The sequence below is a fragment of the Podarcis muralis genome, chromosome 1 (genome assembly GCF_964188315.1).
Source record: "Podarcis muralis chromosome 1, rPodMur119.hap1.1, whole genome shotgun sequence".
Taxonomy (NCBI): Eukaryota; Metazoa; Chordata; class Lepidosauria; order Squamata; family Lacertidae; genus Podarcis; species Podarcis muralis.
Window position 1 is genome coordinate 42691465 of NC_135655.1, and position 70447 is coordinate 42761911.

The following is a 70447-nucleotide window of genomic DNA, read 5'->3' on the forward strand; positions in this document are numbered from 1 at the left end:
AAAAGTTCTGGGGGCACAGCACACACCTGAATTTGGTTTCCTTTGGATGAAGGTTACTTGAGGCTTAGGGTGTTTTGTAATGTTTGAGTTTATTTAAAGTTATGCTGACTGAACAAAGCAACAGTGCAAGCAGAAAATGAGATGCTCTGTTAAATTACAAATGAATCATTTATTCTATATTTCTTCCATCATGGAGCTCAAGGCAGCATATATGTGGTTTCGGGTACTCACCCACCCTAGCACTGACCCAGATCCAGACCTCATCTGCTTTAGAAAGACGGTGGCCTCATGTGACCTCATACTATACCTTGGGACCCTGAGAAGTTTGTGCTTTTTCCTTCAAAGATAATAAAATAATAAATACAAGACAAAGGAAATGAATATGTAGAGACTGTTCTGTGTCCCACATTTGCTATTTCAATATTATTATTCTGTTGTGCATAGCCCCACCTCCTGGTTCAAAAGCAAAAAAAATGAGTGAAAGATTGCTCCCCCAACCTTCAAACTTATTGCTTTATTTAAAGGAAGTCTATGAAGAGTATTGTTACAAGCCACCACAACCTCCACAACAGTGCTAGATTCCAGGGGTCCAGGCACTTACCCAGGATTCGTGTTTCCTTTGGAAATGAGGCACAGCAGAGACTATGGTTTCTCTAAGATAATATGGTTTATTTACACTTACCGTATATACAACCTGAGCCTGCCATGGAGGGGTTCAGAGCACGGCTGCTGCCCCCGCCACCCATAGACGTAGTTCTAGATTCAAATAAAAAATTAGACATCCTCAAAAACATGGCCCTCTCTTCAGCTTGCTGACTTTTAAAAACTGCCACAAACCTCCATCCTAAATTACCCTTTTGTCTTTCTAACTGACCATTGAGGGAGGGGCCCCCCATCCCACTTGCCCTCTGGCACACAGCCACTCCTTTTGAGGCCACCTGAGCTTCAAGCGACAGCAAAGGATTCAAGAGTACCCCCAAGTTACATGCCCGCTCCTTCAGGGAAGGAATGGAAACCCCAGGGAGGGCAGATTAATGTTGCCATGTACTGTGGTAAATATTTTTAATTATATTCAGTGGGTTTTTTCTGGGGGGATGCAGGAGTAGCATACCCCTAAACATTTTGTGAATCTTTGTACTTTTGTCCGTTTACTGTATTTATTTTTCCCTATAAAATGGTAATTTTATTGAGTCAAAATGAGACATTTTTTACAGGAAAAAGCACTGACTCTATTACATCCAGCCAAACCTAGACAGCATCTTAAAAAGCAGAGACATCACCTTGCCAACAAAGGTCCGTATAGTTAAAGCTATGGTTTTCCCAGTAGTGATGTATGGAAGTGAGAGCTAGACCATAAAGAAGGCTGACAACTGAAGAATTGATGCTTTTGAATTATGGTGCTGGAGAAGACTCTTGAGAGTCCCATGGACTGCAAGATCAAACCTCTCCATTTTGAAGGAAATCAGCCCTGAGTGCTCACTGGAAGGACAGATCGTGAAGCTGAGGCTCCAATACTTTGGCCACCTCATGAGAAGAGAAGACTCCCTGGAGAAGACCCTGATGTTGGGAAAGATGGAGGGCACAAGGAGAAGGGGACGACAGAGGACGAGATGGTTGGACAGTGTTCTTGAAGCTACCAACAAGAGTTTGACCAAACTGCGTTAGGCAGTGGAAGACAGAAGTGCCTGGCCTGCTCTGGTCCATGGGGTCACGAAGAGTCGGACACGACTAAACGACTAAACAACAACAACAACAACAAACTGAAATGCTTCTCATTCCCATCGATTTCAGCGGAAGAGCCCAACTAAAGTTTGCAGTCCTACGCATGCCTTATTTTGTGACGTGAACTGAAAGATCGGCAGGTGTATCATGCCGTATATTTCACAGAGGGGGGGCCGACGGAGGCTGGTCTATGAGGGCATATGGGGCACCGCCCCACCAACCTCTTGTCCGTCTGCGGCGACAGAAACGCCTTGAAGGGAGAAGCAGATGAGGGGGTTGGTGGCGGTGCACGGCTTTCGACGCGGAGGAGTTCAAGGCGGTGGGGAAGGAAGCCTCTGCCCCGCGGAGCCTTGTGGCTGTGGGGCGACCCACCCGTGTATGCAACGCAGCAGGGTGCAGACGAGAGGTTCTCCCCCCCCCTCACGCGACCCCCTGGCAGTCCAGTTCCGAGCTCAAAAGCTACCGAACGCCGCCGCGCGCCCCTTAAGCCGCCCGAGGCCAAGCAATTCGCGTTCTAGCGCCGCAGCCCGCTCGCCGATTGGCTCCTCGGAGCGAGGGCGTGGCCGCGGAGTGGCAGGATGTCACGTGGGCGCTGCGCTGCAAAAGCGGGGCGTGCGGGAGCGGCGGCCACCTTGAGGGCAGCGCTTCGCGGCGGGGCATCATGCCGTACGTCCTCATCAGTACGCAGATCCGCATGGTGAGCAGCTCGGGGGGAGCTCTAGGTGGGCTTGCCGGGATGGTGCTGAGCAGGAGCCCGTCGGTGCCCATGCCCAGGAAGGCGAGGGGCGGCCCCGAACGGGTTGCTGCCCGCCCGTGTCCGCTTGCAGAGACGGGGCGCGAGACGGAGTTGATCCCATTTGCCTTGCAGGAGGTGCCGCTGCTTCCCGGCTATAAAACAGCGGCCGGCCCTTGTTTCTTGCTTTGGCCCCTGAGCGTGCATAAGTATTTTCGGATCCCGATGGGGCTGTTTCTTTCTGTGCTGTTTAGGGCTGGTGGCGGTGTCATTGGCAAACCCCCCCAGGGTGGCTTTGTGATCTCGGCATGGATCGAAACATACCTGGCTGTTTTCTGGTTGTCTTCCTTTTTCAGGGATGCCACCTGCTAAAGTGTCCAGGTAACTTAGTGCAGCAGTTCTCAACGGATGCTCGACAGGTGGCTCCTTCCGCCGAGCGATGGTCCCGAGGGTGGTCTGTCTGTTAACATGACCCTACTGTGGATATATCCCAGTGTATCAGACGGGTGACAAATTTGCCCTTTTGATGCTAAAAGTTGCTCTTATTCAGGCTGAGGAAGCAACCAGTGATTCTGTATTGCATGATAACACAGTTTGTATGTACTAGATTACAAACTGATAACGCTTACTTTTTGTCTCCTTGACAAAAATAACGGACTGAAGTCCAATAATGTATGTTGTAGCTTTGCATGACAAACAGCTTGAGTCTGATGTAAATTTAGACAATGCTGCCAGAAGTTCTGTTACATGTGAATGATTAATACTGCTTGCTTATGTAGAAGATTTTAGTATTCAAATCGGTACATTATTGTTGTTATTCTTACGACAGCTCCACAAGGTAGGGCAGTTTTATTACTCGCATATTGTAGATGGGAGGCTGCAGCTCAAAGAAAGTGGTTAGGTTAATATTATCTATTTTCATGCCTGAGGTAAGTTTTGAACCAAGGAATTCCTGATTCCTATATTAGACTGTTAGCTACTGTACTACACTAGCTCATCCTACAAAAAATGGTAGAAGGCTACTATTTTGTATATTGTAGCTTTTCTCCTAGGAGTTCAAAACAGCATATATGGTGCTCCTTCTTTCTATCCTCAAAACAGACCTGTGAGAGGGGCATATATATGTATGTACAGTATGTGTATATGCAGGCATATATGTATATATGTATTTATGTGCTTGGTGATTTGTATGTGTATATGTATATTCCTAGATGGAACCAAATGAGCACATTTAAAGCTGCTTGATGCATTATATTTTACCTGCACATCTGCACACTTAAAAATGTAATGTGACGCAAACCCCAGGAAAAGGACCAGAGCTAAGTAGTAATGCTTATGCTTTGCATGCAGAAGATTGGAAAACACTGTGATATTGCATACCCTGTGATATTATTTCAGCACTGCTCTGTCTGTAAAATACAGTGGAAAGATTCCACGCCATGGTAACTCCCATTGTTTGCGACTTGTGTACATAATGCAAATTAGGCATATTCACTCACTCTTTCCCATAATTTAGGCTGGAATCCTAAACACATCTGAGATCATGCATCATTAAACTTACTTCTGAGTGGATATTTATCGGATTGTGCTGGGCATGGAAGGGATGAGGCTGGGCATGGAAGCCGCATCTCCTACCTAGCCAACTGAAAATGTCACTTGGCCTTTGCTGAGCACTGCCCCCACACATCCCAATTTATTTTTGCCCATAAGGACTAGAAGCTTGAGTTAAAAGGCTAAGGGAAAGGAAAGGAAAACTGTAAAGCTGAATTTCTGGTCCCAGTGCCACCTTTTGTACTCTGTGCTTTTGTGGAATCTCAGAATACCGACAGCTTTGTATATGGTGGCACATATATCAGTTCTTTTCCGCTTTACTAAGCACGCAGGGCTGGAGCCGCCCCTTACTCCTAAGTTTGGCTCTGCTGCTGCACCAGACCCTCATAGAGTTCCCTCCACCTGCAGAAAGCTTATGTAGTGATTAAACTGTGACCAGTCTTGGTTGAGCGGTCGCTCTGATTTGCTTATAGGGTGGTTGTATGACTATGAGCATTCATCTTGATTTGCTTGCCTTCCCATTAATCAGTCATTTATCCTACATTTCCCTGTCGCTTTTTGAGCTGCGAAAAGTGTGTTAAGAAGTGAATTTGTTGCATTGCACCAACCTAAATCTCTGATACATGCTTTAATAAAATAATAATAATAATAATAATAATAATAATAATAATAATACCCCACCCATCTGACTGGGTTTCCCCAGCCACTCTTGGGTGGATTCCAGCACATATAAAAACATAATAAAACATCAGACATTAAAAACCTCCTGATACAGGGAAATCCCTTCTGCAAAATAGTGACTGTCGGGAAGCACTTTGAGTCTAGCTTTTTTGATGTGCTAATCTCAACCTAAGTGACTTCGGGCAAAGGGGGGCAGGAACTGTGCAGATGTATTGCTCTGTTCTTGCTGGGTAGAGACTCTAGCAGAGTCCCATTATATTCATTGCAGGGGCCTCTGCCTGCCAGCCAGAGTATCAAGCTGCATGGGCTAGGTGTATTGAATGTTAGCAAAGGAAAGAAATGGAGTTACAAAACAACTGGAAACTGAGTGAAGAGTGGCAAAGGGCAACGTGGAAGAAACTTCCAGTCATTTTGATCTGTAAACACAAAGGCAGTGTGTCGCAGTGCATAGTGAATCAAATGGAGTTGCACAATTGTGCTTTCAAGATCGAATAAAAGTTAAAAAGTCCAGTTCCTCTCTGATACACAAATGGATATTCTTGCCCTCATTTGTTATGAAAAGCTCTATCAAGTTTCACCTTTGCTCCCTTGTGTCTCTGTGTGGTACACTCTACATTGCAGCTCATTAAAAAAAAAAGTTTTAAGAAATCTGTAGTGGATCCTGTGGGATAACCAGCCTCAAATAACCTACATGCTTAGGTCTAATTTATGCATGAAGGGATTAAGACCATAGAGTAAGCTGTCTTGCAAGGCTTAGCCCACCTTGGGTGGGACTAGGTAATCAAGACTTTGTTTCTGTCAGCCTACCTTGGTTGCTCGAAGCTCAGACCGCATGGCTTTAACAAGCCTTTCTTGAATTCCTATACAAATAATTTAGGAACTTTTACCACTGTAACTAAGTCAGGTTTACTGCCTGCAACTTCTTCTGAATGCTGTGTGGAAAAGCACATGAATATGATCTTTGCAGAGTTTGTAAGTAAACCATTTTTTAACTGACCAAATGTGTGGTCTTTTTCTATGATGAGGAAAAAGTTTTTGTTTTTTTTAATTTACAGGGGGATAATTTAAAGGTCTAGCAGCCTATATTTCCATGCTTTACTTTGCTGCATATTTTGTGATGTTAAAACTCTGCTGGGGTTCTCTCACCAATGAGCACTTGCCCCAGACTTGGATCTTGGCATCTAGAAATTCTCCTTTTTATACCTACAGTATTTTTCCCTTGCCACCAACATATCACACATTTGCTTAAGCAATAAACAGCACAATCCTACTGTTTACTCAGAAGTAAGTTGAGTTCAGGGTGACTTGCTCTCAAATGAATTTGTTTAGGGTTACACCCTCAGTATGAATAAATTCTAGCTTTCTATAGGAGGCTGACTTTTTTTATTTGGAATGCATATTTTGTAGGAAATGAAAGGGGAGCAAATTTTGAGCAGCTTTAGAACACCGGCTAGACCATTAACTAATATGAATAAAGAGGGGGGAAACCATAGGGTGACAACATTTTGTTGTCTGCCTACAGCCATTTCAAACAGTGCAAGTTTCTCTTTCCCAAATACAGTCCAGGGATGTACAAAGCTCATTGGCCAGTTCCTGCAGCACTTGGTCCCTTTACTCAAAGGGCTTATAAAGCTGGAATGCCAAGTCATTTCCTGGACAAATTGCCCAGGAAACGCTGTTGCACTGAATATGTTTTCTGCTGGACAAGAGGGTTTGCGAGGTCATTTGGCTGTGGTGTTCTCTTGTGCATGCCACAGTGAGCGCGAAAGAGCTCCTTCGTGGTTTCTGAATACCATAAGCTGTGGCAGTTGCACTGTTTTCTTCTTTCCCTTTCCTGAACCGTGGTCTGGTCACACAGTGGACCCTTTTAGCATTGCAGCCTCTTTGTCGTTTACATCAGGCACAGCCATTGTGCCTAATGTTTGGCAAGCATCTTGATGCTTTGGGGTAAAAGGCAGGTTGCTTCTTAGCATATTTTGAGACTCCGTTGTCTGAACATTTTAAAGCAGTATATTTGCAACTGCAAAGTGGCTCCTTTGAGATCTAAGTAAGATTTTGCAAGCATTCAAATGGTTCACATCTAGCTTGTGGTGAGTAGGAAGTGGCTCCAGGCAATTAGTCAAAGATGCTGCCACTGCCGCTGCTGCTGCTGCTGCTTCTTCTTCTTCTTCTTCTTCTTCTTCTTCTTCTGTGGAAAGAAGTGGAAGTGCCCTCTGCCTCTCTCCCTGCTCCCCTTATAGGTTGATACGACTTGTAAGTTTGGGCAGGCAGGCTAGTGAAAAGTGTGGCTAGTGATCTTGGTTGCAGCTAAGGCTGGTTCAGCTTCCTAAGTGCCTCTAAGTAGCATAACTGTTTAAACAGCTATTCTTCTAACCCTTCACTGCATTTCTCTTCTCTCTAGTTAATCTGAATTTTAGCATAATAACTAACTTGGCAGGATAAACGATGCATATGGAAATTCTGGTGTCCCTTGTTCAGCCTGCAGGAGGAGCTCTAGCAGAATGTTTCGTTTTGCATGCCTGCTGTGTCCACCTTCCTGGGCCATGTATTGAACAGCATAAAAGGCTCTAAGTCACTATAAATAAAATTGTCATTGGAATAAGGAAAAAATAAGAGTAATCAGTCAACATCAGGATGGCCACAAGTTCCTGACCCTTGGATTAGATGGATTAGACACTCTTGCTAGATTGACTGAATGAATGTCCTGATCCTAATACGATTTTCAGTAATGAAACTGGGTATTTCTCCCTGCAGGAGGTTGGGCCCACCATGGTTGGTGATGAGCATTCTGACCCAAACCTGATGCAATACCTTGGGGCCACGAAAAGAAACATGCTGGGGAACCATTTGTAAGTATTTCTGTGGGTATTTGATCTCCCATCTTTTGGCTTCTCCATCCTTTGGTTAACCAGTCAGAGATTTTGATAGTATAACGTGGCTTTCGCCTTTTGATTTTGCATGTGCACTGCAAATACAATACTTATGGGCAATTCACATGTCTTTGTGTTCATCACGGGATGCCTGCGGTATCAAATAGTGCCTTCCATGTGTGAATAGGCCATCACAGCTACAGCACTGCAGGCAAGATGTTTCTATCACCTCTCAAACCCAAGGGTTTTCAGTGGATTTCAGTCCACACATCCAGTTGCTAGTCTAAATGAAACAAAAATAAAGTAACAAGTGTAGATAAGCCAAGTGAATATGAGAACCAGACTTCAGTTTAGTTTTTAGGCAATACTGAGTTCAATAGACCAGTGGTTTGACTCATACAGTGTAAGGCAGTTTTTTATATGTTCATATGTGAATTGGAATCTAAACATTCAGAGGCACAGTGAAAAGTCCATTACATATCTGTCAACGTTTCCCTTTTTTAAAGGGAAATTCCCTTATGCCAAATAGGATTCCTCGCAAGAAAAGGGAAGAGTTGACAGCTATGGTCCATTACTAACTCAGTGTCTACATTTTATGTCAACATGTGGAGGGCACCATGTTGGCTACCCCTGATCTAAGTGGTTAAAAACATTTCCTCACACCTCATCTATGGCCAAACTGTGCCCTGCTGGTCACCTTCATCATTCAGCTCTGTGAAAACTCTGTGTATTCTTTAGGATTGATGGAACACTCCACCTTGCTGCTGAGATGTTTCCTGGACTTCAATCCAAAGTAAATGAAGAGAGTCCTCTTCAGGCCTAGCTGGGGTTGCTGGATCCACCCCTTCCATCTCGTCCCCTGCTGGCCCCGCCTCTGCTATCCATACATTAGGGAGGGGAAAATCTGAAGCAAGAAGCCTGCTGTATACTTGTACACTCGCAGGTCAGGCTCTCTGCTTTAGACCCTTCCACTCAATGCATGGAGGGCAGGGCAATGGGGTTGTGACCAGCAAGTGTGGCCCCACTCTTCCTCTCATGCAGTAAACATCGTGTCAGGGCTTAATGCCAGAGTAGGGTTGGAACAACAGTAAAAAAATAAAATAAAAATGAAGGCCCACTCATGCTGAGAAATTTCAGGAGGAGTGTTCCAGCCACTGTCCCTTGCAGAACTTTCTTCTTGCTTCAGCCCCTAAATATATAGGAAGCTGCCTTGCACTGAGTCAGACCACTGGTCCATCTAGCTCTATATTGCCTGCACTGACTGGCAGCAGCTGTCCAGGATTTAAGATGGAGCTCTTTCCCAGACCTACCTGGGACATTCTGCATGCAGAGTAAATGTTCTACCACTTCCTCATCATAAGTTCAACTTCTGCCTTGTGCATATTGTCCCCTTCCTGTCCTCAGTCTGTTTTCAGTCTGGTGTTCCTTTGACATTCTCTCAGTTATGTCAGAAGCCCTTTTCAGGTGTTATAATCTCCTCCACAAGTAGCATTGTGTGATGAAGAGCACCCAAAGCTTTGGCCCACCATCACTGTTCCTGTCGCCCTCCAATGCTGGAGAGTGAACATCTGAAGCAGGAAGCCTCCTATACTTGTGGAAGGCCCCCCCACAATACAGAACCCTGTAATTACGATTTAAACACACAGTTTTGAAGGTGATACTTTATTCTTTCATAACTATAAGGTGAGACTGAAAATCTCTTGAAACAAACAAGTATTTCAGATTTGAAGAAGAGGAAAATTAAGGAACATTTTTCTCCCACATGAACATTTACCTCAGAGATAAGAACTAAGAAATGGTGAAGAAGAACTAGCATTTCCCCCCTGTCATTTATAATCATGCCCTTCTTAAAACCACAATGCACTCTTAATGATGTTTTCTGCTCTTTCCCTTACCATTGTCATATTCCCTGATCGTACAGTTTATACATGAAAGCAACTATTTTACTAGCAGAGAAAAAGTGATTTAATGTGTAAAATTGCATTGCTGGAAAATGGCATTTGTTGGAAGCACCAGCTTGTCTTGAGAGGCCCCCTAGAATTCTGATCAGCTGCCTTCCTGCAAGTGCCTTCAAGAAAGAGTGAGGACCTTTAAGCCTTGGGTGATGAGTGTGGCCCTCGAGGCCTCTTTTTGACCCTTGAGACTGTCCCTAGGTCAAGCCCCCTCCTGCCACTGAGTTCTTGTGCTCACCAGAGAAGTGTCCTTGTTCATTTCCAGCAGGTGTGTGGCAACTATGTGGTGGGATGTAACAACAACAACTACTTTATTATTCATACAACAACAGCAACAACAACAAGAACTTTATTATTCATACCCCGCCCATCTGGCTGGGTCTGCCCAGCTACTCTGGGCAGCTTTCAGCATATCTAAAAACACAAAACATCAAGCATTAAAAACCTTGATGCGAGAGGAATCCTACCTGAGATCTTGTTTTAGATTGGATATAGTCAACATGGTGCCCTCCAGAATTTGTGAATTGCAACTCCCATCAGCCCCAGAAGGCAGGGCCAATGGTCAAGGATGATGGGGTTTGTAATCCAGAACAACTGGAGGGCAGCACATGGCCTTTCCCTGCTCTAGGGCTTGCTGTGAGAAGTGTCACTCCCTCATGTCAACTTTTGTATTTGTCTCTGGCTGACGTGTCTCCAAACATTGCAAGTTCTAATTCTTACCCCATCCATTTCTAGGATGCAATCAATGTTTAGTCAGTGGATGCTTTTCCTGTCTCCGTTGCCACGGCGAAAAGCTGCGTAGCTTGCCTCCTCCCTTTTGTAATTGAAGAGGAGGAAGAAGGGGAAAAACAAAAACAAAAAAACAAACAAACCTGCCTTGGTGGAATGTAGGGCTATACTTGGCATCTTTGCTGTGGGTGTGAAAACCTGCATTCCAGGAAGGTTAAGTCAGAGGGATCAGTTCAGAGAACCAAGTAGGAACACAACCAAGGGAGGCCTATTAAACTATCAAGGCAGAGATTGAGCCATACTAAGGGAAGATTGCTTTTCTAAGCAATTATGGCGCTCTTCAAGTTGTAAACGACTTGTGAAGGGCATATCTACAACACTTAAAGTGTTCTAACTAAGTAGCTTTTAACTGTATTAAAAATCCAGTTGCACTAAATGATTATGCAGGTAATCCACTATTTCAGTAAAATAATTCCTGTTAGTTTTAAAGCAGATGTAGGGAACCTGAGGCTCTCCAGATATCGTTGGATTCTAGCTCCAGCCAGAATGGTCAATGTTGAGGGATGATGGGCGTTCTGGTTCAGCCGGAACTGGAAAATCACACGTTCCCCACCCCTGTTTTAAAGATGCAAGTGGATGGCTTTTTAATTGAAAAAAGTATTTTGGAGTAAGCCTGGAAATCTTAAAACAAGCATGCATCAGCTGGGATTACAAATGTAGTTAACAAGAAAGTACCTAAATAAATGGAGATTGTGTGGCTTGAATCTGGGTCATACACAGCCATGGATTTCCCCACGGAGCAAGACGACCTCTCATCTAGCCCAAAATATGTGGCAAGGACCCACAGAAATGTCTAAAATGTTTCGGCGATGTTAATTATCCTTTATTAGTTGGGATGTATCAAGAGCAGAGTCGATTTGGATTCCCTTGTTAATTTCTTCTTATCAGTTAGATTCCCAAGTTGTAGGTCGTCCTTCCTATTTCCTCATTCTTCAATGGGCATTTTAATGTTTCTATAAGTGATCCCTGAACTGAAAAAAAGAAAAGATATGCTGAAGATTCCACAGCCAAGTTCAACTCCAAACTTGCATTTACAATTGGTTTTGACATCACTCTGCCATGAAGTGTGTAAGCTTCATGCTAATCCTATCTAGATCACCCAATACCCAAGTTGGCAAGAGCTGATGGGAGTTGTAGTCCAAAACATCTGAAGGGCACCAGGTTGGATAAAGCTGCTCTAGATCAAGGGGTCAGCAACCTTCTTCAGCCGTGGGCCGGTCCACTGTCTCTCAGACCATGTGGTGCGCCAGACTATATTTTGAAGAAAAAATATGAATGAATTCCTATGCCCCACAAATAACCCAGAGATGCATTTTAAATAAAAGGGCACATTCTACTCATGTAAAAACACGCTGATTCCTGGACCGTCCACAGGCCGGATTGAGAAGGCAGTTGGGCCGCATCCGGCCCCCGGGCCTTAGGTTGCCTACCCCTGATCTGGATAGTGTGATTGGTCTGTATGGGGTCTACTACTAGCAAATCAGAGGTTAAACTAACCCCTTTCCAGGCAAGGAGGAGCTGGAAAGAACTACCTTTGGTCCCAAGGCCTGAGGTTTCCCAACCCTGTCCTAAGTCTTCCAAAAAATTGGGATGGCAAAGCCGTGGGCATAACCCTGATCCGCACCACTTTACACGTCCAGTTACTTTCTAGGTTTAGGTTGTGCAGTCAGAACCTTGATGGAATTTGGTAGCCTTCCCCAAGTGGCGGTTACAGTTCAGCTAAAGTTATTTGGGAAACTGCATCTTCTCATTGTTTCCACATCTTGTTTACAACAGCTGGGAATACTATGTGCACGATGCCCCTCGGATCGTCTTGGACAAGCTGGAGAAGCGTGGTTATCGCGTGATCAGCATGACGGGAGTGGGCCAGACACTGGTGTGGTGCCTCCACAAAGAATGTACAGAGAACTCTGATTTTCTCTCTGCCCAAGATATTGCTGTAAATCGCCCAGCATAGTCCTGCCTTCATTTTCCAGCGTGTTACTCGTTTTAAGGCATTATGAAACATAGGTACCACTACCACAAGCGCATCATAGGAAGGTGGCCCAGTTAGGGCTGGCGTTGGCCTGAAGAGATCAATCCTTTTTGAGCACTAATTGGAACGCCAGTCCAGAACTGCCAATATAGCAGCATTATCCTCATTTGTTCCTGTTGAATGATGAAAAGCTGGCATTAAAGTAACTCTCTCAGGCTAGAGTGGCTGGGGGGAGAAAAGGCCAAGCTTATAAGTTTGTTACTTTGCTGAGAAAGGGGCGGATGCTGCTGCAGAACAAGTTGATCACCAGTAAGCACAGCATATCTCCAAGATGAAAATAATCTAGGGTGTACTCAAGTTAACGAGTATGAATAGAATCCTGAATGTGGTTTTTTTAGTTACCCCTTCTATATGCAAACTGGAAAATGGAGGCGAAAGGTCCTGTAAATATTTGAACATCAGTTTTGTAATTGTACCAGTCCATTCATTGCTGGGATTATTTGGAACTGTGTTTATGCAGTAAGCCGTTCTTAAAATAGCTGGCAAAATAAAATAATTTAACAAACAGACTTCACATTGTCCAGAGTTTAATTCCTTTGAAGTAGCAGTGGGCAAGCGTTTTAACTCTTGAATGAATTTCTGAGAAATAATGAGCAGCTGCCGCTAAAAGGCTTTAGAAGAAGTACACAGATAATGACCCTGGATATGGGCCAGTTCTTGCATTGCCAGATAATGAATCAGAGGCCCACAGCCTTAGTAGAATCATAGAATTGTAGAGTTGGAAGGGACCACAAGGGTCATCTAGTCCAGCCCCCTGGAATGCAGGAATCTTTTGCCCAATGGGGCAAAACCCTGAAGTCTCATGCTCTACCAACTGAGCTATCCCAACTTGTACAGCCTTCCATTCTTCAAGAAGCTGTAGGAATATGGCAGTATCATGGGCTATTTACTGATTTAGTAGTGTAGTGCCAAACCATTTACTCCCCTTGTGTTTGAAAATATGGTCATGTACTGTGGCCAACACTGATTATATATAATCTCCATGTTTCCCCTGTTAATGAGAGCAGTGAGAAAAGACCAAAAACAGCACCAATACCTGCCATGATGATTGCTGCAGATTTGAGGGTGCATCCAGTGTACTTCAGAACCCTTAAAAAAAAAAAAGCCTTCCATGTGGAAACAGAAGCAGTAGGTTTCTCAAAGGTCCATTTTATGACAACCTTCTGGTGAATTCTTCTCAACTAATAAATGCAACTGATGTGTCTATTCATCACATCACCATTTCAGTGTCTTTGACACACAATTCTTTTAACACAGATGTTGCTGGAGAAGTTGCTCGTAAACATGGCAATCATTTATATAACTTATACCCATCTGTGGAGTTGCCAACAGCAGGAACCATTTTCTGGCAGTTTCCATAAGATTAAAACTAGCCCATGGTCTGTCAGTGGGAGGAGAAACTTGACTTGGTAGCTTTGACAGTGTGGGCACCCGATATCTAAGCAGAAGCAGAGCCACACACTACCAGATTTATACCCTTATTGAGGATGATCAGTTTATTTTTCAAAGAAAACGACTGTTTTTAAAAAGGATATTTATTGACTTAATTTAAGTATAAGCAAACACACAAGATAATGCTATTTTTCTCCTTGTACTATGTGGAAGGTTCTTCCTCATCTTCCTGTTTCATCTGCTCAATCAGCTTCTGTCTTTCAGCGGCTTGGCGCATCCGCATCATCACGAGGCTTTCGTAATCCCGCTCCGAGACAACTGAACCCTAAAGAAAATGGGATGGCAGGAAAAGTAAGGTGGAATCCCTGCTAGTTCTTTCACAAGTCCTAAAATAAACACCACCACAATGGCACAAGAAAAGAGGTCTTCTGGCGCAGAGTACCTTACAGACATTACTAGCTAGTGTTTATTGGCGATAAAGATTGTCCGAAGTGGGGACAACTCTAATGTAGCCACTCCAAGCAAAATGTCATGCCAGAATAAGTAAGCTCCTCCACTCTCAACTATTACAGTTGTGGCAGTTCTCATTACTACAGGTAATTGTAGCCTACCTCACAGAGTGGTTATAAAGGTAAAATGGGTGTGCAAGGGGACACAGACCCAAGCTAGCTCCTTAATGAAAAAGTGAAACAGAAATGTAATAAATGGTAAATAAATTTCCTTTTGCTACAATATAACAGGAAGTACTATAGCAGCATCACAAATGTTCTAGGATCAAAATACTGTCTACTGCCTTAATTTTACAGGAACATAATATCACTTTAATTAAGAATAGGCAAAGCACTGCAAATACTCTTTTGAGGAGGGTTCCAGAATCTTAACTAGTGATTTCTTCCTCAGATTCTGAGAAGAGAACAATACAAATCCCCAAATCTAAAACTGTTGAAAACGAAACATCTTACATTGAGGGGATTCCCCTGGCCTAATATCCTGTAAAACCAGTGGAACCATTATCCTAGAAGTTGTGTGTCATTTTATTTCTCAGCACTCTATTAAACAGATTCTATACTTAAACATTTAGTGTTGTTGAGTCTCAAGAGGACTTATAGGTAGCATGGCTCTTTAATACTAATCAACAGCTTTTCATTTTCAGCTTGGAGCTATCCCATTCATAAAGCAGAGTAAAAACAGCCATTTTTGTACATTCCTGATTAGTCAGGCCTTTTTAAAAATTTGAAGGCAGTTGGCACCTTATATTTGTGACTTAATTGCTTATGTAACATATAATGGTGTGAGAATACAGTATAAAGAATAATAGAATCATAGAACTGTAGACTTGGAAGGGACCCCGAGGGACATCTAGTCCAACCCCCTGCAATGCAGGAATCACTAAAGCATCCATGGTAGCTGACCATCCAACCTCTGCTTAAAAATCTGCTGGAATGGATCAGACCAAGGTCCTCCTGGTTCAGCATCCTGTCTCCAGGAGTGACCACCAGTCAGGTGTCCCTGGACAGCTGCAAGCATAGCGTGATTATTTGCTTCTGTCTCTCCACCACGCCTGATAGTCAGAATCTTACTGCCTCTGACCATGAAGGTGCCATTTGGGGGCGGGGAGAGATCCCATCTCCAACCCTAAGTAGAAATGCACGGGTCCCTTGAACTTGCAATTCAGAACTGGGTCTTATTGTATTTCCTTGTCCTCCCCCTCCTCCAGCAGCTACACTGAAAGTTGTTCAAGTAGTATTCCATAGAAGCCCTGTATTCTCTTGAAGCTTTGTTTGTGTGGGCTGACACTTCACAGGTCTACACACCTACTTCCTGCAATCTCTGCAATTAACTAATAGTGTAAATCCCAGTTTCTGATGTAACTGAGTCAGCAAGGGCTTGGCACAGAACACGCACAAAGGAATTGCCACTAGCAAAACACATGAGTGGCTGAGTGAGAAGGGCAAGGAGTAACACCGAAGGAATGGTGTTCTAAAGGTAGAGCTGAGAAGATACAGTGGACTTTTAAACATGGACACAGGTATGCTGTGCCCTGGGCTGGAAGGACTTCCTTCAAAATTCCTCTCTGTCTCACAGTAAGTAGCAACTCTACATTTCATTTTCTTCAGTGTTAAGCTCTGCAACTACTTAAGCTCTAGAAATCCTTCATGAATATAGTTTTGCTAATTCTCGGCTCTGCCAATCCAGTAATGAGAGACTGATCATGACTTTTCTGTCATGTAACATTCAACAATTCCGCCATATGGATGCTGCTTTGTGCTCTAGAATCTGGGTAAATTTGTTGAGATGATGATATGTATATACAGCCCTTTATTTGGCAGCCCCATGATTCCTTTGTGTGGTAAGGATTTAAAGTGGGCTAAAAGGGGCAAGTGGAGTTTGGTGACCTTGAGGTGGCAGATGAAGTTAGTATGTCCAGACACATTACTGCTTTCAGTCTGCATTAGATAGTACCTCATTTTGCCTTACAACTGAGGAAGGAAATGAGGTAGGGAAGGTAGCAGATCAAGTGAAACAAAGGCAGGGTAGGTCAGAAAAGACTCTTTTGGAAATAATTTGGTCTTAAAGAGAGCTCTAGAGAAAGAAAGGAAAGTGGCCTGATAAATGGAAAATGGGAAGACCATCGCAGGTAGAAGGAAGAAAAAAAGGAGTGAGATGTGGATTTGTACAAAAAGCTGTGGAAAATTGTGTTAATGGGGGTGACAGACAAGGAGACATAGGAATGAAGAATACCAGAGAGGTGTTCTAAGGGACCACTGGATAAGAAGGTGATTTGAAGCAGGGAGGCAGGGAAGAAGGCTGATGATGATGGAGATAGATCAGTAACTCTCTCTCAAATAGTACTATACTGGTTGCCACTGTCCTGAATAAAGGCTACTGCAGAAGCATGGCAGAGTCAAGCAGCAGAGGAATAAGAAGGGTCAAGCCCCATCCTGTACACTGCAATAACTCATCTGCTGCATCTTAGCCAGCTGGGATGACAGAGGCTCAACTACAAATGCTTTAAAACACAACTATTTACACACTAAGAGTTATGATTGGCTTTCAAATTCACAATACTTGAAGTGCTTTTTATATGTCTACTTAACATTTTCTTTGAAATGCTGATAACTTGGACAGTTCTACAGATCTAATACGGTCATGAAAGTCATGTTGGTAGAACTCTTTCGCAATGATTTCTTTAGTGGAAGTGAGGGTTAACAGTCAAGTATTGCCTTCTCTGGGAAGCCAGCTTGTTAGGTTTTCTTTTTTCTTCCAGAAATTAGAAGAAAGAAGCTCCCCACTGACTCAGAAAGCCTCAGTTAAGCTCAACACGGAGGCCTCTGGCCTCCTTCATCACACAGTTGGGAGCCACCAGCCTTTTTTATTGCTTCCCTCACCATGGACACTTGGCGGAGAGGATCCATCAGATCCTCTGGTTTCTTCAAGCGCCTCTCATTCAGGAGGCATAAAAAGCTGGGCAATCAAGTCACGATCTGGAATCATAACAGCCAAACAATAGACACCAGTGGACAACAGTACAACAAAAGGGAGCTCCCAAGAGACTTGACGGGAAAGTCGGACTATTTATCATGTCAGAGCGAGCAAAACCTACTCAGCAAGCCACTGCCACCTCCCAAACCACCTCGGCTATATCTGGACAGTGCCAGCTGCCCCAATATAATAAACCACACTGATTCTCCCTCTACAGACATTTCTTTCCCAAGCACTTCACGTCATTTCCACAAGGCCACTCAAACACAGCCAGACCTATTTTATAGGAACCAAGCCACAAACTGGTGGCTCTCTGAAACCACCTCCTGCTACAGAAATCCTATTCATGATCCATTAGACCCCTTTTTTTCTTTCACATTGGATTTGGGGCCCTCACTTCTTGATGATGTTTTGCAGACACTCAGAAACCAGAATTTACTGTCAAATTAGCTAGACTTGCAAATAAAAGCAGAGGAATTAATTACACCGAACCACTGCCTATATGCCACCGAGGCTGCTTTTTGTTTTTCTCAATGAACTGAGAACAGCAGACCAGCTAGCAGTTGAACACAGTATCTACTTGGAATTTACTAGCATTACTGTATTTCTATTCATCACACATTCCCAAGAACTCCTACTCAGAGTACTTCATTATGGCAAGATGCTTCCTACATTTGGACCATATCAGAGATTCTACAACTAATGTGTCTGGAAAAGGGTGGGTGGTTGTAACATGAAGGAACCATAAGGAACTCATGGATATACAAGAGCCTTGAACTATACATGACTGAAGTTCATCTTTCTTTATGCTGGTGCATATTTTCCTCATTAATGGGTATATTTAAGCTATTAGAAAGCCAGACCATTATTGGAAAGCAATTGTTTTTCTTTCTATTTGTCACAGGGGAAAGGAAGTGTATAACTATTGCTTCCACAATAAGCTATGAATAATCCATTGTAAAATGTGAAAGAGAATATATATTTTAGACCTTATTAAAAGTATTTCCTGTACTTCATTTGTCTCTCCTTTAATTTCCATTGGCAAGCACTCATGTAACAGTGTGACTGGGGAAAACCCTGTTACATCAAACTCTAGAAAGAGCAGGAAAGGGGTCCTTGAAAGGAAAACCAAACAGCTACTGCTCTCCCAAGCATATCCAAACCACCTAAGACCCCCTTGTAAGAAATATCATGTCCCAAGGCTTGTTTATGCAATCATGTGGCTCCAGGGCCATGTCAAAATAATTTATTGTTACTGCCCTGAATAAACACAATGTGTAGATGGATTCAGTCATACTCCCTTGCTTGCTATTGCAGGTCAGTCTCAGGACCAAAATGCAAGTGTTATTTTTGTGTGTTCTTATTTTTATTATGCATTTAGTCTTTTTTATATTGTAAATTTATGTTGCGAACCATCCTGAGATCTATGGATGAAGGGTGGTATACAAACCAACAACAACAATTCCATGTTTAAACAAGAATACAAAACCTCACAGCTTTTATTTCAGAGAGAAAACCACCACCTCACATAGCTTTCCTGTGGAAAACCGCCGCATCACTGGCTGCTATTTACCTCCAAAGGTGCAATTTACTATCTGTACTGCAGATTGGAACCGTATGGCTGCTGCTGCTTCAATATAAAAACAGTCAGGCTGTGCATATTTGTTTGTAAAGCATGACTAACATCACATGTAGTTTTGCCCTCTGTAAAACTAACACTTGAATTGAATTATGAACTCCACCCATTTTTGCATACTTGCCATAATGACTGTGCCATCAAGATAAAGCTGCAGCATGCCAAGAGTTCCTAAGTAACCAGGGACTCTTACCCTTGTTTCTGCTTCTGGCTTCACATTATAAACAAGAGTCAGAACTGAGCTTAGAGTGATTTCCTCAGGTTAACAGCATGGCCTTGTGAGAAACGCAGGACACACTATACTCCCAGGGGTAGGGAACCTCTGGCCCACGGTCCTCATTAGGGCCAACACAAGTCCCAGTTTGGCCCGTGAGACAGTTTTTCCCAAACCACGCCAACCTGCTGCCATAGGTGACATCAAGTGTGGGGCAGGTGGAGATGTGGCTGCCACTGCACAACTAGGAGTCTGAAAGTGCACTCCCAGTTGTGTGCTGTCACTAATCCAATCAGCTGACTGGCAGCGAGAGCAAGTCTATTCACTGACAGGGGGTGACTTCAAGCTTGTTTTTCCTTTTCTAGCAGGGAACATGTCACTCGATGTCAGATTGACAGGTGGGTAGGGCCCTGACCACCTGTCAAAGTGGCCTACCAGGGTTAGCAGAACCCAGGATCTGGCCCGCTGAATGGATCTAGTTCCCACCCCTACTCTACAGCAATGTATATTGGCATAACTTTTCAGCTAGCATGCCAGGCAATTCCCACTCCAGCACAAAAAGTGATGCTTAATCAGATGCTTAAAAAGTTGAGGTAATTTTAATGTTTTAGTATTTTAACTTTTGTATGTTTTATAGTATGGCTGTGGATTTTTCTTGATTCTGTTGTTTTATCTTTTTGTAAACAGCTTTGAGATTTATTTATTTATTTTTACAATCATGCAGTGTAGAAATGTTATGAAATAAATGAATAGCAGATTTGTCCTGGTTCAAGTGCCAAGCTAGTGTCTCTGCTGCAAAAAAGCATCTGCTTTTGAATCATCTTTGCAGATAACATATAATTTTTCTAACAAAAAAAATACATTAAGCATGCAACATCACATAACTCAAGGAGCAAGCCAACAAACAGGTTAATGCCGCAAGAGGTTTCCTTTTAGAAGCATGATGACAGCACAAACAAAACAAGCACTGTGTGGGTATACAGTCTACATGCTTAATGGATTTTACAATATTTCAGGAGGAGGGCACCTGAGTTAAGTATTTATTGGAAGGCTAGTAAACATGAACAGGATAGTATAAAGAGCCTCAGGGCAGACAGAAGTCAAGAGATAAGAGCTGAAGTAAATTAGCCATTAAAATTCAATAAAAAAAATTTAGTATGTAAAGACAGACAGAAATGGAAGAAGATCCCAAAATATAAAGAGGCATTAACACAAAAGATGTCGCTTAAAATTGGGAAGAGAATGAATAGAGCAAGTTACAAACATTCATATTCAAGTACTGCCAAACAAAATAAGTTGTGGGAAGTTTCTGTAGAAAGGATGTAAGGAATCAGTGATGTCACCTCAGGAGTAATTATACAAAAAGAGGAAGGAAGGTGATCACCACAGGCATGGCACAAGCAACAGGAAAAAGTTTGCATATCAAAGTGAAGTTTACTGGAATTTCACTTGTCAAAGGCTAAGGATGCAAAATATAAGTAATCTTTTAACAGGTTTAATATTTTTGAGTAATTGTAAAAATTCTAAAAGCAATTTTAAAGTCTTCTGATTAAGAATATTACTATATTTTGTGTTGTAATGTATGGATGTTTATTTCATTTAGGTAATTTACACAGGTTGCAGGATTCAGCTTTTTCCGCGGGTGGCGCTGTGGGTTAAACCACAGAGCCTAGGACTTGCCGATCAGAAGGTCGGCGGTTCGAATCCCCGTGACCGGGTGAGCTCCCGTTGCTCGGTTTCTGCTCCTGCCAACCTAGCAGTTCGAAAGCATGTCAACGTGCAAGTAAATAAATAGGTACCGCTCTGGCGGGAAGGTAAACGGCATTTCCGTGCACTGCTCTGGTTCGCCAGAAGCGGCTTTGTCATGCTGGCCACATGACCCGGAAGCTGTACGCCGGCTCCCTCAGCCTATAGAGCAAGATGAGCACCACAACCCCAGAGTCGGTCGTGACTGGACCTAATGGTCAGGGGTCCCTTTACCTTTACAGAAGTTTACTTTTCAAGTAAAAAGTCAGTATCCTCCTACTGCAATTTAAAAAAAAAAATACATTGGGATCAAACTCAATCCTGCTATTTTAGGCAACCATACCAGTTCTTATGAAAACTGATTCATAAAAACTGGCAGGCCAGTTAGCTTAGGTGGAAATAATTACTTCGGGGGGGGGGGGGCACTGGAGTTTATCTCCAACCTGAAAGACATACCAGTTGTATCCCTTCTATCTGGAAACCCACTGAAAAACCAGTGCTGAATCCAGGAATTACCATGAATTGCAATTACATCCCACTGAGAGGTGCTGCTATGTGTCCAAAAACAAAACTTGCTAAGGTATCATCTAAGAAAGAGTTCAGAATAGCACAATCCCAATGTCTGCACTCCATCAAGTAGCTGGAAGGCCTCTGTATCAGAGCATCTATCACTTCCACAGAGCTATGAACTCAGTCACAGCTCCCAGCCTGGGTTCATACACATTAATCCTGTGCAGCAGGCAGAATATATGGGCTCCCAGTAAGAAACATATGGAACGGAAACAAGCCAAGATAAACTCACGTCATAAGTCGGAGGCTTCATAAGAAGCAATAAGCTAACTTGAAAACCAACAAGAGCTTCTGTTTGGAGACAACTGTTGCTCTTCAGTCCTGAGAAACAACTTTTATGGGCACTATTTGTGATAAGAATGTACGAATTTGATGGACCAGGCTAGTGACCAATCTAGTAAAGCATCCTGTTTTCACAATGGCCAACCCACAAGCAGGACCCAACCACAACAGCACTCTCCCCTTCTGTGGTTTCCTGCAACTGGCATTGAGAAGCATTACTGCCTCTGGCTGGGGAGGCAGGGCATAGCTATCATGCCCAGTAGCTTCGCCTATATTGCGCAAGGGAGAAAAACATCTCTTGGCCCCAAACAACCTGAAAGTACTGCTGGATTCCACCTAGTTCAGCACAACCAGTCACAGCATTTGTTCCCTACTGCACTCCAGGCAAGACTATTTGTGGCCATAAACACACAGCCCTGTGGAGTCGGGCAGGAAAGTCACTCTTTGAAAAGAGCTGAAAGTGCTCCCTAGATGGAGCCATCCAGGCTCAAACAAAACCTCAGGGAGGCTGAGAGGCAGTTTCTCAGGAACTACTACTTGGGATTAAACACAAAGTAACCGGCTAGCAAAACAAAGGAAGACGCAAATAACAGCCTCACCTGAGAAACTACCAGAATACCTGCTCATTAAGTAGACAGCTGCTACTTTCCCACCCACACACTATTGAAAAAAACTATTCAAGCCACGTGCACAGAGAAAAGGAGGGCAGACTTTGGCCCACAGTTCTCTTTGCTTTTGCTTTTAAAGAATATCAGCATCTGCAGAATGAATAGCTGGGCATTCCCATCTCACATATCTATAAGAGATAGTCCAAATCAAGATAATAAAGTGGTATTTACATGTTCCCACTTCCCTCCATCACCCATTTATCTAGTCTGTTTTGTCCTTAATACATAAGACTCTTATTTCATTTATGATTAACAATACACGCTCTGATTCAAGACACGACAAGCTATAAATGAAAAAGTAAAAACAAATGAAGCTTCAAATATAAAATGGAAGCTCAGATGAACTTGCACTCTACAGCACCGATTCCCCTGCCTTCAACAGAGCAGGGGAAGTTCTAGAAACATTAGAACAGTCTTTATAAATGTAATATTGAAATGGTGCAATAAAGCAAATCCACATTTGGGGATGTGAGGAACCTATAGTTTAGATCTGCTTTCAAAGAGATCACAGAGGTTACAGACAGTGCATCACGTTTGTAGGCCTCTTTCCAGTGATGGGACTTTCTCAACAAACAGAACAGAACATATACTCTAAAGCAGGGGTGGGAACTGAATCTGTCCCCACAGCCCCTCCCCACAAAATTGACAGGTGGGTGGCAAAGACACAGTTCACAAAGTGGTGATGATCTGCTTACGGCCTGGTCTTGCAAAGTGCTGTGCACAGGGCTTTGCAAGACCTGACCATCAGCTGATGCTGGGCTGGAAGTTTCTCACCACTGCTCTAAAACCATGAGTTTCATCAGTAAAACAAGCCTTTCCTTTTGTGGGAGAATTATCTGCCCCAATCTAGTTTCTCGGAAGATATCGCTTCCCAAGGCTCATCTTTCATCAACTGTGCATGTACTTCTTCAGCCCAACCCTAAACACAGCAAACATCACATAGGATCCTCTCTATTACTCCATTTAGCAACAGCCCAATTAGTGCCGCAGCAGATCATATCTATACAAGCTCAACATCAAGCCAGATTTATACTTGCTTTCATTAGAACAAGTTCATAAATGAAAAACTTTAAATGGCTTACAGTTGCTCAGTGAATGCTTCCCAAGGCAAAAGTACAAAGATGAACGGAATGTTTTTGCTAGTGACCATACCAGGTGTATGCAGAGTTCAAACAGATTTTAAGAACCACCAAATGCAAAAAGTAGCAGCTTGTATTGGTCCTACCTTGGATATCTGTGGCAGGCTGGTGCCATCAGCAAACACAGGATTGCTCTGTGGTTGGCCCTCTAGCCAGGAGATTTTTAGAGGATTGCTTATCAGGCCAACTTCATTCTTCACTGCCATCTCCTAATGAATGAAAACAGCCTCTTCATTTCATGCTTCCCATACTAAGCCCAGAATAACAGAATAGCCACAGGTCAATTGATTAAACAATCATGCTAGATCAGCATTCTCCAACCTGGTGCCCTCCAGGTGTTTTGGACTATAATCCCCATTATCCCCAACCACTGATTATGCTGGGCTGATGGAAGTTGGAGTCCAAAACATCTCAAGGGCATCAGGTTGGGGAAGGTTGTGCTAGTTGGAGCTGAAAACCCCTCCAGGCTTGTATATGAGCCCCTCCCAGTCCCTGATTAGCCCATCCCATTTTCATCAGTAGGCTTGTGTGCACACATTAATGTGAGAGAGTGCATGCCAGTGCCACAAGGATGCACCATGTGATGGGGAGAGCTTGTGGGAAAAGTAAAACAAATCCAGCTTGCTTAAAGCAAACCACACTAAATGTATTGTATGGAAGGGTGAAAAGTAAAACAGTCAGATAATCTAATGGGAGGAAAATTCCTTCCTAACTTCATTAAGGTTTTCTTCTGCATCTAAGGCTCATCATAATATGGAGAGAAGCATCCTAGTAACAATAACAAAATCAGATGTAGCATTTTAGGGTTTACTGGTAACTATCTTGATAGTGGTATTGCATACTGATGAGAGGTTTTACCATGATAGTTTTGTTACCCAGGGGCTATAAGAGTGGGTGTTTAAAGTAACAAGAAACTCTATTCACATAAATTACTTATCTATATAGAAATACTTAAGTTTGGTTTCCCAAACTGCAATAAATGCGTTCCCTTTGTTTTGGTGAAGTTTCTCAGAGCCTCCCACCCATCTATAAACATCCACCCGTTGCTGAAAGTTGGGGAACTGGCCCTGCTTTCTGCACCAGTCATCAGGGTTGGGTGGGGGAAGCCTAGTTGATGTAGAAGAGTCATAGAAAGATTTCTAATGATACCTTCTTCCATGAAGGTCAATGTATACCACCATAAAGGTGCACTGAGAAATTCCCAAGTCGAAAAACTTACAGCAGCTTTCACCGTGGCAAATTCCACAACCGCACTCCCAGTCTTCTTGCTAGAGATTAGCAAATTCAGAACCTCGCCATACTGCCAGAATCAATAAGAAATGTAAAGTCAAGACATAGGTCTAGGGGAGAAACCGTATGTTCTAAAATGTGATATATGACAGCTCTTGCCAAAGTCTCCATAAATAACAAATGGAAAAGGGACTGCAGTAGGATGAGATACAATACTGGTGAAGAGTACATTTTGTAATGAGATATACTGTGCATAATCATGTCAAAATGCTAGTTAAAAGAGTTTTTAGAGATATTACAATAGCAGTCATTGATTTGAGGCCAAGGTCATCATAACAAGCTTGAAATGCAACACAGCCATAAGTCAGTTCACAGATCACACTCTCCCAGCAAAACCCCATAGAACATCATCATCATGTGATGTAATGAATGAGGTTATTGTTCCAGCCTAGTTCTGAATTCATTGTTCACAAAAAAGAGAGAGAGAGAGAGAGAGAGAGAGAGTAAGCCCAAGCTAGTCAAAGCTGCCTAGCAGATACTTAAGTACAAATAGGGATGAAGTAAAGATCACATGTTAAACCACACCATCAAATTATTTACGAGTCATACCACAGGGATATATTGGTTGTATTAAATATTAGCTGACAAGTTAATAAATTCCTTATGGTGTCCTCCTGTACCAACAAAAAGGAATGGAATGATTTATAATTACCATGGGAGGGCCTCATTAGTTTATGAAGATATCAACTTTCTTTGCTTATTCTTACAGTTTGCTAGGCAAAACCAACCAACCAAGGTGAAAGGAGCATTTTGGAACAGGACCTTTTGTAGGATTTGCAGAAGAACTTCTTTTGAGTAGCCTCCTTTAGTTTCATCTTCTTTCTTGCATTTCCAGCGTAGCTGATGAGGAAAAGTTAGAAATTAATTTCACTCTTCAGTGTACTGGATGCAATATATAGCAGAATCTAGCATTTGGTTTTACATCTGTGATGCTATAGAGGCAACGGATTCAGATGTTAAAATTTGCAGACATACTAAAAGGAATGTCTACACTGCACAGGAACAGATATACATAGTCATAGGCACAGGGAAAAGTTCACATTTAGAAGATCTGAAAATTACTACATACATCAAGCAGCATCTGGCAACCTGTCAATATCCCAAGTCACAGAGACTTAACTTCTAATTACCTTCATCCTAGTGCCTAGATTCTAGATTAAAGTGCAAGGAACACATTAAGATGAAGTAAGTGACAATTCCAGTAAGCAGCGAGGATGCCAGAGACAGTCCAGCATTCTGTGTGGCCAGAGGCGATCCATGTGGCTTCTACTGATGGAATGATAAGTTAGTTGCTCATCTCTCTTCATAGCTCAATTTTTGGGAATGTCTTACTTTGAGCTTGGGTGTTCCTTTGCCCTCCTCTCCATACCCATCATGTTTGCCTCAAAGAAGAAAAGAAAAAGAAAATGAAAACTACACTGACATTTAATGAATGAAAATACTCAAGAAAGACTATGTTCTACATATCCTTAGCTTGATTTAAACTCCACCACAGGGGATTTGGGTGTAGGTTGGCAATTATCCTGATAACTATGCAAGTTAAAAGGGGGTTCTATTTTGACTCTTGTTACTTCCAGAAGTGGGGCTCCAATGACAGTGAGATTGGAAAATTTCACTCAGCCATGAAGCTCACTGGGTGACCTTGGACCAGTCACCATCTCTTAGCCTAACCTACCTCACAGGGTTGTTGTGAGGATGAAATGGGAGGGGGGGAGAGACACCATGTACACCAACTTCAGATTATTGGAAGATAAAGGTGGTATATAAATGTAATAAATAAAATAAATAAATAAATTTGGGGTAGGAGGATAAAAATAGCACTGAATGTTCATAAACCAATCTCACATGCCAACTGGTACTGAAAAATCTATAACAAATATTGCAAAGTTCTTTGCAAATATTCATTAAAATAATCGTCAATACCCTCCTCATTTCCACATCTGCCTGGGGTGAAAAAGGAAACAAGTGGCACAGCTTAGAAGAGACCAGAGCTATAATCCTGGGAGAAGGTCCCCCTGAACTCAATTTACTTCTTAGTAGACATGAATAGGAGTGTGCTGTACATCTCCCAATTTAACTCTTCTTGTTTGGCCCTTCTACTTAATAAAAGAATATTCTGCCACTAAGCTCCACAACAAGAGACGCAGCAAAGAAAAGGCTATTTTTCTACAGGCATGTACTCCTTAACAACAAAAGCAAACTGGCTTTGAGCACCCATGGGCGTGTTCTGAAGAGAACCGTGGCAAGACAACTTTGTGGCAGTCAGAGGCTCTGACTTTGCCTGGCCTTACCTCGCACTCGCTGTTCTTTCTCAAGTCGTATTTGTTCCTGGATAAGTTTTTGTTGTTCCTCCAGCTGGCGGGATCCCTCCTCACGTAACCGTAGGATCTGGGGAAAGAGGCAGAAGGCAAAAAAAATGGTGGCCATGTTGCCAAGAAAAGTGGCTATTACAAAACAATCTACTCTTTAACTTGTAGGTATGAAGAAAGTGTCACAAGGAATAGACCAGCAGTCTCCTGTCTAGCAACAACAGCCAAATTGAAAAGTGTTTTTTTAAAGGGAAGAATAGATACACAGGAAGCAGCCTTATATAAAGTTAGACTATCTCTCTCTACAGGTTTTTTTTTAGAAAGGAGTCTTTCCTGGAGATGCCAAGGATCAATACCTAGGATCTTTTGCATGTGAAGCACACTCTACCACTGAACTATGCCCCTCAAGTTTATAATCCCTTTATGCCATGTTTTCACACAGCCTGAACCTCAATGTTGCTACTCCTATAGGCTGCCAGCATAATTTATCTTTCAATACCATTAACTTTCTGCTCTTTATAATGGCTGTGCACATAAAGGATCCCATCCTTACTTCTGATATGAAATAACATTTTGTTTGGTTGCTACCCTTACCTCTTGCTCTAATGTTCTAGTTATCTGGATCTCTTCCTCCTTGCTAACCTGGGACTGGGCTTCTTTTTCCCGGGCTTCAAGATCTATAGCAAAAGAAGAAGTCCACAAGTTGGTAGAGCAGGAGACTCTTAATCTCAGGGTTGTGGGTTCAAACCCCACGTTGAGCAAAAGATTACTGCATTGCAGGAGGTTGAACTAGATGGCCCTTGTGGTCAGTTCTATGATTCTAAGATAGGACAAACCCAAACAGAATGGTTTTTCCTGAGATTCATTTCTAACAGGATGAATCACTGCTCACAGTACAGTATATTTAAGAACACCTACTGATACCACCTCAAATTTTAATGAAAACAAACGAATTGTGGACATGAACAAATGGTAAGGATTCTGCAACCTGGCATTTAATCCATATGCAAAAGAATATTCTAGATTTACATACCAAGTTTGACTTTTTTCCTCCTTTCATCAAGTTTCTGAGTCCTTTCTGCTGCCTGTTTCTTTGCTTTCCTCACTTTATCATATGCTGCCTGCAGTAGTGATGGGACAAGAAAAAATAATAAATCAAAACAAAATGAAAGTTTCAATCACATATCTAGAAATATTAAAATTAAAACAAAACAAAGATCTGCAAGTGTCATGGACATTCAGATTGTGTTTAACAAGGATAAAAATTTTAATAATTCGAGACTTCTCAGTAACTAACATTAGTAATGTCCACAAACGGAGGAAAGAAAGATGGACCAGAATATGTAAAATCAAGAAAGATACAAATGTTTGAAAGTATTCTGAAGTATACATCTTACTTATAATGTCTGTATTAGATCACTAGCCCAGTTTAATGCTAGCACTGCAGGGGCAGCATGGTCTGAAACATACTGACAACAGGTGTTGACAACAGGTATAGTTTTGCTTGCAGCTTTTAACAGGGATCCAAAGAATGGGCAAGAACAATGGAATTGCAAGAGCTCTACCTGCTTTCATGTCACAGCAGTTCAAAATACAGGAGAAAACCAATGAAAAAAGCAGTTACTTTTTTCAGTAATAAGATCTGTTGCAGCAAACGAGTTTAAAACTGTGCATATAGTTCTCCCTCTATCTCTCTCACATTTTTTTAAAATTCCATCTTATTTCTTCATATGAAGTATTATATACTCAGATAAGTGGAACCCAGCTCATTTTAGAACCTAAATACTTGATCATAATGCCAAAAATCTCTTCCATCCCAAGCTATCAGCGATCAGTTTGAAATGAAGGATTCATATTGAGCCTCCAAGGCAAGAATAAATTAGTTTTAACCTTCCCCAAGATCAACGAACACATTTACACTACGACGTGCCACAGGGCACTATATTGTTCCCAATGATATTCAACATCTATATGAAGCCACTGGAAGCAGTCATTTGGAGTTTTGGAGCAAGGTGTTGCCCTGATGAAACTCAACTTTATTTCTCCATTACAACTGAGTGTGGAGCAAGATGCAGTGGTGGCCTGGATCAGAGTCAATAAACTGAGCTTGAATCCTGGAAAGATGGAGGTCTTGTGACTGGGTAGCTCCTGTTTCTGGGAGATAGGCCAATTGTCTGTTCTGGATTGGGTAGCACTTCTCCAGAAGGAGCAGGTGTGCAGTCTGAGAGTATTCTTTGATCCATCTCTGTCATTGGAGGCTCAAATGACCTCTGATGATTATAGAGTTCTCCCTCCATGCAAGTATGACCCAGCCTCAGCCACTCACGGTTTAGAATAGGAGTCTATTGCTGAGAGAAGTAGGGAATTTCTGTACATAAGCTATCCCGAGATATGTAAGGGAACAGTCAGAAACAACTTGTTGGCTTGTACTGGCCTGAAATAAGTTTCTGACTGCACTTTTCTTTTCCAAGTATTCATGTCTAACAGCAGAGCCAGAAAATGCTTGGAGTTCTAACAGAGCATTAAAATAACTCACCCTTGCTGCTGCATCTGTTAAAACTGCCAAAGCTTGAGACAACTGATGGAAGAGCTCAGCTAGGAAACAAAGTGAAAAAAATGAAACAGCAATAAGAGAATGCATACAATTCCTAGATATAGAACTGAGTAAATGATTGTCTGAAATTTGTCTGAGTAAATCATTTCAGAGAACACAACAAAGCTTCTTACAATATTTGAAAGTCAATCCTCAACATAACTTCAGAACTTCAGTTTGCTCCATCTAAAATACAGTTCGTCCCTTATGCAAGGATCAAATATTATTCTTAATATCTTATTTCTAAACTTACAGGTGATGCCTAGTAACTTGTATTCAGAGGACACAACCTTGGACAGTGTGAAAGCAGAACTCAGCCATCATGTATGAAAATACATTTTATTTTGTTTGTCCTGAATCTCAAACAATTAGCCCCTTCTGAATACAAAATATTGCCGAGTCATCATTTAATTGAATATATTTATATCCCCCCAGATAAGCTTATGAACATTGTAAGGCAGCTTGCAGCAATAAATATAACATATTGAGCAATTACAGAATTAACAGAAGTCAGTAAATTAAACATCTAGAATAGCAGCAGCTAAAAGATGAAGCCCACATAAAACCATCAACAAAAGCGTAGAAGAACAATAAAAGTCTCAAATCTGCTTAAGACTCAAACAATGGGGGTCCATTCACAATTTCTGAGGGAGCCTCAAATATCGGGGGCTGCCACAAAAAAGCTCTGTCTGTGGTACCTGCCAATCCTATGGTTTTAGCAGGCCTAAAAACTGCAGCATTTGACAACCAATGGACCTGGTACACAATAGGCTTCATGTGATTAAAGGGTCACATAAATAATCAAGCCTAGATACTGATATCCAGAACATTCCATCTATTACCAATAAAACACACCAGTGTAATTCTGGATAAATCTAGCCACTTCTAGTGATCACACAGGAAAAACAGTCAATAAAAGCTAAGAGTGTCTATGAATACTTTCCATACCTGCTTTGGGATTGTCTGGATTTTTATCTGGATGGCAGGACAAGGCCTTCTGTCTGTAGGCTTTCTTAATCTGTAAATGAGAGCCAAAACAATGCAATGAACAGTGTGATTAGCAGATTAAGGCAGTATTCAGTTATGTAGAAGATAGGACAGCAGGCAACTAAAAGTAAATAGGAAAAGTTTTAAAATTAGCTCATTCTTTTTGCTGCCAGAGGTTATCTGCCCAAATGCAGGCCTACCTTATACCAAGCAACCCTGGTATAACACTGCTGTAGATATGACAAACACACCTGCTGCCTAATGCGTCCTCAATGCTTGGACTGCAGTTGCTCAGGTAAAAAAAAAAATTTTATTTGACAAAGTAACTGTTTCGCTGATTCCATCCAATGGCAACAACCTGGCCTGATAGGAACTGAACATGTGCTGGCACTTGGCCAGAAGCTACAAAATACTACATGAGTTCCATGTTGGCCAGCCCCGATTGTTCTTGCTGTTTCTGCCTGTGAATCAAAAGTGTGCTCCAGAAGCCTCAGCCCATCCATGTAAATGCACATTTGATGGGTTGTTCAGTAGCGCTGGAAAAACTGTATTACTGATCTTCTCAGTGAGGCACCTCTGAGTTCTCTGGCATATTGAAAATCCGTGTGAGACTGTTAAGACACTGAATCTTTCTTCTGTTCAGGTTGTTGGATCAGATGTTCTTAGCATCTTTCCAGCTGTACAATTCTGTCACAACAGAGATACTATGAAGTACAGATCACATGCATTCATTTTAACATTAATACTCCTGATCAGAAACATTATCATATGAAAAGCAGTGTCTTATTATTCTAAGGTAACTACCCTAAAAAGTTCTTTCAATATACAGTATGTATAGACTAAAAACGTCTGGTATTTAGGCACCACCTAGTGGACCAAATGAGTACTAAAAAGACAACTTGAAGCTATTGATCCTTAAACTTAAAGCAAAATATTAACACAATAATATATATAACAACATTATTTGACTACTCAAAGTGCTTAATACCCATTATTGCAGAAACTGTTACAAACATGCTTTCAAGAAGCTTCTAAAATGCTTGCCTGTAACAAGGAAATATCACCTCTAGGAAGGAAAACATGTTAAAATTGGGCTTTTTAAAAAACGCCTCAAATGGGGGTGAGGGGATCAGGATAACAAATAAAAATAAGTCTTCTAGTAACTTTTGAGGAACATACTTGAAAGGTTGCCATAATGTTTGCCCACACAAATTGAGATGGCATTATTATCAATTTATGCCAGATGGAGAGGCTGAAAGAATTGTGGCCAGGACTGGATGCAAACCAAGGACTTCCTAGTTCACAGTTCACCTCCCCCATCATTATACTCACCACCTCAAGCATCCAAAGCAAACCCAAGGGGCCATCTCAAATCACAGTTCATTCATGCAGCTCAGTACCACACACTTGCAAAGCCTATCATAAACAGATTCCCACGAGAGGTGGTGGACTGTCCTTCCTCGGAGGTTTTTAAGCTGAGGCTCGATGGCCACCTGTCATGGATGATCTAGCTGAGATTCCTGCATTGCATGGGGGGGGGTTGGACTAGATGACTCTCGGGGCTCCCTTCCAACTCTACCATTCTATGAGAGAGAGCTCGGTTGGCAGAGAACGAGACTTAAATTCCACGGTCGTGGCTTCGAGCCTCACGTTGGACAAAAGGCTCCTGCACTGCAGGTTTGAACTAGATGACCGTCGTAGTTCCTCCTATAATGACTATGAAAAAACAGTAGTATGATCGCATTTGAAGAAGGCGCGGAGGGCTGCACCCCGGCGCATCTCAGGTTTACTTTGGAACTCAGAAGGGGGACCCATCGAGTACAGTGCCAAGTGGCCCCTAGTAAAGTGTGTACAGTATAGCATCAATACTTTAGGCCATGGGCCCTTGAACTCAGCAGCTCGAGGGCCCTGAGGTCTTGTCCCGTAAGGAGCGGCAGGGACAGAGCCCCCTTCTATAATTCTGGCCCTCGGGGGCCTGCGAGGGTCCGGCTGGGCCCTCAGGGATCTCCAGAGGCCGCCACCGCCGCCTCTCCCTCCCCTCAGCCCGAGGCCTTCCCGACCTCTTTATCCGACGCCTTCTCGCCAACTCCCAGCAGCGCGTACAAGTCCAACTCCAGCAGCTCCTTATCCACCGCCATTTCTCTTCCCGCTCCGACCCGCTTCTCTACGGGGCCAAAGCGGCTGTTATTCCCTCGACTTGCCCGACCGAGCTTGCCTTTCCTCAGCGAGGCTACCCTCGCCCGCCGCTCCAACAGCGACTCGCGCTGCCCTGAGGCTGCTGGGAAACGTAGTCTTTGTCTCCTCAGCAGTTCCCCTTCGCGGGTGTGGCCAGAACTACGATTCCCGTCATTCCTCGGACCTAGAAAGGCTGGAGCTCCCAGGAGACACCGCGCAAGGGAAAGTGGGGGCGGGGAGGCCCCGTGGGCTCTTGGGAAATGTAGTTCTTCCCCTTCCTGTCTTGCCGGAGAAGATCTGTCCGGGGTGATGGGAGTGGGACTCTCGCCGCACCGCGCGTTTCTTGCACTATAGTGAGTATTACCGAGCCGGGCCAGTGGACGTTGCCATTAGTGAGGTTCTGCTCGTGGCTGTCTGGCGGGGAGGCGGAGGCGTCTTCTGCCTCGCTTCGCTTCCAGCCTCCTCGCCCTCCCGGCGCCCAGAGGCTGTGTCGTGTTGTGCAGCTGGGTGTTGGATTTCCAGATTTGGGACCGAGGTGTGTGCCTGGCGGGTTGTTGTTTTGCTCTTCTATGGTAAAACGGCCGTCGAGTTCCGCGCTGGTAGAGCATTTGCCTTCGACTGCTGGGTCGTGTGAATCGGCTGGATGACGCCCCGGGTCAGCCTAAGGTGGGTTGCTCCAGAGCTTTCTCCATCATCGTTTCCATTTTCCATTTTTTGCCTTTTTTATTTTAACGAGGGAGTGAGAGGAAGGGGGGGGGGGAGAAGGCGGAGGAAGACGGAAGGAGAGATACCTGAAATGTGTGGATTGTTTAATACATACATAAATGTGGGTGCCATGAATAAGGTGGGGGCTGACATTCCTGGTCTTCAAAAAAGATTGAAATGTTTTGCTGTTGCGAGATGAGTACCAGGTGGGAAATCTCTCCGGATGTTCGCTTGTCCATGTGTCAGCCCAGCCGCATCTGCATTTCACAGTACAGTAGTACATACAGTACAGTATTGCGGAAATAAGTGGATCTATAGCTGTTCTGTGATCCTCTCTAAAAGCCTTGGAGTATGGCAGGAAAGTGTAACCTCTTCTTATTTTTAAAGGTTGCCCGTAGGATGCTACCTTTTGGTGATGGGTAATGTGCTAGCGGCCTGTGAAAGTGATGAGTCACTCCTCTTAAAAAAATTGCCAGCCACCTTTCTCACATAAATTGGTGCATTGTAGATGGTTGTGTTTGCCATCTGTGATGATGATAATGGGAACTTATGGAGTGGGCGACCCATTACACACAGACTTTGGGGGCACTGCTTTCATCTGAAACGGATAGTGCTGAAATCTAGAATTCTTCCTTCAAGGAGACTCAATGATTTTCTCCTTTAAATTTGGAGGGGTCACCAGGATGGTCACCTCAGAAAGGATATTTATAGAAGAAGTGTAGTGTCTGTTTTCCTTTCCTTTGATTTAGTGATTTAAGAACATTTCAGTGGCAACCATTGCTGTTAAGGTTAAGTAAGGACCAGATCCTCACATTTTCTTCAGACTGCATGAACCTCAGGTTCCATAGTATGGCATGTTTTCAGTGGTCCATTGCTAACATTCCATAACTGTACCGTCTCTCTTATTGTCTGGTCTCTTTCTGAAAGAGGAAGAAAGTTGAGGTAGCAGACAGAATAGAATCATGTGTCTCCATTTGTACATTTTTGAAGACTGAGTGTGCCACCTCACCTGACATGATGGATAGCAGATGTTATGGCTGTGCATCGAAGTTTACTGTCTTCAAGAAACAGGTATGGTTTTCTCCACTAATGGTCTTTGTTTTGAGAAAGGAGAGCTTGAAGAGTAGAACGTGGAATTATTATTCCAAAATGTTCCACTAGAACTCAGGCTTTCAATCGTTTGTGACAGGTGCACTTGCTCAAATTTTAGTTATTTTACTGATGTGTCAGTTGCTTAATTGTCTCCTGTCATTAATTTACTTGATGAGGTAGGTCTTAAGCAAATCACTTTCTTTTGTCCCAATTTTCTGTTTTGTACAGCTGTAAAGTGTATAGGTGCTAAGATAGGCAGAAGGGGCTCTCTTACTAGTTCCTCCACCCTCAGAAGTTTGGGGTGTGGTGTGAAGGGGTGAAAATGTTATTTCTATGTTGGCTTTACAAGGTAAGAATTAGGACTGATTAATACATTATGCTTTTTATACATCTTTTCAATACAGTATTGTATTGTTTTACTTTAATTTCATTGTTTAAATATATAATAAAATATTTTGTATACCACTTAGAGACTATTCTTGCATTAAATGGAATATAAATATATAAAATAAAACAAATATCCAATATCTGTAAGGGTGCAAAACTGTGCACAGTTACATGGGAGTAAGCGTGACTCTGGGAAATTTCTGAATGAGTAGGCATGCTCTGTGTAGTGTGCACTTAAAAATGTAAGGTGTGGGTGAAGCAAACTTACGTTTGGAATCTTGTATGTATAAAAAGAACATTCACCAAAGACCCAGGATTTTCTTTTGGCCATTGAGTTTGGTGGCAAAGGTCTGCAGCTACCTAATGTGTGGAATGGCTGAAATTAAGATTGATATCTTTGAGTACAGATTTAGTAAACAAAGGTTCATTTAATGTGTTTTATGGGAAGTATTTATGTTATGCTATTTATTTATTTATTTAGAAAAAGTATAAGCAAAAACAACAACCCAGGTTCAGTCATAAAGCATAATGTTTAGTCATAAAGCATAACTAAAATTTACAAACCTGTTAAAAACAAATATGGATAAACCCATTTTTAAAATCAAAGATAAAAGCAGGAAAACATTTAAAACAAATATCACTAAACCATGTGTCCGGTTTGGCTTGCTGAAATACTATTAGCAAACATTTTCTGCATTCACATAAATTCTTTTGCTTTCAAAAGGTAGAAAATGATGGAAGAAGGCTATAATGTTTTGATGTGGAAGCATCCCCTTTGTGAACCCTTTCCAAGAAAGAGTCATTCAGACTTCTTGGAATCATTTGCAGCTGGGTGTTAAGAGCACTTTCTTCCTTTTCCTCTCTCAGTGTGGATGCAAGAAATGCGGGCGAGCGTTTTGCTCCGGCTGCCTGGGATTCAGTGCTGTCGTCCCCCACTGTGGAAACACCCAGCAGAAGGTCTGCAAGCAATGCCATGGGGAATTAACAAGGTAAGAAACTAGAGCTGTGGTTCTGATTGAGGGATTCCTTTTATGAAGGCAACACAGGACGTTTCCTGCAGGGACTTGCCACTCCAGCACTTCTACAGGCTAGGTGGTCATTCCCCACAACAATGAGGTCCATATAATGCTGCAAGGGTCTTTCTAGACTAAGGAAACTTGTCAGGCTGTTTTTCAGCCTGAAAGCTGCATTCTCTCATAGGTAACTCGGCAGGGGCTGCATGCCTGCAAAGGGGGAGGGGGCAGAGGCAAAAGTAGTTGGCGCAACAGACGTGCCTCTTAACTCTGTACAGTAGCCTACATTCCAGCAATGCAAAAGTCAGAACCTCTACACCCCTCCCTGTCTCTCCATCTGTGCAAGCTAGCTGTATTATTCCAGTTGAGGGACATGTTCTATCCAGGCAAAAGCATTCATGGAGGAAATGGAGCATGGCCAGTGAGGGCTACGTTTTGTCCCTGAGGCTGAGGTTCCTCACCCTTGGAGTGGACTTAGTGAAATCGCTGAGACTTGTTAGAAAACTGGCATGTCAGGCTGAAGTTTAGGCTGGGACCTTTCTCCTTCGCGTCTAGTTTTCTGTGTACTTTGATGGAAGATTGTTGCAGGGGGTGCCTTCAGTCAGGCAATTCTTCAAATGCAAGCTAAAGAGGCACAATCAACAAACAGCCTTGCCATCTCCCCTCCTGCTTTTGAGGCACAGGGTGAAATAGATTGGTGTTATACCCAGGACTTCTCATAGAATCAAAGGCAAGGCAAGATGGGGTTCTGTCTGAGGGCATGTCCTGCCATGATTAAGAAGGGATTTATGTTCTAGAATAACATTTGTTGATAAACCAGAGAGAGGAGCTGAGGGAAGTCAGGAGGGGGAGGGGGGAGAAAAATAGGGGGGGGGGGAATTAAGGATGATATGTTTTTTTGATAAAATGTTTTGTTGAAATTCCTAATAAAAAATATTTAAAGAAAAAAAGAAGGGATTTATGTTCTGCCATTGTGACATTTCTCCTTTTGCTTTACAGCGGCTCACCTCAGTCAAATGCAGCCAAATGGTCTCCACCAGAGAACTATAAAAAGTGAGTTCTATCTAATCTAATCTATCTATCTATTAAATTTGTATACTGCTGTTCCTCTGAAGATCACAGGATGTTCACAGCATAAAAAGACAAAGTGAGAACACAAAATACATAATAAAAATGAGAGCAAAAACAAACCAATAACCCCACCCCACAAATGCATTTAAAAGGATGCCAAAGCCAAAGACCTGGTTAAAGAGAAATGTTTTCACCTGGTCCCTAAATATATGTAATGAAGACACCAGGCGAGCCTCCCTGGGGAGAGCATTTGCAAGCAAGGAGCCACCACAGGAAAGGCCTGTTCTTGTGTTGCTACCCTCTGGACATCTAGTGAAGGAGGCACACAAAGAAGGGCCTAAGATCATGGCCACAGGGTCCACACTGGTTCATATGAGGAGAGGCGGACCTTGAGGTGTTGCGGTCCTGAGCCATTTAAGACCTTATAGGTCAAAAACAGCATTTTGAATTGGGCCCCAAAATTGTCAGCCAGTGCAGTTGGGTCAGGATTGGTGTAATATGCTCAAACCATTTTTCCCCAGTGGTCAACCAGCTGAAGTTTTTGAACCGTCTTCAGAGGCCTCCCTCTGCATTGCAGTAATCTAACCTAGAGGTTACCAGAGCATAGATGACTGAAGTTAGGCTATTCCTGTCCAGAAGGGGGAGCTGTGGAGCCAGAAATACCCCAAGCTATGTACCTGCTCCTTTAGAGGAAGTGTAAACCCATAAAAAGCAGGCAACCTCCCAACCATTTAGTCTATGGAAGAGCCCACTAACAGTGTCTCAATGTTACCTGGATTGAGCTTCAGTTCATTGGCTTTCATCCAGTTTGTGACCAAGGCAAGACATTGGTCCAGCTCTTCCACTGCCACACCTGCCGCTGTGAATGAGAAGTAGACCTGTGTGTCATCAGCATATTGCTGACAATGTACTGCAAAACTCCAGATAATCCTATTCAGTAGTTTCATGCAGATGTTAATTTATTATCATCATTAAAAGGTTTATACCGCCCTTCATCCACAAGTCCCGAGGCCGTCCACCACACAAAAATACAAGATATAAAACACCAAATACGTAATAAAAACAAGAACAAAAACAATCTAATAACTCCCTTCCCCTCACCCCCCCTCACAACACATTTAAAAGGGTATCATATTTATCAGCCAAAGGCCTTGAAGAGAATTGTTTTCACCTGGCGCCTAAAGGCGTATAATGAAGGCGCCAGCCGAACCTCCCTGGGAAGGGCATTCCATAAACAGGGAGACACTGTCCTTGTCTCTCTCCTGACAGATGTCATCATACACGGCGACCAAAGCAATTTCTGTGCCAAAACCAGGCCTAAACCCCAAGTGAAATAGATACAGAAAATCAGTTTCCCCCAAGAGCACCTGGATCTGGTACGCAAATAACAATCTAGCTGGTTTTATCCCTTATCCTTGGTGTAAGTTGCAAACAAGGATGTATACTTTTGCTCATTTTACAGATCCAAGTCTTTGTTGTCACACACTGAACCGCCACCATTAGTTCTAGGTATTAATCAGCCACCTGTAATGTTCTCTAGGGGACGCGGGTGGCGCTGTGGGTAAAAGCCTCGGCGCCTAGGGCTTGCCGATCGAAAGGTCGGCGGTTCAAATCCCCGCAGCGGGGTGCGCTCCCGTTGTTCGGTCCCAGCGCCTGCCAACCTAGCAGTTCGAAAGCACCCCCGGGTGCAAGTAGATAAATAGGGACCACTTACAAGCGGGAAGGTAAACGGCGTTTCCGTGTGCGGCTCTGGCTCGCCAGAGCAGTGATGTCACGCTGGCCACATGACCCGGAAGTGTCTTCGGACAGCGCTGGCCCCCGGCCTCTTGAGTGAGATGGGCGCACAACCCTAGAGTCTGTCAAGACTGGCCCGTACGGGCAGGGGTACCTTTACCTTTTTAATGTTCTCTAGTTTGTGTCAGGATTCGAAGCCCTAATGTAAAGGGTGGGAAGTCAAAATTGTTTTCTCAACCTCATCTAGCACTGCTTTGCTGTTGAAATGGTAGTTCTTCTTTCTTATTGGAGTAGCTGTGATTTCCACTCATATGATGAGAGAAGGCAGTTTTCCATAGTCACTGCCTAACCTTCATCTAAAATTACCCCTTGCTTAGGACCGATTCACTCGTGCCTATGTACTTCTTGATTGCTCAGCACTTGATTGCTCAGTATTTCACGACTCTGGCTGAACATGTGCATGGGCTTGGGAAACAGGACTGTGTTTTACTTGGTGGGGTGATTCCATCCGTAGTGTTTGTTTGGTGCATGCAAGTGGTCAGCTGATGCTCCAATGATCAAATGGTGTGGGTGGGTGTGAACAAACCCCTAGAGAAGCACATGGAATATGATTTCAAAATTATTATTTCCCCTTTAAAAAACCCCCCCAAACCCTGCTGTAACTCCTCCTGGTTGCTCTTTCTGCAGGCGTGTAGCAGCCCTTGAAGCCAAGCAGAATCGGCCGCAGGGACTCCAGAAGGGTTTGTTGAAGTCCCAAAGCCAAGCAGGCTCCACATATCAAGGTCTATCAAAAGAGGATCGAGCTCTAGCAGAGAGACTGGAGAGGCTCAAGAAGGAAACAAAACCCAGTAAGCTGCGTACTGCCGTATTTTTCGCTCTATAGAGCGCACCGGACCATAGGGCGACCTAGTTTTTTTTTTGGGGGGGGGAATAAAGGGGAAAAAAATATCCCCCCCCCCCAGCCCCAAAGAGCAAAGAAGCCAAGACAACCAGCGGGATCCATACTGCTGGCTGTCTTGGCTTCCTCTTTAGCCACGCACAACCTCTCCAGCTGGGAGAGGCTGCGCGCGGCTTTCGCAGAAGCCAAGACAGCGAGCAGGATGGATCCCGCTCGCTGTCTTGGCTTCCATTTTGGCCGCGGGGGTGGAGCGGGGAAAGCCCGAGCTTCCCCCAACCCCAGCCCCCAGAACGAGTCTGGGAGCGGGGGCAAGGTTGCGCGCAACCTCACCTTCGCTCCCGGAGCTTGTTGCTATCCGCAAGCCTTCTGAGCTCCGAAGGCTTGCGGATAGCTGCCCAAAGCCCGGGGTGCACAGCGCTGCACTCCCCAGGATTCGGGCTGCTGCCTGCTATCCACAAGCCTTTGGAGCCCGGCAGGAACTCCCGCCGTGCTCCGAAGGCTTGCAGATAGCTTCCTGAAGCCTGGAGAGCGAGAGGGGTCGGTGCGCACCGACCCCTCTCACTCTCCAAGCTTCAGCGAAAGCCTGCATTCGCCCCATAGGACGCACACAGATTTCCCCTTCATTTTTGGAGGGGAAAAAGTGCATCCTATAGAGTGAAAAATATGGTATTTTTGGAGTCATTTGCTCTTATCACCCCTGGGAAGCCTGCTTTAGACACAACATAAAACAACTTAAAAAATGAATTCCCAGCCTTGCAAATGGAGGGGAAGGCTTGTCTTTAGCTTTAAAGCCAACACGTGCTTGCAGTAGTGTGGAAAAAAACCAACGATGGCAAGGTTACCTTCACTGTTTATTGGCACAATAGATCTGCCACACACTGATCCAGTTTGCACATAATGCTACACTAAACCATGGCTTAGTGTGAACACACTAGTTCCTGGAGAGGAGATTGTAGCCACTTTACTCTTCCTCCGATTCTGCGAACTAAGCCATGGTTTGTTGTACAAACCTGGCCTTGTGATTTGTTTTGCTTTGGACAAGCTGTAACCTGAGCTGGAACCTAGGTTTGCTCTAGGTTTATAGCTCATGGTTTGTCTTGAGCAAAAATAGAACTTACTTTTCAGGCAGTACTTATGGAATTGCACAGTTAATCAATGTATTGCTATATGCTCTGGGTTGATGACCTCTGTGTACATCTTCGACTCTTCCTTTTGCAGGCCGTTGTGCTGCTGCTGGAAGCTGCTTTAGATACCTTCCAATTGAAGGTGCTGAAGGGAAGGCACTAGGGACTAACAATGGTCTGAATTCAGCTCACATCTGTGTGATACTTAGGCAGGGCTATGTATAATTAGTGTGTCCCTGGGATTGCCACACAATCTGACATTTAGTAGGCATTATAAATATTCTTGTGGGCGGTTGAAAGGCACTTCTATTCATTGTTTAGTTTCTGGTGATTGAGGTCTCTGAAGCAGCATTGCTTGATATGTGAACAATGTCTGATGGAAACCTCAGACTGAATGGGAAGGCCCTCCAGTGGTCAGCAGGTGGAGCTTCTGTGTCCTGAATAGCTCTTTGTCCTGCCTGCAGAGATAGCACACAATGCATCAATTGTTGTCTGTTACTTAAGCTTTATTCAGACAGCAGGATTTGGGGTTTGCAGGGCACTGAATGTGCACAGGCTAGGGAATGATGCGGTGGGGCCGGAGAAGGGAAATATTTTATTCCGGTATCACAGGTGGTTCTCGGTATCCTCTGGGTCTAGTCAATATGATGGCTGGAGCAGGGGTGGGGGTGGGGAAATACTTGCCTATCTGTTTTAATGCAAGGCACGGAAGCTACAAAAGCCTCTTGGGCTCTCTTAGTAAAACAAGATTGTTCTTAATTGAACAGAGTCCATTCCATCTCAGGCTGAGATAGAGTCTAGGCTGGCAGCACTGAAAGATGACCCTGCAAGACCCATTCCATCAGCCCAGGAGATGGAAAACCGGCTGGCAGCCTTGCAGGGCAGAACCCTCCCCTCTCCAGCTCCAAAACCAGTAAGATTTCCTTATCTCTCTCTCTCTCTCTATATATATATATACAGTGGTCCCTTGGTTTAAGAACAGCTTAGTTTATGAACAACTTGGATTAAGAACGCTGCAAACCCAGAAGTAGGTGTTTTGGTTTATGAACTTTGCCTTGGAATAAGAACATGTTCTGCTTCCTGTTGAGTGTGTTCAATTTGTAAATTGAGTCCCCCGCTGTTATGGGAAAGCATGCCTTGGTTTAAGAACGCTTTGGTTTAAGAATGGACTTCTGGAACGGATTAAGTTCATAAACCAAGGTATCACTATATATAATTCCAAGGGATAAGGAACTGGTGGCCCTCAAGATGTTATTGAACTCCTGTTTCCATCAGCCCAAGCCAGCATGGTAGTGAATAGGGATGCTGGGAATTGTAGTCCAACAATATCTGGAGGGCCACAGGTTCCGCTCTTTTCCAGATTCTGTTTCTAGCTGCCACATGAATATTGTCAAGGGACGTGGGTGGCGCTGTGGTCTAACGCCAACCTAATGTAATAACTGTGAGATAGGCAATGTGGAGAAATTAATTTGGCCAAGGCTACTGGTCTAAACCACTGAGCCTCTTGGTCGGCAGTTCGAATCCGCACAACGGGGTGAGCTCCCATTTCTCTGTCTCAGCTCCTACCAATCTAGCAGTTTGAAAGCACACCAGTGCAGGTAGATAAATAGGTACCACTGCGGCGGGAAGGTAAACATTGTTTCCGTGCACTCTCGTTTCTGTCACAGTGTTCCATTGCACCAGAAGCGCTGGCCACTCATGCTGGCCACATGGCCTGGAAAGCTGTCTGTGGACAAACACCAGCTCCCTCTGCCTGAAAGCGAGATAAGCGCTGCAACCCTATAGTTGCCTTTGACTGGACTTAACTGTCCAGGGGTCCTATTACCTTTTTACCTATTATCATTCTCTTACTAATAGGGTTTTGAAGTTTTATGAAGTACAGAATCCACCAGAGACATTCTGGTACCTACTAGTGTTTCAAGTTCTCAGCTGTGTTCGAAGGCTGAGAGAGAGAGCAGGTTTGATTTTCACTGTGCTATCTCTGTCCAAGGCCGTTTGCCTCAGAGACAGGCTATATCTGTTGTCTGGCCCCCTGAAAATAAGATTGGGTATATTAGGTTGGTGTGAAAGAATAGAAATGTCCCTGGGCCCCTTGAGACATTTGGGAAGTTGTTGTGGCTGGGCCCCTTGTTCTTTCTTTTAGTTTTGAACCTCTGGGCTCCTTCCATTGACTGTATAACTTAGCTTTTCTCAAAGTGGTCAACATTGACCCTCTGGGGTTGATGGGACTGTGCAGGGGTGAATAAAGATCTGGAGGTCCAAAAGGGCCTGGGGTGGAAAAGGAATTTATAAGGTACAATGTGAAAAATAAATTTAATTACAAACTATTGAGCAAGGGCATGTTCAGCGAGCCAATGAATGCCCTTGCCATTGAGGAACCTCTCTATTTAAAAAGATGATTCCGCAATGCAACAGGATTCTCAGACCATGCTCTTCTGTTCTTTTGCAAAAAAAAAGTATGTAAGTGCAGAGTTTCACTTGTAAAATATTATTTTTTTACAGTGTTAAAAGACTAATGATAACACTCCTCAACCAAATATATAAAAGCAAGCTGCCTTTGGGAAGCTTCAGTGAGTCTTTAAAAAGCCTCACTTTTCTTCAGGGCTCTGCTTAGCTGCTTCCCAAGGCCACCCCTTTATTTCCTAAGAATTTGGGTAGATGTCGATGGCAACTTTCTGAACTCACCCAGTGGTCAGTGAACTTGAAAGTTTGGGAATTCCGATGTAACTTGTGCAATCCCTTTCTGATTTTCTTTCTCTTGTTAGGTACACGAGGCCCCTAATGCCAGGACACAAACTGAGCAGTCAGATGACCTGCTGAAGCAGATGTCTGAGGAAGTTGCCATTGATGAGAGCGGTGGCTCAGGAGTTACGCCACAAGGTCCCTGTCTTGTTTTAAATCTGCTCAGTCTCTCCCCCCCCCCCCGCAAGTTGATTAAAAATGGAGGAACAAGCAAGTACACCTCAAGACCTCAAAGGGCACCACTGCTATAGATCAATATATCCATTACAGTATAATCACTCGCTCAAGCACATCACCCAACATTTACTCCTTGCTGCAGGTCCCAGTTAAATAATGTATGGTATAAATGAAAACAAGGTTATTTGAATTGTTTCCATATACAGTGGTACCTTGGGTTGCATACACTTCAGGTTACATACTCTTCAGGTTACAGACTCCGCTAACCCAGAAATAGTACCTCAGGTTAAGAACTTTGCTTCAGGAGGAGAACAGAAATCGTGGGGTGACGACGCTGTGGCAGCGGGAGGCCCCATTACCGTATTTTTTCGCCCTATAGGACGCACCGTCCCATAAGGCGCACCTAGTTTTTTGGGGGGGAAATAAAGGGGGGGAAATTATTTCCCTCCCAGGCGTGGGGCTGGGGCGGGGGAAGCCCGAGCTTCCCCCGACCCCAGCCCCCAGAACACACAACTCTCCGCAAGCCGTGGGAGCCCAGTGCCGGGCTCCCGCGCCTTGCGGGGAGTTGCGCGAAGTCTGGGCGCGCTGAGCTCAGCGCGCCCAGCCTTTGGCATGCAGGCAAATCTTCTCAAGCCGACCCCTCTCACTCTCCAGGCTTCAGCAAAAGCCTGCATTCGCCCCATAGGACGCACACACATTTCCCCTTCATTTTTGGAGGGGAAAAAGTGCATCCACTGGGGCGAAAAATACGGTAGCTAAAGTGGTGCTTCAGGTTAAGAACAGTTTCAGTTTAAGAACGGACCTCTGAAACGAATTAAGTACTTAACCCGAGGTACCACTGTATACATCTTTGTTTGCTATGATCTCTTTAGTTACAGTTCGAGAACAGTATGAGTACTTTGATCAGAGTCATGGTGCTGTGTCGTTCTTTGGCTGACGTGTTTTTATTCATTTTACAGTGGTACCTTGGTTCTCGAACTTAATCCATTCTGGGAGTCCGTTCAACTCCCAAAACCATTTGAAAACCAAGGCTCGGCTTCTGATTGGCTGCAGGAGCTTCCTGCACTTAAGCAGAAGCTGTGTTGGATGTTCGGCTTCCGAAAAACGTTTGCAAATCGGAACACTTACTTCTAGGGTAGTGGCGTTTGAGCCGATTTTTTCGGAAACTAAGCCATTCGGGAACCAAGGTTCCACTGTATTTAGTTAAAAAAAATATATAAGCTACTCATTATAAAATATCAAGAGTGGGGTACAGAAAACCAAATATAAACATAAAATATGCAGTAGCGATAATAGTTAAAATTTTCAGTACAAGACCAGGAGATGATCAGTGGACAATAATAAAACAAAACTTAAGTATGCCTCTGAAAGAGACCACTCCTGATTCAGATGTTATAGAGCAAGAAAGCTGAGTGTTTTCAGCTTACTGAAAGCATTGTGTTGCAGATCTCCTAATGACTACTCCCAATGGCTTCATTTAGGCATTAAATAGGATTGGGGAGAAAATAGTGCCCTAATAGCATAACTGTTAGGGGACCAAGTTTGCTTTCCGAAATTGACCCAGCTGATAGATACAGATCCACTGCAGAAGTGTGCCTCTAACCCTCAGAGGAAATCCTGGAGGATATCACAATCAATAGCATCAAACGTCTCTTTCATAAATAACTCCTACAAAGATGCATCTCTCTCCCCCCCCCCCATATTTAAAAGTATACAGGGAGGTCTTACTTTTTATCATACCCACCAGAAATTTGACTCCCCTCCTCCTATGTATATAGCAGGTGTGGGGACCCTCAATCCCAGGGGCTGAATGTGGCCCTCCAGCCTTCTCTATCCGGCCCCCAGGACTCTCATGGAGCAGAAAGGGCCAGCATGTTGGGTCGGTGCTCTTGAGCTGCCTCTCTGGCACCAGTGTCTTCTGCAGAATGGTGGCAGCAGGGATAGGGTTCTGGCAGGCACACACTAGTGGGAATGCAGGATTGACTCCACTGGTGCAGCCACACAACTGTGATGTCAGCCTGCTCAACCCCCAGACCGACCCAGAAAGCAGCAGTGACACTACTGTCCAGAGGGCTGCATGCTGCCTGCTCCTGTTCTTCAGTGTTGTTGTTTTTCCCGTCCTTAAACTGTGTCTTCTACTTGCCTGGAAGGGAGAGTAGGTGGGAGGTGCAGAAACCTCTGGTTTTTGTGGGGCTAGAATGTACCTGCTGCGCAAAGGTGAAAGTCACATCGATTGTTCCGCCCATGTCTGCCTCTGGCCCAACCCTCTGCTGGCATTTGGACCTTGGGAGGTTCCCTGAGAGCAGACCTCCCTAGGCGAGTCCTAGGCTGAAGGCAAACCTAACATTTTAAGAGAAATGGTAGCGGGTTATTTGCTGTTAATTTTCACTAGGTGGGGTGAATAACGATTCACGCCCTGCAGTGTGAACCTGGCCTGGCAATTTGCAGAGCAGATTCACATACCAGAAATTCAAAATCTGCATCATCTTCCAGCCTCACCCCACTCTCTCTTTGTGCTTCAGGAGGGCTTTTCCTCTTCTTCTTTTTTTGTTATTATTTTTTTAAAGTGCCACATGTAAATTTACGCTTATTTTACTTAGCAATTGTAAACGTATGAATAAATAGAAAGGTGATGGAAGAGCCTTGCTTTTCAGGCTTTAGAGGCTCTCATGAGATCTTGTAGGGCCTTGCAAGATCTCAAGCAGCTGGGGGAGTTCCAGCGGTTGTTTTGACTTTGCATGATTTGGCCTTTGCACATGAACCCCCAGAATGTAACCCAAGTCAAGATCGACCAGTGTTACTAATTAATCACTATTTTTTAAAGAAAGCATTTTGAAAAAATTAGTGCAAAACTATTCTGGGAGGGAGCAGAGCTTTTTTGATGTTGCAGGTGCCAGCCAACTGCAATATCCACAGCTGGGTCTTGCTACAAACTAGCCAAACTCTTCCACTGCATCAGGCCACAGTTTTCCTGGGCACGGAAACTTACCATGAAAATTCACTTTGAACACCACACACTACTGGCATAAAAGTATATCCTTCAGTGTTATATCTCCAAGTGTCTTGAACTTTAGCTACGTTTCCAGGAAGATCAGCCCCATCATATCAGGCCTTCAAAAAGCCCCCAAAGGCTTTAATTGTTTTCCGTCATGTTCTGTTAAACAGAATTGCATGGGGTTGTTGAATCTTCAATACCCTTCTAGCCTTAGTGATTTATTGGGTCTTAGTTATTTTATTGGGATTGATGCAGCAGTGCCCAATGGGACAATGCTGTATCGTTGACCTGGCTTCTTGATGCCACACATCGCAACTGGCTACTGAGAGGGAAGGCAAGGCGGCAGAGAGCTTACTGCAGAGTAGGCACAGCAGCAGGAGTATCGTGTTGGCTCCAGCGCTTTGCCTGCAGTACACCAAACTCCCTGCCGCCTTGCTCCTCCCCATCCCCCAGCTTGGTAACCATCAGTGGTGCTTGACACTGGGATTGCAGCCTCACTGGCTGCTACCGGTTGGATGGAGGAAAGTGGGTGGCGCTGTGGTCTAAACCACTGAGCCTCTTGGGCTTGCTGGTCAGAATGTCAGTGGTTCGAATCCCCACGATGGAGTGAGCTCCCATTGCTCTGTCCCAGCTCCTGCCAACCTAGCAGTTCAAAAGCAGACCAGTGCAAATAGATAAATAGGTACCGCTGCAGCGGGAAGATAAATGGCGTTTCCATGCACTCTGGTTTCCATCACGGTGTTCCATTGTGCCAGAAGCGGTTTAGTCATGCTGGCCACATGACCCAGAAAGCTGTCTGTGGACAAAGGCTGGCTCCCTCAGCCTGAAAGCAAGATGAGTGCCACAACCCCATAGTCGCCTTTGATTGGACTTAACTGTCCAGGGGTCCTTTAGCTTTGCCTTTACCAATTGGATGTGTTTTATTTGCTGGGTGCTGGTTCTTATTTGTTCTTGCAGTAATCACAATCCTTTTCATGGGGCGATAGACATTGCAGACTGAAATAGCATTGCGCATATGGTGATGTGGGAGCCAGATAATAAATGTTCCGTCTGCCGCATTTGGTCCGTGAGGTTTGTGCTGCGTGCATCATTTAAGGTTGCAGTCATCATGCAATGGTCATATATTTCTGAATTAACCCTAAGTCTCTGCTTTTCCAGAAGTTAGGACCCAAACTTTAAATGACTTAAATCGAGCCGACAGCATTGGTGGCATTGGTGATATGGATCCCAAACAGTTGGAGGAGGAGAAGAATAGATTGCTGGCATCGGCGGCGACTGAGCTGAGGGAAGACAACACCAGGCAGGAGAAGATTCTAGAAGTAGCCAAGCGATTGGCCGCACTAAGAGGCCAAGATCCTGAGAAAGGTGTGTAACATGGGATATTAAAGTAAGTGGAAAAACAGCCACTCTATTTCCTTAAGAGGAGTCGTTCTCAACAGGAGGAGAGAGTCCCAGTGCTCTTGGGTCCTGTTTGCAGGGTTCTCTGTGGAATACAGTCAAACGTCGGTTGTCAAACGTAATCCGTTCCGAAAGACCGTTTGACTTCAGAAACATTCGACAACCGAGGCGCAGCTTCTGATTGGTTGCAAGAGCACCCTTGCACTCAAGCGGAAGCCATGTCGGATGTTTAATTTATGAAAAATGTTTGAAAACCGGAACATTTACTTCTAGGTTTTCAGCATTCAGGAGCCAAAACGTTCGAGAACGGAGCTGTTCAAGAACCGAGGTTTGACTGTATTTGGTTGGCCACTGTGAGAACAGGATGTGGGACTAGATGACCCACTGGCCTGAACCAGCAGACCCTTCTTACGTCCTTACATTTTCTTTGTTGGCTGGTGGGAATGTGCCTGAGAAACAATTGTCGAAAGAAATTATTGTTTTCTGGTGCTGGGATTCTGGTTTTTTAAGGAACAAGTAATTGGTATCGGTGAATAGCTCGGAGCTAACTTGTAACAAAAACCCTTAGTTTCTTTCACAAGCGAAACTGTTTGAACAAAGCCTGATTTGCGTATAGACAGGCCTGTAGCAAAATTCAGTACTTAGCTGTGTTTTCTCCAGCCTTGGGCATTTGCCAGGGGCCTGGTCTTCTCTCATATTTCTTCACCCCTGGGTGCCTAGCATTGCTCAGGAATGTGAAGAAACAAAAATATCAGTGCCATTTTGAAAGGTTTGGTCTTCCATTTTCCCCGAACCATAGATTAAAAACCTGCTCCTTGATCTCAGGAACCCCCATTCAAAATGTGATTTATGATACCTTAAGAGGTGTCCAAATGTGTATCAAACAGACAAATACCTTTGCAGAACATTATTATAATAAAATAAAATAAAATAAAATATACACACTATTCCTTCAAGTAATCCCAAGTGTTAGAAAATATTGCAACCTGTGCAACTGGGTCAGCCGCACAGTAGCTTCATGCTCCCTCTGTAATCAATAACTGCATTCTCACATTGACTGCTAGGGTTCCCAACTAACTGAAGGAAAGACAATACCTTGGCCTAATCTTTTGCCTTTGATATAACCTTGATATGCAAGAGTGAGTGTGTGGAACTTTTCCACCTAAAAAGTATCCGCTGCTAATCCTGCAAACAAAGCTGCTGTCAAAGTGACCTCTCATCCATTAGCAGCTCCATTTGCCACAGCTAGAGTTAGCCTTGCCTACACTGATGATGGGAGAAGGAGGATCCTGGATGTCTTTAGAAATCCTACTGACTGGAACCAAAAGTAACATGTTTCTCCTGGGACTCTACCATAAAGAATGATCAGCCTAGAGAGCCTGGGCTGAACAAGAAGGAAGGACTGGCTGCTAGAGAAACAAGGCCACAAAAGGAAGAGGGCGGATTGCTAGCTTCCTTGAGCCCAAAGGCAGCAAATTATTATTAATAATAATAATAATAATAATAATAATAATAATAATAATAATAATAATAATAATAATTATTATTATTATTATTACTATTATTATTTATGTGTACCCCGCCCATCTCTGGGTGGCTTCCAACAAAGATTAAAAATACATTAAAATGTCACACACTGAAAACTTCCCTCAACAGGGCTGCCTTCAGATGTCTTCTGAATGTCAAGTAGTTGTTTATCTCTTTGACATCTGATGGGAGGGTGTTCCACAGGGCGGGTGCCACTACCAAGAAAGGCCCTCTGCCTGGTTCCCTGTAGCTTCGCTTCTCGCAGTGAGGGAACTGCCAGAAGGCCCTTGGCACTGGACCTCAGCGTCTGGGCAGAACGATGGGGGTGAAGACGCTCCTTCAGGTATACTGTGCCATCTGATGATGGAATGGAAGTGACCAGGGAACAGCCTTTATTCTTCTAAGAATACACCCGTCGGGGGTGTATTAGTGGTACATGCTATCACGTGGTCCTTTATTCTCTCTCCAGCTTTACAGGGACTAGAAATACACTAAAGAATGCGAACCAAAATAAAAACCCATCTTCCCATAGGGAGGGCAAATCTGCAAAGGAGGGCAAGAAACATAAGATGATGATGGGCCGTCTTGATGAATTGCATCTTTAGCTCCTCAGTTTCCTCTTCTTTCTCTTGCAGTGACTTTGGATGACTACAGATTCCCCAATAGTGATGAAGAAATAGAAGAAGAAGAAGCCATTCAGAGAGTTTTGAAACAGGTCCATAGTAATTGGAATTGAGTTTTGCATTAGTTAAGCCTCTTGTTTTTGCCTTGCTGCAAAGACAAGATTTCTGCTATGCCCAGCTTCTTATCTTTGCTGTAAATCCATCCTCAGAGTGTGCTCCTAATGGTTTTCCCAAATTAGTCCATAAGCCTTGTAGAGTACTATGTAGAGCTTTCACGCGATTAAAGAAATCGTGTAATGCAGTTCCTGTGCGTGTCAGCTTAGAGTTAAAATGAAACTTACTCCCATTAAAATATGTGTACAACAGCCACTGTAGTCAATTAACTGTAGGAGTTGTGTAGTACAATTTTATTTATCTGTAAACTCATTTATAGGTTGCCTTTTGGGGTATAGCCCATCCAAGGCAGCTTATAGCATCATAAAAAGCAATACCATCTAAAACTCACAATGGCAGTAGTTCAGCAATTGGATGCATGTTTAAGCATTCTGTAATCAGTGGGCTCTTCCTGCAGGCTCACAATATCAGAGAAACAAGGGGAGGGAAATAGGAAGTATGTAGTAAGATGAACAAATATTTGCTATTCAGTGAAAGCAATGAAAGAATGAGGAAACCAAGATAGATGTAAGAAAAATAATAAAAACCAAAGCTGTCATGCTTGAGACTTTTGAAAAGGGTTTTGAGAGGCAGAAAGACAAGCCATGCAAATATCTGAAGTGAAGAGTATCCATATTATTGATTTTGTTACATAATTTCTAGCTACCCACAACAACCTGTGAGGTAGGTTAGAGATATTAATTAGCTGAGTAGGAATTTGAACCCAGGTGCTCTCTGAGTATTTAAAGACTAGATTTTTGGTCATAAATGCCCTTTGTTAAAGCTGCTTTCTTTCCTGCCCAATAGTTAATCTGGTGGCTGCATGTTTGTTTACTAAACCAAAGATTAAGGAAGTAGTAGAAGAAAGACGCTTCTGAGAGGAAGGTTTGTGTGAAGAAAAGTCTTTTGTTTCATCTGCTGTTGTTTCTGCCATCAGCTTACTGAGGAGGCGGCTCTGGATGAAGCAAGTGGCTTCAATATTTCTCCAGATCGATCCACCCAACCAGCGACCGCCCAACAGAAACCAGCCAGGAAACCCGAGCAAGTAAGCAGCCAATTCAATCCTATATGCAGTGCTTTTTTTTCCCCTAAAAAAATGTTTAGGGGTATTCTCATTTTGACTCAAGAAAATCACCATTTTGTAGTTCAAATCGGGAAAAATAAATACAGTAAATGGACAAAAGTACATGTTTAGGGGCAGTGCTTTTTTTCTAAAAAAAATGTTTAGGGGTACTCTCATTTTGACTCAAGAAAATCGGTGTTTTATAGTTCAAATCAGGAAAAATAAATACAGTAAATGGACAAAAGTACAAAGATTCACAAAATGTTTAGGGGTATGCGTACCCCCAGAAAAAAGCACTGCCTATATGTGTGGCATTCTCTGACTTTGCTGTGCTCAGTGCAGTGTCAGGCTGATCCCAGCAAGGCCCTTTTTAGTTTAGATGTCATCCCATCGTGCTAAATAGCACCTAAACAGAAACAACAATAAAATGCCCATGGGCTGAATGGTTAAGCTGAGAAGCAAAAGACAAAATGACTCCTCGAAGGCCAGCTAATTCTGAGCCACACTCTGTGTCCTAGTTCTGTGTTATGCTGAACAATTCAAAGCCCTCCAGCTGTAGGCAAAATTGATAGGTGTCCTCTTCTAGAACAATAGGTTTTGATGTCTATGTGAGCAAGAAGAGATGCCCGAAGTTGTGTGTGCACTTTAAAGTAAATAGCAATCAAGCGTGACTGGTGCTGATGTGGGAAATAACAAACAGTTCTTCCACATGCTTCCTCTGTGACTTTACAAAACTCACGTAAGGCCTCATCGCTTCAGATGGGCCCTTCCTGTACCAAGCAAAAGCGGTTGTTCTTTTATTGCTTGGGCTGTTCTGCATTGTCTTCAGGTGTCCAATATTGCGCAGGGTTAGAAGTGTATTCTAGGGCCTGCAGCAGAGTTCTTTTATTTTATTTTATGAGTTTCTGGTCCTTGTGGCTGTAAGATATTAATACTTGGCATTTATGCAGACATTTCAGGTGTCTCAAACACTTCATGTATATTCCCAGTATTTTCCTTAAGACAGCCCTGTAACATGGGGTAACACCATGAGCATCGTATTGCACATGGTGGTGAGGAGGAGGGAATGTAGGCCTAGAATGAAAGAAGGACTGTCTCAGGTAAGATGAGGCCTGAAGCAGGAAATTGATGGTTCATATTAATAACACAGTGGTTATCTCAAATCTCCAAAAAAAGAATGTGTATATATGTAGGTGTGTGCATAGCATATATTTAAAATGCTGTGATCTTCAGGGAACAGAGTTCTGCGCCCTATCTAGTTCAGTTTCTTACCTGCTGGCCTCCAGTCTTAGAATAATAAAGGTGGGACCTTGGTGGTCATGCCATGGCTGAGTGTGGGATCTACGATCCAGGAAACAACTACAGCATCCCTCCTATGTGCTCTGACTGCCAATCACATCTTTCCTCTTACACTCATGTGGCTTCCTGACCCCCCAAAAGACAAATAATGCATAGGCAAGGTGTATGTCTGTTTTTCATTTAAAAAAACTAGAATTTTAAAAAAAACACTGATATGAGAACATTGCATAATATATGTAGAAATATTGCACTGATTTAGATAAGTGGGTTTGGGTTTTTAATTGGTGCAAAGTTGTAGTGGGAGGAATTTTGCAGAATGCAAACAGTGAAGGCAATGTCATGCAGCTCCCCATTCACACCAGAAGGTACTCTTGGAGTTTCTGTTGCAACATCTATGCATATTACCCTTCCCGTTAGGGAAAAGCTCCAGCGGTTGCTAAACCTCTCGTCTTACCGGACAGCGACGAGGAAGAGCTGCCCTGGTGCTGCATCTGCAACGAGGATGCTGTCCTGCGCTGCCACGCCTGTGATGACGACCTCTACTGCCAGCGATGCTTCCGGTAATGGCAAGAACCTCGGGGCGGAGGGTGGAAATCCCAGCCTTCCATGCTGCTTGTGTAGCGTGATCATCTGCTGCATGTTTTTTTAGAGTGTGCAGGAAGAGCTGTGTGCCAAAAAGGCTGAAACAAAGCTCCTGAGCTGCAAGGGCCCCATGGCAGAAAGTGGTTAGCACTGAACGTGCAATCCCCATGACTTGGGCCCTAAGGGGAGGGGACTGTCCCACTTCCTCTATCCTGCTGCAACTTCCTGCTCTCCCTAAAAAGGATGGAGGAATCATCTGGGACAGGAGTTGAAGGCTGTTTTCAGAGAGGGAAATTGGTGGAAAATCTACGCTTGCCTCAGCAGCAGTGCAAGGACCACACAACCGGTGTTGGGCCTAAAGGCAGGTTTTCTCAGCCCCAGACCATGACCACATTCACACTGTTTATTTAAAACACTATGTTGCCACTTTAAACATGGCTTACCCCAGAGAAGCTGTAGTTTGCGAAGGGTGCTGAGAGTTGTTAGGAGACCCCGCTGTTCCCTCACAGAGATATAATTCTTACAGTCCCTTGGGAAGAGAGATTGATGGGTAAACCACTTGGAACTGTAGCTTCATGAGGGAAACAGGGATCTCCTAACAATTCTCAGCACTACAGGATTTCTTTGAGTGGGGATCCATGGCTGTCTAAAGTGGTCACATGAGTTTGTGTATATTGCCTTTTCTTAAATAGTTACAGGCTTGGGGGAAGCCTGGTTCTTACTGCAAGGGCAGAGCCTGGGGAGGAGAAGTTCTCTTCATATTCACATCCCACAGCTGGAATGGAGATCAGGCCCTCTGTGCTGCTGAGAGCCTTAGATAAAAAGTCATCATTGGTACCAGTGGGAACTTATTTTTCTAGCTGCATTTGGGGAAGGGAAGGAATCTCCATTCCAATCAAAGTGGGAGAGTGAAGAGAGAAGCTTCCCCTCCATATGAGCTTCATTTCCATTAAGAACCGGGAACTCTCATGCCTGCAATTATTTAAGGAGAAATAGGTAGCTCTATTCTGTGTACTTAAGTGAACATGTAGTTTGGCCCAAAGTTCAAGTCCACCACTTGGCTTATTATATACCCCACTGGCTCTCTGCAGTTCTCTTCTTGTAGGGCAGGGAGGGAGAAATTTGTCATTGAGACTATGGTGCCGAAGCTTAAAACACTCCACAGTGTGTGAGCACATACATAAAGGTAAAGGTAAAGGTACCCCTGCCCGTACGGGCCAGTCTTGCCAGACTCTAGGGTTGTGCGCCCATCTCACTCAAGAGGCCGGGGGCCAGCGCTGTCCGGAGACACTTCCGGGTCACGTGGCCAGCGTGACATTGCTGCTCTGGCGAGCCAGAGCCGCACACGGAAACGCCGTTTACCTTCCCGCTTGTAAGCGGTCCCTATTTATCTACTTGCACCCGGGGGTGCTTTCGAACTGCTAGGTTGGCAGGCGCTGGGACCGAACGACGGGAGCGCACCCCGCCGTGGGGATTCGAACCGCCGACCTTTCGATCGGCAAGCCCTAGGCACTGAGGCTTTTACCCACAGCGCCACCTGCGTCCCTAGGAGCACATACATAAAACAGAGTAATTTATTTGCAGGTGATGACCGTGATGTGTACTCACATAGTTCTGGTTCCTTCCATTGAGCTTGTGCAAGATAATCCTGCCGGTGGATCGGGCCCTTCTCTGCTCCTTTCTGTAGCTCACAATCCTACAGAGAAGGCATCCCCGCCCCTGTAGTGCAGTTTCAGAGTTGGATCTGAAGGAACGGCTGGAGGCCTCCTGTTTGCCAGCCGTGCCCAGGAACCTAAATTTTCATACTAGTAATTCATAGACTTCTGACTATGCCTGCAAAACCTTGTGCCTCAGATCACTGGAGGGCTTGTGATCTCCTCTTACCTCCATGAATGAGTGAGAGTCGCCATCACTTCTGCAGGATATTCTGGTTGGCATGACAGTAGACTCTTAGTAAACACTGCCTGCACTTCCTGTTTTGGTTTTCAGGGAAAGCCATGATGAATTTGATCGGAGGGAGCACCGAACGTCTAACTATTGTCGTCCTCGAAAGCAAAAATGAGCCTATGGAGCGTGAGAAGAAAAGGGGAGGAAGGTGAAATGGGAGAGGATAAAAGAGAAGATGTCCATAAAGGTTTGCTATTTCAGCAAAAGCTGGCAGACTCTGAAAGGCAGCTCTGTGTCACTGAGAAGCTTGGAGGGCAAATGGTTGTGCCCGGCAAAAGCAAGGCAGCCACTGGGGAGCTCGTAGTACGCTGAAGGTGGTTTGCCATGTGAGTAAGCTATTAATTCAGTGAGAATGAAGACTGGCATGCTTGAAAAGGTGGGTTATTTTGCAGAGATTGGCCATTGACCTGGATGAGATGTTCATAGGAAATATTGCAAAGATAATAAATTATATGAAGAGAAGATTGTGGTGATTTTTCTCCCCCCGGTAGATGTCCACTGTTGCATTCTACAATCTGAGAACTCATCTCAAGGTCTCTTAAAACTAACCCCTTGCAGTGACATAACATTGGTACACTGTCCTTAATTCAAGCAGTAGTGTTGCCTCAACAGCAAAGTTCTTCACAAAAATGGAACCAATTTTATAGTAAATTCCATGTAGGTTTGAATCATAACCAAGGCCTTTCCTCTGAAATCAGGAAAACATTCAATTCCTATCTTTCCATTCTCTTTGGTCAGTTTCCCCCCTTACAAAAGGAACTAGATTTAGGTTTCATATGTCTTGTTTTTAATTACTAAATTTTCAGAATAGCATCCTTTCTGTTCTCGCTTCACAATAGTGAATGCCAAAACTGGTATGAGGTGAATGTTTTTAGTAAGTCAACTTGAGTGTGCCAAACGGACATGTATTGGTGTTGCACCCAAGTCCCTTGAAATGGACAACAGCGGGGACTTCCGGCGAGGCAGCATGGCGGCAGCAGCAGAAGAAAAGAGCTCCTGAAGCCAGCCAGAGTAAAAGGCTCTGGTGACCGATTCCCGGACCCCCCAGAACTGCTGCTGCCAGCACTGCCAACGGAGAGGAATTGGGGGTGCCTGGGCATCTATCAAAGGAGCCAAAACACCCCCCCACGACCTTGATTGAGCCGGAAAGGCACCCGACCCCCCCCCAACAGCCGAGAGGAGCTCCAAAACCCGGAGGACAGTGGAACTAACGCAAAGAGGGAGAAAGAAAGGGAGAGAGAGGAAGAAGAAGAAAGAAAGAAAAAGGAGCCCCAAATTTACCGTTGCTGCCCCCATCTCTGCCGACGGGAAAGCAGAGGAGAGGTAGGTGAGCACGGTGAAGGCAAAATAGGCTTCGGGGAGGAAGGGAAGAAAAAAAAAACAAACGCACGTGGCTGAGCCCTACCGGGAGCTCCAGCGGCAAGGAGAACACAGAGAAGCTGCATAACAAAGGAGACCACAGAAAAGAAAAAACAACCTTCCCCCCCCCTTTTTTTTTTTTTTTAAACACCCCCTTTTTTTTAACCCCTTCCTCCCCCTCCCTCCCTCCCTCCCTTTAAAGAAAATATATATATACATCTTTCTTATCCCTCCCCCCCATATACCTACTTTTACCACTTTTCTTTTTAAAAGAGGGGTCACTGCTGCTGCAGCCACCCTTTATTTGAATCTTTACTTTTATTTCTATCTTTTCTACTCACTATTCAAAGACACACTTTTCCACACACACATCCTCAATTTAAACCTCATTTTATTTCCACCTCAAACCCCCCTCTTAAGATTTAAAATGGCAGTACCCAGAAAACAGCCCTGAACCATCACAGGTCATTTCCTGGGACTGCCACTCCGCCCCAGACTTTCCACTCTCTTTTACCTACCCTCTTTTACCTATACTTTACTCATTTAAAAAAAAAAAAAAAAAAAGCTCTATTTAAAGACAACCCCCCCTTTTTTTTTTTTTACCTTTAATTCTCATTTTTATCTTTTACCCGTACATTTTTGGTTGCTTTTCTGCAGACGGAGAGTGGTGGCGGTGGTTGGGGGGACATATTATTATTATTTTTTAAAAGACAGAGCAGAGCCATACAATTAATCTTCTTTTCTTTCTCTTTTTAAAGCTCTTGTTCGCCTGCTCCTGAGGGGGGAATCTTTCGCCCCCAGCTACGACCACCACTCTCTTTTAAAACAAAAATTTCCTCCATATACTTGGAGAACAAAAAATAACTGCATGGTTTTGTTTGATTTGTTTTTCTTAAGAATAATATTTCCCCCTGGTTATTGTTGTTATTTTTTGCTTGTGGGAAAGTAATTAAAAATGGAGGAAAATTAAACATATACCCTCGAAATCTCTTGCATCTCTACCTGCTAACCCCCTTCCCTTTATATGAACTGCCTGTCCATTAGTCTACCCATCTCTGCTTACCTGCCCCCCCCCCCGCCTCGGCGGCACCGCTGAGGCATCTACAGAAGCCCTAGAGAAGTTCTTAAAACACAGGCTAGAAGTGACACAAATGACCACCTAATCCAAACGCTCTGTAAAAGCCACCAGCCAACAAAGCCTGATCAGCTCAGCAACCCAACAATACCCAGGAATCACCACTGCCACAACTCCTAACCATCACACGCCCAACCCCAAGAGGACGCCAAGCCAACCTCAAACCAAAACCATCAGGGAGACCGAGATGACACCAGCCAGGGAGATGGCAAACAATGCTAAGATGGTAGCTCCCCTTCAAGATGATGACCACCCAATAACGAAACGAGATCTGAGGGAAATGGAAGCACGATTAGAAGAAGCACTGAAGGCCACAATGGCTCCCATGCAGGTACTAATCAACAATCTAACCTCCAAAGTGGAAGCTCTAGAGAACAAGAACCAAATGCAAGAAAGAATAATAGAACAATACCGGGAGGAGAACGCACGTGTGAACAAGAAACTGGACGAACTGGTAAACCAAATGGAAGCAGAACACAACGAGATGAAAATTAAGCAAGCCGACCTTGAAGACCGCAATAGACGTTGTAACATCCGCTTCCGCAACTTTCCTGAAAAAACAGAGGAGAAAAGCCCAGCAGACCTAATTATACGCTGGCTGAAAAACACAATCCCAAGCCTGAAACTTGAGGCAGAGGACTTGGAGAGGGCTCACAGAGCCCTAAAACCTATGCCAAAACCCAGCGCCCCCCCGAGAGACATCATTGTATGTTTCACACGCTACCGAAAGAAGGAAGAAATATGGCACCAACTCAGAAACTCAAGCAACCTTCGATATGGAGAAACCCCCATTCTGGCCTTACAGGACCTATCTCAGGATACCCTAAACCGGAGGAAAAGCCTGCGCCCATGCACCCAGCGTCTCCAACAAGCAGGGATCAAATACCGATGGGGCTTCCCCTTCCGCCTCATTGTAACAACGAACACAACACAACACATGGCTACCAACATACCCGAGGCCCTGCAACTACTAAAGAACCTTGAACTCGACCTCCCGCCGGAATGGAAACCGACAAACCCACCAAGTGACAGCCCCAACCACGAGGAAACAACAGCAAACAACTGGACAATGGTACAGAAGAAAAAGATACATCAGAAGCGGCGCAACAACGCAAACCAATACAGGCAAGCATCATGCTCAGAACCGTCCCGCCGGCCATACGACACAAGAAACCAGACCAAGATCAACCAAACCAACTCATCGCAGATGGACAACCCTACAACAACAACAACCCCGGCTGAAAGAAGCAACCAGGAAAAAACCACAAACTGAAGGACTGGTGATTCCCCCCCCTTTTTTTTCCCCTCCCCCCCAAAACATAGATTTAGTTAACACCATCAACACCCCCCCCAGCCCCGCACCCCCACAGAAATCCCCACCCCAACACCAGTCCAGACGACCCCAACCACATTCCCCATCACCCACACCTTCAACATCCTCATACTCCATACTAAGGAAAAACAACTCCAACCTTAATAACACAACCCACAATCAGGCTAAAATCTGATACCCAACCAGCACTATGGTGGCACCAGAGCGTACCAGCACCCACATCCCCACCCCAACACACCAACAATGTTGCTCATAATACTGGCAACACTGCTTACAAACCTTATACCTGACAGCGACGTTACAAAGTCACTTCACACTGTCTCGCTGATCACCCCCTATCGCAGACAACAGGGGGGACGGCCTGTCCTTGAACACGGCCTTCCACACCAGCTGAGACCTAGGACCAACTGGCTAAATGCCAGATGGCCCAAAATACCCCAAACAAACACCTATATGACTACATATAGGAAACTCCCTACAACTTACCCCCTACTCTTTAACCCAAATCTCACTCTAATCCTACTAGCCCCCCACCCACCACACCCTAGGTCAGCGCAACCCCACTGGTTCTTTAAACAACACGAAGAGAGAGACACAAGACAACCCGAACGGGTTGGCATGGAATCGCCCCACATAATAGATAAACAAAATGGCTAACCTAAAAGCAATTACATTAAACGTGAGGGGGCTGGGAAACCCCATCAAAAGAAAACGCATCACCTCATACATAAACACCATGAAACCACACATCACCTTCCTACAAGAAATACACAATCCACCCAAAGGCAGCAAACTCCTGAGCGACCCCCGCTTTAGTCAACAGTGGGTCGCACGAGGCTCAGGGAAAGCCCGTGGTGTAGCCATAATACTCAGTAGGGACCTGAACTTCACTGCCACAACAGTCCTCAAGGACAAAAAAGGCAGATTCATTTTCGCTAAAGGGACACTAGATGGCAAAATCAAACTGACAATCGGCTCCATATATGCCCCAAACACGAAACAACTAGAATTCTTCCAGAAAACACTAAACAAATTCCTCTCCTTCTCTGAAGGGGAAGCAATCCTAGGAGGGGACCTCAATCTAAATATGAAAGGTATATCCCTGAAAGATATCCACCCCACAACCCCATGGGCAACCTTCCTCCGAAGGAAACCCCCAACAACCAGGAACTCTTACAAGTTACTAAAAATGCTAAAAAACAGGGGTCTCTATGACATTTGGGGTGAGCAAAACCCGGGAGACATCAGCCATACATTCCAATCGGGACGCCATGATACAGTGTCCAGACTGGACAGCATTCTACTCACACAGGGTCTGATTCCCTCAGTAGAATCAACAAACATAGGTAACATTAAAATCACAGATCACGCCCCAGTAGAAGTCACTGTTAAAATAGGAGAAGGAACACAAACCACCCCATCCTGGTCCTTCAGTCCCATCCTAACTACAAACAAACAAATTAGAGAGAGTCTCACAAAAACCCTCCAAAACTACTTCAAAGAAAACGATGTAAACAATACAACAACCCCCCTCCTATGGGACGCAATGAAAGCGGTCACCAGAGGAGCTTGCATAAAAGAGAAAACATTCCTTAAAAAACAAACCTCCTCAAAAATTAGCAAAATAGAACAAGACATCACAGCCCTCTCATCACGCTACAAACAAACAGGATCTAAAAAACTCCTCAAACTTATAGAACAGAAAAGGAGAGAACTAGACTCCTTAGAAATCAACAAAACAATGATCAACATTCTATACTCTAAACAACGTTTCTATGAATATGGAGGGAAAAACTCCAGATTACTAGCAAATAGATGTAGGAAAAAAGCACTCAAAACAAGAATACACTGCATCACCAAAAAAGACGGCAACATAACATTCTCCCCCAAAGAAATAATTTCAGAATTTGCAGAATTTTACTCCAACCTATACACCTCCCATAACCCACCAGAGAGGGAAATCAAAAAATTTCTAGCAGGACTGACCATGCCTACCCTAACTGATGAGGAACAGGAATTCATGGATAGCCCTATCACCCCAGAGGAAATAGATGCGGTCCTCAAAAACTTGAAACCACACAAAGCCCCAGGCCCAGACGGCTTCACAGCAGAATTCTATAAGAAATTCAAAGAACCCTTGATGCCCTACATGACCCGCCTATTCAACGACATCATAAAAGGAGGCCCCATCCCCAAAACCTGGACCCACTCCAAAATAGTCTCCATCCCAAAACCACTAAAAGACAGCCTCAAAGTAGAATCATACCGCCCAATCTCATTAATAAACCAAGACTACAAGATATTCACATCAATCTTGGCCAACCGCCTAAAAATCTTCCTACACAAGTTAATAGCCCCAGACCAGACTGGCTTTGTCCCTGGCCGCAATATAACAGACCCCATCAGGAAACTACTGAACCTGATCGAACACAGCAAGGCAACCAAACTCCCATTGACAATTATGTCCCTAGACATACTCAAAGCCTTTGATTGCTTGGAGTGGAAATACATATTAGCAGTACTAACTAACATGAAATTTGGCCCCAACTTCCTACAAATCCTCAAACAAATATACTCCCAAGCCTCAGCAAAATGCAGAACTAACAATATGGATTCTAACACTATAGCTATCCAAAGAGGCACGAAACAAGGATGCCCACTGTCTCCCTTCTTATTTATCCTGGCTCTGGAACCCCTAGCAATCCGCATCCGAGCAGCCACAGACATCAAGGGAGTGGAAATAAAAGGCAGGACCTATAAATTAGGGCTCTTTGCAGATGACCTAATGGTCACAACACCAGACCCCATAAGCACAGCAACCTCCCTAATCAGAGAACTCAACGCATTTGCAATGGTGTCGGGCCTACAGGTAAATTTCACAAAGTCAGAAGCTATGTGCTTCAACACCCCTCCTCACACCCAAAAAGAACTCACGAAGGTCACCAAAATAAAACTTTGCCACACCAAGTTCAGATACCTAGGGGTACAAATAACCAGAAACCTCAATAAATTATACCTCCACAACTACAAGCCCCTGTGGCGACAAATTAACAAAGACCTAAAGAGATGGAATAACATGAACCTCACTCTCTCAGACAAAATAGCCATGATCAAAATGATCACACTCCCAAAACTAACCTACCTATTCCAAACCCTCCCAATCTGGATCCCCTCAACCCAACTTCACAGTTGGCAGAGAAAACTACACTCTTTCATCTTCTCACATAAAAAACCAAGAATAAGCCCCAAATACCTGCACCTCCCCACCTCAGAAGGAGGATGGGGAATCCCCAACATAGAAGCATATTACAACGCCAACCAAATACGCCATATAATCCCATATATACTAGAAGATGAGACAAAACAATGGGTACACCTAGAGAAGGACACAATTGAAAACACCTGCACCACAACATACCCACTCCTCCCAAACAAACTAAAGAAAATTCCCACAACACTTAACAGGTACACACAGACCATGCTCAAAGCATGGAAAACACAAATAGGCAAACTATCCCCAACCCCATCCCCACTAATCCCCCTGGCATACCACCCATTATTCCACCATGCAGCACAAAACCTCAAGATAAAAACCTGGCGAACCAAAGGCTTGTATCGCCTAATAGACTTTTATAAAAATAACAAACCCTTGTCAACACAAGAAATACAAGACAAACTAGAAGACACCCAAATGCCCTGGTTAACACAACACCAACTACATGCCCTCTTAAACAACCCAACAGTAAAATCAGCAGCAACTAGGCCCCTGACAACCTTCGAAAACCTCCTCCTAACAACAAAGGGAAACGGTAAAGGGATGGTATCCGCAATATACAAAATACTACTCCAAAATCTCGCAAATCCCCTAGACGCAATCAAAAATCAATGGGAGAATGACATAGGCTATGAGATAAACCCCACTCAATGGACCAGAATGTGGTCTAAACCCCCCTTTAAATCCATATCAACGAAAAGAAAAGAACTCACACTGAAACTCACCTACAGGTGGTACCTAACACCAAGGAAACTAGCGCTAATACACCCAGGAACCTCACCAAAATGCTGGAGAGGGTGCACCTCCACAGGCACATACTTCCACATGTGGTGGGAGTGTCCCAAAATCCAACTATTCTGGACAACAGCCATACAAGAAATTTGTAAAATAACTAAGCAAGTAATAGACACCACCCCAGAATTGGCCCTACTAAACATCTTCCAAGACAACAATGCCCATTTACACCACAAAGAACTCATAACCCACCTGCTCTCAGCAGCCAGAAACACCATAACCAGACACTGGAGAGACCTGTCAGGAGTAAGCATGGACCAATGGTATCAAATAGTATGGGAAACAGCCCTACTAGAAAAATTAACTAATAAACTGAAACTGACACGGGGACAAACAGAAGAAGATGCCTTCACCCCGGTATGGCTCCCCTTTATCACACACACAGCCCAACAGGACAATGACAATAATCCACCAACAGCATACAAATCAATATGGCTAACCTGATCCAAAACACCCACCCACCTCACTCACACACGAAAACAAAGATCACCACAGCCAATCACAAGCAAACAATCACACCCTAGGCCAACCCCAACCTCTCTCACCACCAAAGGAACACAAGTGAACAACACAAGCACGCTGACACCAAACTCTACATACATTAAACATAATAGAAACACCGCCACCCAATCCCACCCTTATCCATCTTCCCTCTCTCCACCCCCTTTCTCTTTTCTCTCCTTTTTTTATTTTTATTTTTATTTTCTTCTCCCCCTAATGCCTCAACAAATGAAACGGATTTGTAAAAATGTTACATGGGGAAAAATATATATGAGGCACTACACTTCTGTAAAACAAGAAAATCCTTAATAAAATATCAATATTAAAGGGTAAAAAAAAAAAAAAAAAATGGACAACAGCAGATTCTAGAAATGGAACAGTCCCCTATTTCTCAGTTCTGTGTTCATTCATAAGCAAAACACATGGATTTATTGACCACTTCACCCCTTACATTGCTTCTTTTAAAAGTGGCTTGGGGGGGGGGCAGGGCAGAGATTGTGGGAAGGCTGGTGAAGTGCAAAGGCATGGGACCCAATCTGCATTCCTGCCAGTATGTTTGTACTATGCTGTCCTACCCTCCGCTCTGTATGTTGTCCCTTTCTCTCATTGTAAGCAACAGTGAGACACACACACACACACACACACACTGCACAACTAGCATTATGGCTCCACTCCATCCAGCAAACTGCTTCTGGCTACTTTTATGCTTCAAGTGTATGCTATTTTATCTTCTCTTTGCCAGATTTTGCTAGAACTATCCCTTATGGAGAGCGTGGCAGACAGAAGTTTGCCCACTGTATTTTTATTCGTTCCGGTCACACTTTTTACGTTCGCTTCATGTTACGTTTTTTCAGGTTGCATCCCACAGCAACCTGGAAGTACCAGAAAGGGTTACTTCCAGGTTTCGCCGCATGCGCAGACGGGCAAAATGACATCACGCGCATGCGCAGAAGCAGCGAATCGCAGCCTGCACACGCACAGGCGCGGGTTGCGTTCCTTTCATGTTGCGAACAGGCCTCCGGAACGGATCCCGTTTGCAACCAGAGGTACCACTGTATCAGAGCATATCCCACCCCTCTGGATATACGTACAAGAAACTGGGGGGAGGGGGAGGAGGCAGGTTGGTGCAGCCATTCACTTCATCTGCCCTGCTTGTCCTAGTCGGCCATGTTGTAGGGGGGAAATCCAAGTGGTGAGGTAAATGAAATTATAAACAATGGGGTTGCATCCAATGAAGTCATCCTGCAAGGACTTTTGCCGTGGAACTTCCCCTCCCTCTCATTTCCCCATGTCACAGTAATAATAATATAATAATTTATTACTTCTACCCTGCCCACCTGGCTGGGTTTCCCCAGCCACTCTGGGAGGCTTCCAACAAAATATTAAAAACACGGTAAAACATCAGTCATTAAAAACTTCCCTAAACAGAGCTGCCTTTAGATGTCTTCTAAAGGTCAGATAGTTGTTTATTTCCTTGACATCTGATGGGAGGGTGTTCCACAGGGCGGGTGCCACAACCGAGAAGGCCCTCTGCCTGGTTCCCTGTAATTTTGCTTCTCGCAGTGAGGGAACTGCCAGCATTGGCAAACCCCCCAGAACAGGAGAGAAAAGGGAAGTTCCGTTGTGGAAGTCCTTTTGAGAACGGGATGGCGCCACTGAATGCGAAGCAATGTTCTTCATTGGCTCTTACTGGTGTCCAGATCGTCTGCTTTCCTCTAACTCGAGGAAATGGCATTCTCGGACATGTGAGCCAAGGTGACTGAAGGACTCTGCATGTCTGAACTGAAGGCGGTAAAAACATTTCGAGAATTCATAAGTGGGTGGGCATGGGTTCCTGATGCACCTCTCCTCTAAACAATTTAAATAGCCAGAGGTGGTTAGGCATAAAGCTGTGTTCTGTAGCAGCTGGTTTGCAATTGCAACACACTCTTGGGTGGATTGGTGGCTTTTTCTGCATGTTTCCATCTAGGGTGAACAGAAGGGCAGTCTACCTGGGAAGCCAGGCACTTGGCAGGAGTCTGGATGGGCAGGTGTGAGCTGACAAAGAAGCACATACAGACCATTTCCTTTCAGTGTGAATGGTGGTAATTACTCTGAATAGAGCAAGTAATACCCGGACAATGACTAGTGCTAGAGTAACATGCCCATCATCGGATCTGGACACCTCCCAAAGAGAAAACAAATAGTGTTTTAACAGGAAGATGGGTTGAAATAAACGGAAGCACTTTAGCATAACCCCCCCCCCAATGTTCAGATGTATGGCTTGTATCCACCAGGATTTGTGTATTCAGTAATGTGTGATGGACTGCCCCACTCAGAGGTCTGTGGCTGCAGAGGCTTGAATGTCATGGTTTCCCCTAAAAAGCACCAGCATCCCATATTAGCATTATGTCCACAGTGAAGCAGAAGTGTGCTTGATGCAGAATCCAGATGCGTAATCATAGGGGCTGGATGGCTGTTAGGGGGCAAGATAAGAATTTTAAAGGCAGTCTCACTTTCATAGAAACAATTAGTAGGATAGGCCATCTGTTTCACAGATTGCTAAACCACAACATTTATAGTTGTAGTGTCTAGTCATGCACTGTCAGCTCGGATTTGCTTAGTACGGACAGCAGGTTTCAGACAGAGCAGTTTTTGCTGCTGTGTTTGTGGTTAGCATATTTGGACTGTGTTGAAGAAGACAGGATGGGGGAAAAGGGAGGAGCAGTCTGCCTGCTCAGAGGTGACAATCTATTTGACATCCAGCTTATTCTCCCTTGAATTGTTTCAGTAACCAGTTTGCCAGGTTTTATTTTTAACCACTATGGGCCCTGCCCTTGGATCGAAGCTTTCTTCATGTTGGTCTTTGTCTGTGTGTCCTTTTTTTCAGACTATCTGCTGAAAGGGAAGGAAAGGGGATTGAACCAAGACAGCTATAGAGCAGGGTGGGGAATACGAACTGGCTCAGAAGCACGTAGTCACTTTCTCCCCACAGAGATTTCAGTTCCTACAAATTCTGAAGTCAGTGACAGGCTTTCTTTACAATGCCTTCTGTGGCATGTTGTGCTTAAATGCATTCATGCAAAAAGATGTATGAAACTGCCTGCTGGAGAGGGAAGCATCGGTTTTAGTTCCTTGATGCTGTATTTTTCCACAAATATAATTTCTTCTTCAACCTCAGTTTGACCCTTTGTGTTTGTTGTTTGCCGTTCTCAAGTGTGTTTTATGGACTTGAGCAACTTGCCCGGCAAGTACTACAAAGAAAATGCATGTAGGAAAGAGACAGGGAAACAGACACAACATTTCTAATATGAGGCTCAGTGCACTTTGATCAGTTTGTTAGGAGGGCTGAGCTAGCCAGGCGGTTTGAAGAATGGTGAAATGAGTGTTTTCCTTCAGGTGGTGTTTTTGTAATGCATGTGAGCATAGTGTGCGAGCAGAAGATGTTGCCTGGAAGCATGTTGCAGTGCAGTACAGTTGTACCTTGGAAGCTGAACGGAATCCGTTCCAGAAGTGTGTTCAACTTCCAAAACATTCAAAAACCAAATTGCAGCTTCTGATCAGAAGCCGCGGTAGCCCTGTTGGATGTTTGACTTCCAAAAATAGTTCACAAACCGGAACAGTCACTTCTGGGTTTGCGACATTCGGGAACTAAGCTGTTCGAAAACCAAGGTACCACTGTACATGCTGCTCTTCTCTTACACTATCCATGGCGTGTTTCAGTTTCAGAAGTAACCTAACAATGGATCTCTTGCAGACAGACAGAGAAATTGGCCTGAAACCCGAACTATATGTGTAGCCCAGTAGACAGAGATATGAGACCAAGCTCTAGATCTCAAGGCAGGTGAGAGAGACAGGCACATAGTCCAAGCTTTCTGCTACAACAGTGGCAGACTTTGGGCTTTCAAATTTCAGCGGTGCCTCATGCAACAGCAAGATTTGGCACCCCCGTCTCTCATCTGTTCGAAGTCATAGTTGTGGGGGGCCCTGCAGCCCAGTGGGGGCAAGCTGGTCACGCTCCCCGAAATCCACCTCTGCCCACAGACCCGCTTGCTCTGGTCCAGGAATGGCACAGACCTGTGTTCCTTGTGCCATTTACGGCACCCATGCCACAGATTAGCTACCAAGCATTATACAGTCACCTCCATTCACAATGTGGCAAGTGACATACACCTGGAGATGGGGGCATGAGAATTGTGACATTGGAAAGACCACACCGAGGCCATAGAAAATGTACCTCTTAAACATGATGATTATGACGAAGACATTGTACAAAGCGATTGAAATGAAAGGCAAAAATACATTTTTGACGTTAACTCCTTATGCATCCCAAACTATCACATGCTCGGGGTGTTTGTGCTGAAACACAATATTTGAAGGGGGGGGGGAGCAACAGTGAACACATTTTTTTGCTATGGATGCAGCCCTGGTGCCTGAAAGAGCACAGATCTTTTGGTGAAGTCATTCCCATTGCTCAGAAGAATGAACGATCCCAACATTGCCTTAGTCACCAGTGTGTATTCCTCAGAATAGGAAATAAAAAGGACAGGAAACCCCACCTTGTAATTACATGAATGGACATGTGTTACTCAAGAAAACTCACAGATCTGCAGCAGCTCAGGTATTTCATCTCCCACCTCCTTCACGTTTAGCTGCTAGAAACTCCCATGCCTCGGTATTTTTGAATTCTAAGCCACGTGCAATTCCCTAAGAGCATTTATCCATGAAAGAGAGAAATAATCAAGGGCTGAGCTAAATCCACTTTCCCATGTCCAACTTCTTCCCCTCTTTCAGTCACTGAAAACTTGACTTCCCCGCTTCCCATTTTTGGCATTCTGTCAGCTTTCTGCATTTTGAATGGTGCATAGGTATGTAACAAAGATAGGATGCACCAATTGTAAACCCCCATCAAGGATGTCGTTCTTCGCTGTATGACTCTGTTTCCTGTGCCTTACCTTCTCAGCTGTGTCGTTGATGGAAGTAAAAGCTGGAAATCACTTTAGGCAGGAAAAATGTTTTTAAAGACTGATCTCAGAGGTGATGTCAACGAAAACTGGGGAGTCTGATAAATTCTAATGAATGCTTTTCTTAAGCTGCGCACACACCATACATTGAAAATACATTTTAAAATCCAAAAAAGATCCAGGGAACTGTAGAATGTTTCTCACAGAGCTACAATTTCCACTACCCTTAACAAAATACAGTTCCCATGATTTATGAGGAAACTGTGCTTTAAATGTCTGGTGCGTACATTCATATTAAAAAGCACAAAAATATTCAACTGAAATATTATTATTCCTCGCAAATGCCATCATACAAACAGATAACCTGTACGGCTTGAGGGAGTTGTCCTGTTCCCCATGCTCTAATTCAGGGGCAGAGAATGTGCTGTTGCTGTCTTCCGACTCCTACCAAACCCTGCCAGCATCAGGGATGATGGAAGCTGGAGTCCAGCAACATCTGGAGAACCCCAGGTTCCCCATCCCTCAACAACATGACACAATGGGTGGAGGGCATCAAGGGATTTACATATATCGTGTTTGTATTTTTATGTTGTGAGCTGCCCTGTGATCTTCAGATGAAGGGCAGTATACACATTTAATAATAACAACAACGATCTGGTGGCCCTCTAGTTTTCATGCTGGCTCAAGCTAAGATGGGAGCTCAGCAACATCTGCAGGACCAAAGGTTCCCCTCCCTGATTTAATACAAAGAGGAAATGCTTCACTCCCATAACAGCTGTTCCCTCCCCACCCTGCTCTGCCGCTCCCATCACCCTTGAGCAAAGGCCACACTAGGAGGAGTCGATGGGGGCTGGAATCCAGCAATATCTGGGGAGACGCAGACTCCCTGTCCCTGTTCTTAAAGACCTAGCTTGATTCTCACAGTCCAAGCATTGGCTTATCTAGTTCCATGTTACCTCTCCGGAGCTTTGAGCAGAGATCTTTCCCAGCCCTGCTCTATGAGTGTTTTTCAAATGGAGATGTCAGGAACTGAACCTGGGAGCTTTGACCAGCAATGCATCTGATCTGCCCCCTGAGCTATGGCCTCTCCTCCCCGCACACCAGCTTCTGATTGCAGATAGAAATCCAAGGGACGAATGAAGATGGATGCTTTGGAATCTGATGTGTACGATATCAGGCAGCGCTGGAATTCCATCCCTGCTTCTTCTAATAATTCTCTTCCACAGGATGATGCATTTGTGTTACCGGTTTTTGTCATTGCGGTTCATTTCTTTTGATTGTTGGCCATTCTCCTGAGACCTTTCAATCGATCGAGCAGTTCTGTAACAAAGTCCTGAATCAAAATCCAATAAAACAAGGTTTTAATTCATTCAGTTAACTCACCCTCCACCAAATTAAAAGTAGCTGGATCTTTACAACCTCCTGGCATTCTCCTCTTGCAAAGCATTAAGAAGCAGCTAAGCCATAATTAAAAGACCACCCCCCTCCGGGCTAAAATAGGGTAAGATTAAGGTTTTCAGACAATCAGGGTAGAGTTTTGTTTAGGGTTGTTGCTGTGGCTGAGAAGTTGTGCTATTATGTTCTTGTATTTTATAGGCCTTTATTAGGAATTACCAGCAGATTGTTTAATTTTATTATAGTTTCATTAGAGTGAGATGTTTTCATTGGCATATTGCTTATATGGCTATTTACATTTTGTTATGTCTTGTAATTACTAGTGAATTATCTTATGTAAACTTTGATATTATGAGCTGCCTTGG

General features: G+C 44.0%; 5 protein-coding genes across 12 annotated transcripts in view; 3 read left to right on the forward strand and 2 right to left on the reverse strand.

Moving 5' to 3' along the window:
* The first annotated feature begins 2271 nt into the window (after positions 1-2271).
* GCHFR (GTP cyclohydrolase I feedback regulator) lies at positions 2272-12842 on the forward strand. Its single transcript, XM_028722940.2, has 3 exons — positions 2272-2419; positions 7442-7536; positions 12075-12842. The coding sequence occupies exons 1-3, from the start codon at positions 2384-2386 to the stop codon at positions 12253-12255; spliced, it is 312 nt and encodes a 103-aa protein (XP_028578773.1). The 5' UTR covers positions 2272-2383; the 3' UTR covers positions 12256-12842.
* Positions 12843-13850: 1008 nt separating this feature from the next.
* DNAJC17 (DnaJ heat shock protein family (Hsp40) member C17) lies at positions 13851-32916 on the reverse strand. Its single transcript, XM_028722907.2, has 11 exons — positions 32703-32916; positions 30604-30673; positions 29599-29657; positions 28096-28183; positions 27657-27739; positions 27045-27141; positions 26086-26135; positions 25516-25593; positions 24683-24763; positions 23550-23672; positions 13851-14050 (listed from the first exon to the last, which is right to left on the reverse strand). The coding sequence occupies exons 1-11, from the start codon at positions 32778-32780 to the stop codon at positions 13928-13930; spliced, it is 930 nt and encodes a 309-aa protein (XP_028578740.1). The 5' UTR covers positions 32781-32916; the 3' UTR covers positions 13851-13927.
* C1H15orf62 (chromosome 1 C15orf62 homolog) lies at positions 13990-18219 on the forward strand. Of its 2 annotated transcripts, none has more exons than XM_028722919.2 (2): positions 13990-14076; positions 16994-18219. In XM_028722919.2, exon 2 carries the CDS (start codon positions 17116-17118, stop codon positions 17656-17658), a length of 543 nt encoding a protein of 180 aa, XP_028578752.2. In that variant the 5' UTR covers positions 13990-14076; positions 16994-17115; the 3' UTR covers positions 17659-18219. The 2 variants fall into 2 exon arrangements, with proteins under 2 accessions (XP_028578752.2, XP_028578762.2); XM_028722929.2 differs by having other exon boundaries at positions 14048-15809.
* Positions 32917-33063: 147 nt separating the features above from the next.
* Positions 33064-55809, forward strand: ZFYVE19 (zinc finger FYVE-type containing 19). 5 transcript variants are annotated; one of them, XM_028722870.2, is made up of 12 exons: positions 33064-33170; positions 34450-34593; positions 35869-35990; positions 37014-37067; positions 39507-39667; positions 41609-41754; positions 43607-43721; positions 47914-48120; positions 50316-50395; positions 51394-51501; positions 53236-53378; positions 55390-55809. In XM_028722870.2, the coding sequence occupies exons 2-12, from the start codon at positions 34537-34539 to the stop codon at positions 55460-55462; spliced, it is 1266 nt and encodes a 421-aa protein (XP_028578703.2). In that variant the 5' UTR covers positions 33064-33170; positions 34450-34536; the 3' UTR covers positions 55463-55809. The 5 variants fall into 5 exon arrangements, with proteins under 5 accessions (XP_028578703.2, XP_028578730.2, XP_028578713.2 ...); XM_028722897.2 differs by having other exon boundaries at positions 33081-33483; positions 47917-48120; XM_028722880.2 differs by having other exon boundaries at positions 33081-33483; positions 34513-34593.
* A 9340-nt stretch (positions 55810-65149) lies between these two features.
* PPP1R14D (protein phosphatase 1 regulatory inhibitor subunit 14D) overlaps positions 65150-70447 on the reverse strand; it is a 13681-nt gene continuing 8383 nt past the window's right edge. Inside the window, exons 4-5 of one of the 3 annotated variants that reach the window (XR_013392506.1) lie at positions 68327-70020; positions 65150-65781 (exon numbers count right to left, since the gene is read on the reverse strand). Coding sequence is in view for 2 of the 3 variants with exons in the window: in XM_028722959.2 (XP_028578792.2) it covers positions 69952-70020 (69 nt within the window). In the remaining variant the exon portion in view is untranslated. Of the gene's footprint in view, positions 65782-67952; positions 70021-70447 lie in introns of those variants that run through there. The other 2 variants (XM_028722969.2, XM_028722959.2) reach the window with 2 other exon arrangements.

Coding starts and splice junctions, on each gene's coding strand:
- GCHFR (XM_028722940.2), top strand. CDS start 2,384: ATGCCGTACGTCCTCATCAGTACGCAGATCCGCATG. Junction 2,420..7,441: donor TCAGTACGCAGATCCGCATG/GTGAGCAGCTCG, acceptor TTCTCCCTGCAG/GAGGTTGGGCCCACCATGGT. Junction 7,537..12,074: donor AACATGCTGGGGAACCATTT/GTAAGTATTTCT, acceptor TGTTTACAACAG/CTGGGAATACTATGTGCACG.
- C1H15orf62 (XM_028722919.2), top strand. CDS start 17,116: ATGGACACTTGGCGGAGAGGATCCATCAGATCCTCTGGTTTCTTCAAG.
- DNAJC17 (XM_028722907.2), bottom strand. CDS start 32,780: ATGGCGGTGGATAAGGAGCTGCTGGAGTTGGACTTGTACGCGCTGCTG. Junction 27,740..28,095: donor GAGGAAAAAAGTCAAACTTG/GTATGTAAATCT, acceptor CTTTTGCTATAG/ATCTTGAAGCCCGGGAAAAA. Junction 26,136..27,044: donor GAAAGAACAGCGAGTGCGAG/GTAAGGCCAGGC, acceptor TTCTTCTTTGAG/GCAAACATGATGGGTATGGA.
- ZFYVE19 (XM_028722870.2), top strand. CDS start 34,537: ATGATGGATAGCAGATGTTATGGCTGTGCATCGAAGTTTACTGTCTTC. Junction 43,722..47,913: donor CTCAGGAGTTACGCCACAAG/GTCCCTGTCTTG, acceptor CTGCTTTTCCAG/AAGTTAGGACCCAAACTTTA. Junction 51,502..53,235: donor CAGCCAGGAAACCCGAGCAA/GTAAGCAGCCAA, acceptor CCTTCCCGTTAG/GGAAAAGCTCCAGCGGTTGC.